Source organism: Ceratotherium simum, chromosome 8 (genome assembly GCF_057802395.1).
Source record: "Ceratotherium simum simum isolate JZ-2026a chromosome 8, ASM5780239v1, whole genome shotgun sequence".
Taxonomy (NCBI): domain Eukaryota; kingdom Metazoa; phylum Chordata; class Mammalia; order Perissodactyla; family Rhinocerotidae; genus Ceratotherium; species Ceratotherium simum.
In genome coordinates, this window is record NC_141907.1 from 35090559 (window position 1) to 35154189 (window position 63631).

Consider the following 63631-nt stretch of genomic DNA (forward strand, 5'->3'; position numbering starts at 1 on the left):
CCTGCCTGGCTCACTGCAGCCTTGGTAGAACACCAAGAAGGAACTTTGTTGATCCACGGGCTCCCAGGGGAGAAATTACTTCCTGGTTGTAAATTAGTCCCCATGGGGAGTTGGTTTTCGTTCCAGAGGTCAGGCGTGCTATTTAGTACCGAGATTCCCAACTTAGGAAGAACTGGGACGCCCTAATGTCATTTGTTAGAGTTCATGATGACCTCATCCTCTGAAAGTGTTATGAGTCTTGTGCTGGTTTTAAACATTTAACTGGATATAAAATTCATTTCACTTTGAGGAGTTTTGAGAAATTGATGAAACCCCAGGTGTTGCAAAACCTTTGCTAGGAATTGAAAAATACAACGATCCGTTCAGGACCCTAATAGCCAAAAAGGAATAACTAGTTTCTTAAAATGTTTATGTAGCTCAGGAAGGAAGGCAATCTGATTATCTGAAACAAGGCAAACTCTGAAGAAAAAAGAAGTGTGAGGCTTACATTTGGCTATTGCTTGGGTAAAACGGTGGGTGATTTCCCTACCTTTGAGAAGTACAGACAGTTCCTGGGGTTACCACAGCTACCCCTGGATAATTCCTAGAGCTGCTGCTCCCCTCTGATGGCAGTGGTTACACTGGAGCCCCCATTCCTCCTCCCATGGACCTGGAGATGCGGAGACTTCCCCTTCCACTCCTTCCTGAAGCCTGTCCCAACATATCACTGGGAGATGCTCAGTGAAATTTTTCACTTACTCACTGTTATGGGTTGAGTTATGTCCCCTGAAAAACATGTTGAAGTCCTAGCCCCAGTACCTGTGAATGTGACCTTATTTGGAAATAGGTCTTTCCAAATGATCAAGTTAAGATAAGGTCATGAGGTTAGGCCCTAATCCAATATGACTGTGTCCTTATAAAAGGAGAAATTTAGATGGAGGGACAGACATGCATAGAGGGAAGACAATGTGAAGACAGCAAGAATGCCATGTACAAGCCAAGGAATGCCTGAGGCTACCGGAAGCTAGGCGAGAGGCATGGAACAGATTCTCCCTCACAGGTCTCAGAAGGAACCAGCTCCGCTGACACCTTCATTTCAGTCTTCCAGCCTCCAGAACTCTGAAACAATAAATTTCTGCTGTTTAAGCCACCCAGGACTGTGTTATGACAGCCTTAGGAAACTAATACACTCACCATCGTTTTCTCATTAAATATAAAGTAAACACATAAACTCGGTCAAGAAACTTCTTAGACCCTCCTTTACTTTGGCTTCCAGGTAAACCCAAGAACTCAACTCAGTTGAGGGGCCTAGAACTCAAATGATTTTGTCATCACTGACATCATATCATTATCACTATTTATTTTGTGCCAAGCCCAGTATTAAGGGCTTTACTTCCATTATTTCATTTATTGCTTAAAAAGGCAGATATCAATATATCCATCATCCTGGGGAGTAACCTGAGATCACCCATCTGATTAACCATGCGACTTGGGTTTTAACTACTATACGTGGGGGCCCAGGATCTTGGCTTACAGGCTTCTGAAGGACTGGGAGCTAACAGTCATATTAAAATACGCTTCCCTATGGGCAAAGGAGCCTTAGAGGGGTGGCCTAGAAATCTATCCACCAAAAATAAGATCACGGCTTTGGGAAAATATGTTCTGAGTTTCGTATAACTGACTTGCTAATGAATCTTTGAAACGTTCATTAGTTAGTTGTGGTTTTGTTTACAGTTTGCCTGAGTTAAGTTGAAATGTTGCATTACTTACAACAATTATTCAGAATTTTAAAAAATATGCAGAGTTGTGCTATATTTTTTGCTAAATAATGTCAGAAGATTTTAAATATGTCTTTTTTCTCTGCTGGATGAAGCAAAGTGTTAATAGGGCTATTTGATTACAGATTAGCAGGGTGGAAACTAAATTGGGGGGAGTGAGAAAAGCTTTATGTTTTAGTACAGGCACTGACTTTTAAAATTAAAAATGGGGATGACAAGAGAGACAGTTCCCAAGAAATCAAATAACTGCGCCTTTTGAATTGATGGAGATGGCCTTCTCCATTCCCTTTTCTCCTCATAAATATTTTATTCAGAAAAAGGAGTATAATCATGATAAATACATGTACAGAATAAGTTTTTTTTTTTAACTTAAAAAACCCTATAGCTAGAATTACTTGAGAAAATTGTAATCATAAGGTTGGTATATACATTGAGTAGTTATAAAAGTTACTTAGTAGATAATCAAAAGAAACTGATTTTCTAATTTTCTTGGTCAACATATTTTCTGAGTATTGTATTAATAAAATCTCAATAGCATGTGAGTGTTAGAAACTTAAGTCAAACTGGCTTAAAAAGTGGGGGAGAGTGTGGGATTAATCAAGTCACCTAATTGAAAAGTCTAGTGCAATCTCTGCTACTCAATAAACATAGACGTATGAACCTAGAACATAACCAGTCTCATAACCTGTTTCTAATAAAAGTATGGTGTGAATGTAAATCTACATTTCATAGTTCTCTGTGCATTGTCTTTGTAAGAGTTTGAAACCACCCAATGGTAGCTTAAAAATAGACCGTCAATTCTGTGTAATTTTTTTTTTTTTTTGGTAAGGAAGATGGTCCCTGAGCTATCACCTGTGCCAATCTTCCTCTATTTTTTATGTGGGATGCTGCCACAGCATAGCTTGATGAGCAGTGTGTAGGTCCGTGCCCAGGATCCGAACCTGCGAACCCTGGGCCACTGAAGTGGAGTGCAGGAACTTAACCACTATGTCACCGGGCCAGCCCTGTGTAACTCTTTGGTTACCCTGTATGTGTTGGTTGATTTTGAATATCTGGAGAGTAATATTTAAATTTGAAAAAATTTTTAATTTGCTTATAAAGGTTATTTTATCTTTAAATGTTAGCAAGAATGGGAAATGGATACAGAGTTAACTGAATAACTCTAGCACTTCCAAATAAAATATCCATGCTATCCTCAGGTGGTACTTGACCCTCATCACGTGCCTGAAAATGGCCAGTTTTGATGGGATTGCATTTGAGTTGCACAATTCAAAGAAGGCATTCTTTGCCATTTTGCTGGCATGTTGTAGGAAGGAGAATGTCTCTTCTCTTTGTCTTACCTTCTAGACTAATGAATGTTCCATTAAGGTGGTATGAGTTTTACATGTATGTCCCTACATGCTGGGATGAGGCCTAACTTCCATACTGTGGATTAAAAGATGGGGAGGTATGAGTTAATAGGTAGATCTTGCTGTTTGATGGGGGAGAAATGCCTTCCTCAAGAAAAGATATTTTTCTTTTTTTTGAATCATGGAACTTGAGAGATCCAAATTCTACAGATTCTATTTTGCGAATATTTTGCTCAGGGCTGATAAAAACTTTACTAGTTGGTGGGAGACAGTGGGATGACATGGAAAGAGTACAGGAATAACAGTCTGGGGTCCAGGTTCTGCCATCATCTTGGAGGCTTTTCCAGAAGGATAGTGATGCCATTCACCAGGGCAGAAAATACAGGAGGAGGAGCGAGAGGGAATCACACTATCCCACATCCACAACAGAGCTGCCCAAACTTCCATCTCATTTCTACTTGCAGGTGAGTTGTGCTTCCTTGACCATCAGAGCACTGAAATAGTTTGTCAATCCCTTTAAAAATGGTAGTAACAAACTCTGTTACTCTTATATTATGCTCAGCCAAGTGCTAACCAGAGGAAAGCTGCCTGGACCCCAAAGTGTTACCACTCTCTCAATAATTGTACACTCAAGGACAATTACCCTGGGGCAAATGCTCATTCCTGGCTGGCTATGGTGGGTTTCAGTATCACTTATTCAGAGGCCTCTGATCACTTACATTTTGTTGGGGACTCGGACATTCTGAGTGAGACTTTCTGAATAGAAACTACATGGTATCTTCCAACAATCTCGTCTCAGTAAGGCTGAGACCAGTTCATTGTTTTGCGTCTTCCTGGTAATGGGGACAGGATTTAGAGTCTAAATTCCTTTTCTCCCAGAAACTGCAACCCTGCTTAGGAAATCTGTATGGGCACATCCATATATGTTAAGAAAAAAATGTCACCAATCTTCACTCACCATCAAGCATCCAAGTCCCCAGTGAAAATGGTAAAGTTGTGAGAGAGAATTCTCAAATTCACCATTGGGGCCACCTTCAAAGTCCAGCAAAAGTATCCTTTTACATTTGTTTCCAGCCTCATAAATTCCTCAAATTTGGCAAACGTGATGCTGATGAGAAGGGATAGTAGACTTTTACAGGAAAACTGGCACGTTCCACTGCAACATGGTTCCCCAGGTTTTCTCATTCAGCCACCTACCTGCATGCTCTGGCCTAAGCAAATCCTACATCATTCTGCAGAGTCCACAATGACTAACACCGTAAAAGGTCAAGGTGGATTGACAGAATGAAGAAAGAAATGTCCAAGTCACAGGGACACAGTCACAGGACATAGGACACAGGGACCATGAGTACTCAGAGAGTAATCATATAATATAATCATATAATGAGGGGCATATGCAAAGACCAAGAATGTAACTGCTTATTGAAAGGATTACACAAATCTCTCTTATTTTTCTCTCAGACCATTGAGTAAGATGGTGACCAGAGTTGTACCTTATGTGTGTATGTGTATATGTGTGTTTTGTTGTTTTTTTTCTTATTCTTGCTTCGTGATCCTGTTACATTTCTAAAAGGTGCTCAGTAAACAAAGTACCAGAATGGCAGGAGAGTATAGTTGGAAACACACTTACAGACAGAAGCCAGGAGTTTGAGCATTGAGTGCCACTTATTACCTATGTGACATTGAGCAAGTCATTGAGCTATCCCTGCAAAATGAGGGTGATGGTATCAAACACCCCATGTGGTTGTGGTGAGTATCAAATCAGATTATGTATGACAAAGAGCTTTGTAAAATGGAAAGCCCTGAACAAATACTACTTGCTACTACTGGTCAACTTGCAATGGAAAATGATTCTGTGCACTTAACTCCCATCAGCTTTCTCAGTCCCTCTTTTGAGATCACTAACTTCCAGTAGCCACTGCAAGGTGTGCCCAAGCATAGAAATAATCTCATCATCACCTACCACAGAAACAGCAGGAAAGCACTTAGGCACTCAAGAACACATTTGTAGGAACGTTTCTGGGCTTCAAATCAAGTTGAAAACTCAAGTCGAAAGGCCTATACTTGACCAAACTCTTTTTCTCATTCTTCCGGGTACCTAAAAAGGATCATATAGTCCTAATTAGGCCTAGAGAGGCCCACAAAAGAAACATGTTTCTAAGAGGTTTGGATTTATGAACTGAAAACTGTAGGCTACTGTGTACTTTAATATATTCAGAGAGACAATTAAGATAACTTTAGTTATGGTTTTGGAAAACCGTCTGGGCAGCATTCAACTGAACATATAGCCTTTCTCTGTCAAAAACCAAACTGAAATGACATTTTTGGACTCAGCTCACTGTGTTAAAAGTAACCAACCATCTGAAAACACTCAATGAATTGGAATAAAGTTGTACAAAGTTTTGTGATCCTCAGGAGAGGAACAAAAGTTTGCAAGAAAGTTTAGCTGCCAAACTTAGGAACAGACAGTTCACAAGGAAGGAAGTTAAATGGCCTACAACGTGTGAAAAAATGTTCACCTTCACTGATATATCAGCTAAAACAACAACAAAATGCCATTGACAGAGATAAAAATAAATTCTAATACTCAATGTCAGCCAGGTTCTGTAAAAATGGGCACTCCTGTATCCTGTGGGTGGGAATGTAAATTAGTACAGTCTTTTTGGACAGCAATTTGGCAAAATCTAAGGTGAAACTTTAAATTCAAAACTCTGCTTCAAGAAATTTGTTCTAAGAAATTTAATATATATTTAGAAAAATTATAAATGAAGATGTTCACTGCAATCTTATTCATAATAAGGGAAATTGGAAAAACCTAAATGTTCAATAACAGGGGAATGGTTGAATACATCGGGGTATAACCATCTGTTATGAACTGTATGTTTGTGCCCACCCTTCCCCACCTGCCAGTTCATATGTTGAAACCCTAACCCTTAATAGAATGGTACCAGGAGATGAGACCTTTGGGAGGTAATTAGGTCATGAGGATGGAGCCCCCATGATGGAATTAGAGCCCTTATAAGAAGAGGAAGAGAGTTAGCTCTCTCTTTCTACCATGTGAGGATACAAGAAGAAGACAGCAGTCTGTAAACCAGGAAGAAGGTCTTTACCAGAACCCACCCATGCTGGTATCCTGATCATGGACTTTCAGCCTCCAGAACTGTGATAAATAAATATTTGTTGTTTAAGCCACCTAGTCTGTGGTATAGTCATAGCAGCCAAAATGGACTAAGACACCACCCATATATAAAATGTTACATGGTCTTTAAATTTTATTATTTTGAAATTTACTTAATGACATAGGGAATATTGTTCTGTAATGTTAATTATAATAAAGGAGGATGCAAAACTGCACACTGTATGTAATGCCTATCTTGGAAATCTGTGTATAGAAAAAGAGTGAAAGAAGATATAATAAAATGTTAACAAGTTACCACTGTTAGTTAAGGATGTGTAAGGCTTCTGCTTTCTTCTTTATATATTTTTGTATTTTCCAAATTATATATAATTAACATGTATATATTATTATTTTAACAATCAATAAACATGTAATATTAAAAAAAGTAAATATTTGGTGGCCTCTCAAAACTTTCAGCTGAGATAGCTTGAACTGAAAACAGAGGCCCCACCTGCCCAGCAAGAAGGGTCAGCATGACTTCTGCTCGTTTTTCTGAGAAGGATTCCAGCTGGAGCAGGAGGTGTGTCATCAAAGTGAATGCGCCGGACTTGCAGTTCTGTCAACCATCAAAATCCTATCAAGTAACTACGTACAAGAATTAAAAAAGAAGAGGGTGAAAAAATCCCCTTATAATATTTCTGTTCTTTTTCAGGTTTTTCTCCTCCCTTTCAGTGTAAATGCTGTTAAGTTTTATCTTTACATTCTGCCCAATTGATAATCTGAAAAAGAAGATAAAGACAGTTAGACATTTAGAACTTTCCCGACTAAGTTAATTAAAACAGCCTGGGAAAGGCATGACTGAGATTTCTTTTTATTTGGGTTTGAGATGAAGCCGTGTATTTCCAGGGTTTAGCGGCACACTTGTGAATCTAGTTGTTTCCAGTTTTGCTGATAAAAGAGAGCTTTCTCTTTTAGGCCACGAAAATGACTCAAATCTTGTTCAGTACATCTAAAAATAGGCAAGAAATCACAATGCAGAATCAAGAAGAAAAGAGCTAGTTGACATCTGTGCTGGATGTTTTCTGTTTGTCCCGCCAGATATACTTTGCATCCCTCGCCCTGCTCTCTGTCCGAGAAGACTGACCTGGACTGCGTCTATGGCCTGTATCTTCTGAATTCCGGTTGGGTTTGGCCAATGGAAGGCAAAGACAGGAGAAGAGGAAAGACCTGGAAGTATTTACTCGCCTGGCTCACTGCCTGCTGGGCCAGGGCTTGTCAGCAGCTGCATCTTGTAGGCAGCCTCTTCCTACAGCTACAGCTCTCTCTGGGTTCCAATGGCTGAGTCCTTGCTCTCACCTTCAAGACATAGGTAGTAGCTACTTCCTGCTGGTGCTAGTCCCTGGGTGCATTACCATCCCTGGTTGGTTTCCCTTAAACCTGCCCAAGCCTCTGTAAACAGTGCCTTCATCAAACTCTCTTTAATCTCCCTTTTGAATTTGTCATCTCTTTCCTGCCAGGACCCTGAGCTTTAAAACATCTTTACGGGACAGTGCAGCTTCATTCTGTGTCATGACTATCCATGAGAATATTCTGATGGCATATTTGACAGAGCCCACTTTTCATAATTATGATGGTTAATAGAAGAGTTTTAGAATATCTCACAGTGTGACAATGGTCAAGCTTAGCCCTCAGGATCTATAATAATGGATCTTAGCAATTGGGTTTCACAATACACTGGTGTGTCAAGATAGAGGTATGCTGGAGTAATTTATTAGTAATAATGAAGAATTGAGTTTTGTGCATTAAAAAAATCAATTAATAGGAGCAGATTTGTTGTTTTTGTAACTATGCCATTTTTACTCACTGACATTCCATGCTTTCTTGAGACATAGGGAAAGAAGATAGGGAGTTCTAGCAAATACACCTGAAATTGACTGTAATCTGCATGTATCCTTATCTGCATGCCAGTCCATAGGAATGACCCTGGGACTATGTCCCACATGTGATATCACCTATCTTATATGTAGTGGTGGAAAAAACGTGGGGAACTATTGTTGGGTCACAAAGCAATTCATCAAGGGAATTCCTTTGACTCAGTAGCTCTACTCTTTGTCATCCAATTTTTCTCAGTCTGTGTAGTATAAAATCACTAATATTCTAATTAATATATCACTAATAGGTGCCTTAGATGCGTTATTGTATTTAATCCTCATAACAATTCACATTTTACCAATTAAGAGTTCATTAGTAGGCTGAAAGGGGGACAGGCTTTGGAGCACGTTGCATACTTGCACCAAGGAGCTCTGTCTGGGGTCTCTTGGTATAAATGTGAGCTTAATAATAGTCATTGCACTGCTTCCTGCTGAGGCTGTGACTAATAGATCTCAAACGGTGTGTAGAAAAAAAATGTTCAAATCTCTTTCTCTGGTCAATTTAATTCAATTAAATTGTTAGATCTTGAGGATACCGAGATGAATGAAATACATGAAACTGGCAAACAGTTAGCCATTGATGATTAAGTAGCTAGGAACTAAAGTTTTTTTTCCATTTTGCAATTACTGATTGTAGCTTTTAGTTGTTCCCCTGCCCATTGTTAACTGGGCTCTTTAGGCAATATGCTATCTGACTCCCACTAGATTCCTATAGATAACATCTCCTTGAAGCCTGGGTCACCATGGTAATGGATGTTTGAGCTGTTTTTCAGGAATTAGAATCCCTTGTCCACTTCAGGCCTGTTGAGACCACCACTTATCAACTGGGCCAGCGCAGATGTCTGATAAGCGACCTTTTGATGTCAAGAGGCTAAAAACTCCACCCTTGGGTCATGCCAATGCCACCATTTTGTGAACATGCGTCCTATGAAGAGGCATGAAGTCTGACTACGCTTGTGCAGATCATCAATTACCTCACCTCTCCTCACCTCCAATCATCTATTTGCACATTTCAGACCACCTTGCCCCCTTCCCCATAAATATCCCTGAGTCCCTATTTTCGGGGAAGCGGATTTGAGACTCATTCTCCCGTTTCCTCACTTGGCTGCCTTGTGATTAAACCCTCTCTCTCTGTAATCTCGTCGTCTCGGTGGTTGGCTTTCTGGGTGGCGGGCAAAACGAACCTGGCTCGGGAACATACAGTTCTGCCCTCCAGAAATCTGAAGCCTAGTTGGTAGACAGAGATATAAGCAAATAATGAGAGAACTGTAATAAAACATGATTTAAATGATAATAGAAGCATGCTTAGAATGTAGTGGGAAAACAGATGAGGGAGCAGTTACATCTTTGAGAGGGAGAGGAGTGTCATGAAAAATTACATACCAAAGGTGTGGTTGAGCTTGACCTGGAAGGGTGTTTAGGAGTTCAGCAGTGAAACTGGTGGAGAAGAGGTGTTAGAGAAAAAGAGCTCAGCAGGGGTCTTTCTTCTCATCCCTGCCAAAGGCTTAAAGTCTCCAATTGCTTTAGGTTTCCAATTGCTTTTTCAACATTGCATTTCCTATGACCTGTTTAGATTTCTCACTTGGTCGTCTTTGGGTCTAAGGAATTAAAGTGAAAGAGAGGCATTGGGAGAAAGGAGCTAACTGGCCTGGAGTAAAATCCAACCGTTGGTCTTAGTCTCAGTAGTAGCATGTACCAACTACCTGAGAAAACCAGCTAGAGATCCCTGAATCTGCTGCAATCTAACATACATATACAGTCTGAGATGTGTACCACAATTCATGGGGCCTGCCTTTAACCTGGTTTTACAGATAGCCTTGGAGACAACTATCTATCAGAGATTCCTGTGGCCACATGGTGTTTGGATCATGAAAGTATTAGGGAAATATTAAGAAAGGAGAATTTATAGAAGGGATTTATCAACTCAATACTATTACTCATAAGTATACTGTATTATATCAGACCAAGAAGAGGAAGGAGGATTTAGAAGATTGTCCAAGATGTCACAAAGATTGATAGAGTTTACTTGACTGAGAAAAGCAGACCAGTTAAATCCGATTTCAGATTTTTAAATATGTGAGAGTCCTGCAACTTCTTATCTTTGCCCTCAGACAGATGTGAATTCTTTCTGCTAAGACCTGAAGACCTTATTCACCACTGTCTTATGTCATCTTGTCTTAAACTCTAGACCTATTATTGTTTCTTGTTCTCCCAACGTGGTCAATAGAGATACCCTCAAGTTATCCGAAAGAGACTAAGTGGACTGGGCAAAGGGAGAACAAAATGGGGGTGGAAAAGAATATGTTACTCTTTGTTTAGAACCCAAGATCAAGTGCCTGGATCAGCTTGGCTTCAAAAAGTAATGAGATGTAGCAACAAAAAAAGATAGAACACTTAGGAGTAAACTTAAAAATAAATGTGCCGATTTTATATGGGAAAAAAACCTTTAAAACACTCTTGAAAGATGTAAAAGTAGACTTGAACAAATGGAAAGAAATCCCTGTTCTTGGATAGGATGACTCCATATCATAAGTATCATAGAGATATCAGTTCTTCCTAAATTAACGTGATCCCAACAAAAATACCAATAAGCCTTTTTACGGAACTAGGCAAGTTGATACTAAAGTTCATACAGAAAAACAAAACAAAACAGAACAAAACATGCAAGAATAGTTGGGAAAACATGGGGGGAAAAGAGCTATCTACCAGATACTATAGTGTAGTATAAAGCCTCTATAATTAAAACAGTGTGATACTGGCACATGGATAGACAGTCAGAGCAATGGAATAGGATAGAAAGTCGAGGAATAGACCCAAAATATGTCGAAATTTAGTACATGAATAAGGTGGTATCTCCAGTTACTGGGGTGAAAATGGACTTTTTAATAAATATTTTGAGGACCACTGGATAGCCATATACAAGAATAAACTCCAGGTGGATCAAGAACGAAACCCACTGGTGTTAGGAGAAAATATAGGTGAGTTTCTCTACAACATAGATGTGAGGAGATGCTTTCTAAATACAACCCCAAATCCAGATGCAACGAAAGAAAAGACTGATAATCCGAACTACCTAAAAATAAAATACATTTGCAAGGAAAATTAAAAACGGTCATGACAAAGTCTAAGACAACTGGGAGAAAACGTTTGAAACATATATCACAGTTAAAGGGCCAGTGCTCCTAGACATAAAAAGTAACTGGATGTAGCAGGTGAGAATACTTCTCCAGCTTTTTCCGAGCTTATCATTCGGTCTTCAGCCTGGGTTTTCTATAGAGGCCACAGTAATTAGTTTGCTGTTGGGTTGGTTTGATTTAACATTTCATGGCCACTTTGTTGTTATTTTTCGCTAACTTGTACTTTCACTCCCTGGAACCTGCTTGATTTATAAGTGTTTTCCCAGATCACATTCTGCGCTAGGCTCTGCACCTGGTGTTTTCCCTGGGCAAGCAGTGATGACTGGTTTGCTGGGCTCTCATTTTGCTGAGGGTTTCTAGTGAGATCTGCCCCTGTGTGGGTGGTAGGAGGCTCAGGGAAGGGGGTTGGATTGAGGGGATCCTTTAGCAGAGATTAATACACTCCAAAATACACTTAGTTTACAGACTTGGGGATTTCCAGGTGTTATTAGACACAGAGGGCCCTTTATGGTGTCCCAATGGATAAGTTTTCAAAGGAGGAGGGTAAAATAAATAAGATTTAGGTTATAGATATCTAAACCAAATCTTAATTTTTATCTTTATTACTTGAGGAATCATACTTGAATGCACACAGACTGAATTTCATTGTCATCAAATTCATCAAAGTGTCATGGATGGACAGCAGGAAGATGATAATGTTCTGGAATGAGAGAATGTTCTGGAAAATTAAAGGAATGGTACCAAAACTGCCCCACCCCTACCCCTCCTTATGCTGGGGAGGAGCTTTAGCCAGAGATTCATGTTCACATCAGGACAGATGAATGCATTTCCTTGAAGTGTATTCTTGTAGATCTTTGGTTTGGATTCTGAGCTAGATTGACCTCCAGTTGACCTACTAATACTGCTATAACAGCATTTTGCATTAGTAGAGGGCTTTCTGCTTTTTGAAAGCATTTCCACATCATTGAGCTCGTTTGAGCAATGGCCCTGTGAAACAGGCAGGGGTGGATATTACTGTCCCCGTTTTGCAGGTGAGATAACTGGGGCTGAGAGCGGCTAAGAGATGTGAAGAGACAGCCCAATGGAGGACTCTGGATTAGGAATCAGGGCACCTGGGATAGCTTCCAACCTGGCCATTCACCACATATGGTGTCTTGAGCAAGTCAGTTATAGAAAGGTTTCTGAGCCTCTACTCCAGCTTCAATTAAATGAAAGGTTTGCACAAGATGGTCCTTGAGGGCCCTCCCAGGGTTACTGTTGCAGGATTTTATCACTTGCCAGACCTCACCAGGAATTAGTCAGTGGATGTGAAACAACATACAAGGCTCCTGAGCTGCAAAATTCTCCCCCTTACTCTACCCCACACAGTGCAGAACTAAGGACTCACTTGGGATGGGGGGTTGACTTTTTCCTTCTGCAGACTACAGATGGAAGGAATAAGCTTTCCTGCCAGATTACAGGACATTTTTAAAGTTTATTTTATTTTCGTATAATTTTTTCAATTCCTCCTATGTATTTTTTCATTAATATTTTCCAGCTTTATTGAAGTATAATTTGCATACCATAAAATTCACCCATCGTAAGCATATAATTTTATACTTTTTAGTAAATTTATAGAGTTTTGCAACCATCACCACAATCCAGGTTTAGAACTTCTCTTTCAAGGAACCTCTCTTCAGAAACCTTCAAAAACTCCTCTGTGCCCACTTCCATCAGTCTCCACTTCCTTTTCCAGCCTCGGGCAACCACTGATCTGCTTTCTGTCTCTATAAATTTGCCTTTTCTGGACATTTCATAGAAATAGAATCATACAATATGTAGTCTTTTCCATCTGGGTGGTTTAACGTAGCATAATGTTTCCAAGGTTTGTTCATGTTGTAGTATGTACCAGTACTTCATTCCTTTTTATGGCCAAATAATATTCCATTATCTGGATAGACCACATTTTGTTTATCTATTCATCAGTTAATTGATATGTGGGTTGTTTCCACATTTTAGCTATTATGAGTAATGCTTCTATGAACATTCATGCACAAGTCTCTGTGTAGACATATGTTTTTTATTTCTCTTGAGTAGATTCCTAGGAGTAGAAATGCAGGGTTGTTTTCTTAAGTTTTTATGCAGTATTTCAATCTCTACTTTTAACCTTTATATTTGAATAAAAGATTCATAAAAAACGTGTGGGAGCGTAAATGTATAACCTGTTTGAATAAGCTTTCTTAATGCCTGGTAGCTTTTATAAAAGTGTAATCTGTCTTGAAGTAATGTAATCATACAGAGTAGTGGTTGTTATGGACTGAATTGTGTCCTGCCAAAATTCATGTGTTGAAGTCCTAACCCCCAGTACCTCAGAATGTGACTATATTTGGAGATAGGGCCTTTAGAGAGGTAACTAAGGTTAAATGAGGTCATAAGGGTGGGCCCTAATCCAATATGATTGGTGTATTTATAAGAAGAGAAAGAGACACCAGGGTGCCTGTGCACAGAGGAAAGATCATGTGAGGACACAGCAAGAAGGTAGCCATTTGCAAGACAGACAGGCCTCAGGAGAAACCAAACCTCCCCACACTTTGACCTTGGACTTCTAGCTCCCAGAATTGTGGAGAAAATGAATTTCTGTTGTTTAAGCCATGTGGTCTGTGGTATTTTATTATGGCAGCCCCAGCAAACTGATACATGGTCCTATATTTTAAGAAATTTGCTTTTAAATGCCATTGGGTGGGTGTTTCTATCATACTAATCCTCTTCACACATCGTATATTCTAGTGAAACGCTCTTTTGTCCTTCATGCACCCCTTTCGCAGCCAGCCTTTATTCTGTTCTTTCACGTGGTGGGCTCCTCCCTGCATCACTCTAGTTCATGGTCACATCTCCAATTTCTCCCCATGGAGTATGGGGAGTGAACACCTCCTCCCATTTGGAAGCGATTCTCCTCAGAACTCCCGCATCCATTTCTCTCTGCATTTCAATGGCAAGGGCTCTATTACCCTGTGTGCCAGCTACGGGGTACAGCTTATCTTTCATGCTAGACTAAATGCTCCCCGTGGACTGGGGAAGTTGTGTTTGTATTTGTTGTCCATCTAACTCGACCTCTGGCTCAGTGTCTGACACAAAGTCAGAATTCTTTTAATTAATTAAAACCAGCAGCTCCAGCTACCAAAATATTTATAAAGTTTCAGAACTTTGTGAAGACTTATAAAATACCAGTTAGTGAAGTATAAGTAGACAAAGAATGGCTATAAATGTGGGAATAGCAAAGTGCATACGTTGGAAAGTCACTGCTGGTGATTTGCAGCTAAGTTGCTTCCCTGCTCCAAACCTCAGCTTCCTTATCTACGAGTGAAAGGGTTGATCTAGCAAAGGTCTGTTCTATGGCCAGCATTTTATACCTCTGCAGCTCTTGGTGGGTTCTGCAGGATTCCTCTCTTTGAAGTGCCTCCCTTGTTATGTGGCTGGCTGAAGAAGTTCAAGGTCTAAATTACACTACAAATCAATTAAAATGAGCTTAAGGTGAATTTGGAGTTTCTGTTTTCCATGTATAGCTTCTCCAAGTGTATAGAATTTAGGAGTGCTAGTCATTGTCTTCTGGGGCCCAGACCCTTAAGAGGGAAAAAGGGTATAGGAACCTGCATCACCCTCCTTTCGACAATGAACAACTTTAAAGGAATGCATACACACACACACACACACACACACACACACACACACAGCCAGCTTGGAACTATAGAGCGTCATTTTCAAATCAGACCCCACCAAGAGAATGTTCTGTGTGGGAATTACACCATAAAATAAAATAAAACACAAAAATTCCCCAAGTGATAAGAAAAAAAGAGCCTGCGTGGTAAACAGCCCCAGAAGGGGAAGGACTTCTGTACAAGTGGCCTCTGACTTTCCTGGCCTGAGTTTTCACTTCTCCCTGGGGTTTCTTTAACTTTTCTCTTCACTCTCCCTACCACACACAGTCTCCAAGGATTTGTAGATCTTTATTTCTTTAGGCTAAGGCACAGACAAAAATTCTTTTCTTTTCCATCTTCACTCAGCAAATTTTTGAAGCAAAACAGAACAAAAAAGCCTAAGAGAAGCAAAAGAGAAAAGAGAGGACCGAGGAAGGAAGTACCACTGGGCTGGCATCCAGTGTACGGGGCTCTGACCTCAAGGTGATTCAATTCCTAGGCTGTTGGGCACTGCTGGTAAGCCCATAGACCCATGATCCTTTCTTCCTACTCCCATCCTCTACTGGTCTATTACACCATCTCCCTGCTCTAGGATGAGTCCGTTTAATTACCCTGAACCTTCAATGGCAAAGGAAGTCCAGTTATGTGGCCTTTAGGAAGTTCCCTCGTCCTCAGGGACCTCCCACCAAATTGTTTTCTAGCTTCTATTTATAGCTCTTGTTTCATTTGCTGAGCATCCATCATCGATGCAGCTAAGCCCAATCCCTTCCAATTTGTTTCTCAACTCCACACACAGTTCACATGTTCTAGTTTGCAAATGGTGGGAAAGAGCAGATTTCCAGCCATGCTAGTTATGGCAAGACTTGACTTCCTCGTTCCCTTACCCTATCTCTGAAGGGAAGGGTCTTTTTGGCAAAGTAAGGAATCTGGGACTTGGTTGATAAAACAATGTATTGAGGTTAAAATAAGTAGATAGTCAATATTAGGAGGAAAAAAGTTTGTCTTGGTTAGAAGAAAATGCCAGTGGTTCTCGAAGTTCTCCAAGTGTGCTACAGCGTCACTTGGGAGCTTGTTAAAAATGCAAATTCTCAGGATCCTCCTCAGGCCTTCTAATCATAAACTCTGGGGATATGACAGTCTGTGTTTTAACAAGCCCTCCAGATGATTCTGACACATGCTCTGAGCCACTGGGTTACACACTATCTGTTCTCCATTCTCGTCCTTTTTCATAATAATAGAACACTCAGGGCAGCAATGTGCCCAGCTAAAAGGTAACATTTCTTATCATCCTTGCAGATAGAATTGGCCAGTGTGGTGCAAGCAGAAGTCATTGGGTGAGGCTTCTGGGAAATCTCATTAAAGGGGCTGCCTCCACTGGCAGGAATACCCTTGTTTTCTTTGCTCCTTTCCTTCTGCTTTCTGCCTGGAACTAGAAGTTCAGCAGCCATCCTGGACCATGAGGTGACCTTGAAGATGGAAATGACAAACTAAGGATACTGGAGCAGAGAGATTGAAGGAGGGTTGGTGCTTGATAACGAGGTGCTGCCGTACCAGCCCTGGACCGCCTTCCTTTAACTTCTTTAGAAGAGAGAGAGAAATCTCTATCTTGTTTAAACCATGTGCGTTTTTTGTTATATGCAGTTGAATCCAATCCTAATACATTTTGTATGATTTTGAGTTACTTTTGTATTACTACTCTGAAAAATATTAAGAGCTAAAAGCCTTCTCCAGCAACACGTGGTAAGGATGGGGTATCATTCTCCAGGATGAGATGTGGACCTTGGAAGAAAGGATAAGGAGGAGAAAAGATGGAAAGGATGGTAGGGGAGTAAAGGAAGGTGGGGAGAGACCAGAGAAAGGGTCATTCTCAGATGCCCACCCAGGATGGGCTCTTCATGGACTCACAAGTTGACTTCATAAATAAAAGGATTCTTTCTCCCCATCCTCTGGACTTTATATATATCAGCTAGTAATAAGAATTTCTTTCCAGTAATAGGTTATACTTACAAATGTAACTAAAAAGACATACATGTTTACAATATCTGAATTTTCTTGTGCTCCTCGTTTCACAGGCTCCTGTGCCAGGGATTGTGGTATGGATACAAAGATGAATGTTGTAAAGTCTCTGCCTTCGAGAAACTCAAGAGTCAAAAAAAAAACAAAACAAAAACAAAAACACATATGTTCAGCAAAGGGAAAGTCATCGTCTTTTGCAGTTATTCAGAAACTTGGCCTCAAGAATATTTAATATAACGTATTTTTTTCTTTTTTATCCTGGGCTAAAAGCAGTGTCCCTCTTGCTAAGGGTGGCATGATGCTTCCAGGGTTTCCCCAGCATGGGTTAGGGGTCATTTTATGAGTGGTTAACAAAAGTGGCTAGCTTTGAGCTCTCTATATTGGACACCTGATTCAATTTAGATCCAAGTCAATTTCCTTCTTTAAGGAAATAATCCAGGAATTGCTTCACTCTGTCCTTCTGAGTGTTCCTTGGGGTGACTGCCTCTGCATCTGGCCTTAGACATTGCCCTCCCGCTTGCTTGGCAGTGCACCCTCCTTAGAGTTCTCTCTGAGAGGAATTCAGAATCAACGCAGCAAAGAGCTGCTCAGAGCAGCCTGGCGCACTGGGCCTCTCCTGGAGAAGATAGTCATTCATTCATTCATTCCCTAAGTGGATGTTTATTGAGCGTGTATAATGGGCCAGGTGTTATCCCTGGAGTTATGAATTCAATTGGCAAGGCCCAGTCCCTTCCCTTAGAGCTCACAGTCAGAGCCAGAAGACAGACCAAAAGAAAACCAAAGACAAAAAGATTGAGAAGGGCTGGGAACCAGTGGTAAGGTTTCCTGCTGGAAGGAACAGAACTCTCAAAGGCTGGAGAAGGGTTGTCGAATCCCAGGAAGTGAAGGAAAGACAGTATGGCAGGCCACTGGGGAGAGTGTGGGACGGCGGGGAGTGGCCCGGTTACCATTTGCCTTGGAGCCTAAAGGGTGAAACCCTGGGCAGTCTCAGGGCAGAGGGCTGCCGCCCAGGCAGTTAAATTGCCTCAGCGTTGGGAGTTGGAACCGACTTCTCTTTCTCTGGCTCCTTGTACTTTTTCCTTTGTATTTTGTTTCAGATACTTAATAAAAATTATCATTAAAGGATCTGCAAGTGCACTCACAGGGAAATAGAGGATGAAAAGGAAACTGAAGATGCGGAGAGAAGGCGGGAAAGAATAATTGGAAATGGAGGGACATGTGGCCTCTCTGTCTTAAAGAAATCACAAAGCACAGCCGTTGGAAGGTAGATGCAAAGTTACAAATCTTATTTTCTTAAAGCTCAGTTTGTAGAGTAAGCAAAAAATTTTCAAATTCAAAACGTTAAATTAATCACAAATGTGAGCTCTTAATCTACTTCGATTTTTTTCCTCCCTCAAAATGTGCAATTACATTTCATGTCAACTTCCAGTGACATCGCAGCAACGAAATTGTTTTCAATGGAAGGAGAGACGGGGAGGGGTCTTGTCACATAATGTCCGCTCAGAGTCTGAAGAAGATCATGTATGGGACAGTCTGATTCTTCATATGGGCATAAGTTTAGAGAGGAGTTTCAAATTAATTACAACAGTAAGAAAAGAGGAGCCATCGGGAAAAGGATATCACTTCACTCTGACCGGGGCAAGATGTCCATCATGTGACTGTTGACTCTGCAAACAAACAGCACGGGTCTCCATTGGAGATTGTAACAGGTGAGCTCAGATTGCCAGGCGCAGATTGGAGGCCCAAGAAGAGGAAGGGAGGGTTTCACCAGTGGTCAGGAGGAAAGGGGAGTAGGCCTTTCTTTTCCAGTCTAATTCTCTCCAGCTACTCACCAACCAGATGTGTATAAAGGAGGGAAATCGCAGACTGTCCTTTTCCATAACCAATGTCTGCTGTGGTTGCAGCTGTAAGATTGTTGGGCTCAGGAAGGAGCAGCATGACCCAGGGGACAGTCAGGGCTTTCCCAAGTCCTGTCTTTATGTGCCTCTTCACCAGCGACAAGCTGGAGTCTGGCTGGCCATCAGGGTCCAGGCACCTAATGCATTTCAAGACCACCTTGACTTCATTTCCAAATGCCCTTGAATCAAGTCAAATTCTCAAAAAGCTGCCAGCTTAGTCTGTATTGTCTTCCACTGTTCTAATTAAACTGTTCTAGTTAAATTTCTCACCACCGTAGAGCATGTGGTCTGGGAGTCAGATTTAATTTGATTTATTAAAATAATGTGCTATTGAGTGAAATTTTATCTGTTTCATTAGGTTTATTTGTGTATAGATGGTTCACCAGGAAGCCTGACCAGGAGAGGGCTTTTCCCTTCACTCTCATAAGCGCAGGCTGTGTAGCTCCCTGCTGCAGCTCCCTCAGGGAAACCTGAACAGAAACCAAAGTAAGAAGTGAAGCAGCAGCAGCAGCAGCAGCTGGGCCAGGGATGGAGGAGGAGAGCCAAAAAGACCCAAGGGACTGTGGAGGGAGGAGGAGAGTGAGGGAACCAGAGAGGAGGGACAAAGTTAGACTCAAGGGGAAGAGTTGAGAACTCTTCCACTATTCTCTGGATTTTGTGTTTAGCCTGAGCACCTCATAGTAAGATTTTCTGTCTGCTAATGGACTAGACCTTCCCACCCTTAGAGCCATTAGGGTGACACTGGGTCACGTGCCAACCCCTAGAGCCAGGAGTGTGGGGTCTACTGTCAGGCCAATCCACTGCTTCCTTCTATGTGTTGGCCTCCTTCTCTCTGCCTTAATTTGGCCCTTTTAGCTCAGCGGCTCCAGTGGGAGGAAACATCACTCTTTCCATATCCATTTTATAATCCCAGGGCAGCATCCTGATTGACCTTCCTTGGGTAATCCAGAAACAATAGCCCCCAAAGTCCACTGACCACAGTGAGGACAGTGGCATGGGCAGTATGGGAGGTTGTGGGGAACTAAGTGGGAGGAGTAGTGCAGTATCAGCCAATGGAGGCTAAGGAGTGTTAGCTGTTAGCAGTACACAACAGGGAGCCGGGGAAGGTTCTAACCAGAGGAAGGCCGTGATAAAATGGTTCTAAAGAAACTCTTTTTGATAGAAGCATATAGGTTTTATCAGAGGGAGAAATAATTGGAGATCCATATGCAAAAAATGAATCTTGATCCATACTCTCACTTTATATAAAAATTAACTTAAAATGTAAAATAGACCTAAATGTAAATCCTAAAACTATAATCTTCTAGAAGAAAACATAGAAAAACAACTTTTGTGTTATGCACAGATTTCTCAGCTATGACACCAGAAAACAAGATCCATAAAATGAAAAATTGGTAAATTGGACTAGTCAAAATAAAACATTTCTGCTCTCCAAAAGACACTACTAGGAGGATGAAAAGAGTAGCCACAGACTGTGAAAAAATATTTGCAAAACACATATCTGATAAAAGACGTGTATCCATAATATATGCAATGCTTTCAAAACTCAGCAATAAAAAAATAAGCAACTCATTAAAAAAATGGGTAAAATATTTGAACAGATGCTTCACCAAAGGAGATATATAAGAATAGTAAATAAGCATATACGAAAACAGGCTTAGCATCAATAGTTACTAGGGAAATGCAAGTAAAACCAAAGTGGGAAACTACATCACATCTACTAGAATGGCTAAAAAATTTTTTAAAAATTTAAAAATCAAGTAAAAGTGACAGTGCAAGTGCTAGTGAAGACATGGAGCAACTGGTGCGCTCATGCGTTTCTGGTGGGAATGTAAAATGGTACAGCCACAGTTTGGCAGTTTCTCTTTTGTAAGGAGAGAGATGTGAGGTATTAAGACCTATTCTACAACCTTAGGAACAATGGCTTGGGAAGTGATAAATATAGGCGATACATTGAAGCAAAAATTAACGAGACTTATTGGCTAGTTGATTGTTGTTGATGATGAAGGAAAGGAATATTGGTTAGATTAAATGATTGCTCAGCAAACATTTACTCCCATCCTTGTTCTCCACTTTATGGGTGGAAAGGGGGCATAGCCTTTCTTGTCCCATTGACTCTGGGCTTGGACTTGTGACTGGTTCCAAATCAAGGTTTTAGGAGGTTTGGCAAATCTACAGATTCAATGCAATCTCTATTAAAATTCCAATGGCAATTTTTTACAGAAATAGAAAAATAGTCCTAAAATTTTATGGAACCGCAAAAGACCTCGAATAGCCATGGCAATCCTGAGAAAGAAGAACAAAGCTGGAGGCATTACACTTTCTAATTTCAAACTATACTACACATCTATAGTAATTAAAACAGCATGGTACTGGCATAAAAATAGACACATAGACCAATGGAACAGAATTGAGGGCCCAGAAATAAACCCTTGCGTATATGGGCAACTAATATTTGACAAGGGAGCCAAGAATACTAAATGGGAAAAGGACAGTCTCTTCGATAAATGGTGTTGGGAAATTTGGAATTTTTGCAGAAGAATGAAATTGGATGCCTATCTTACACCGCTCACAAAAATTAACTCAAAGTGGTTTGAACATAAGACCTGAAACCATGAAACTCCTAGAAGAAAACATAGGGAAAATTTTCCTTGACATTGGCATTGGCAATGATTTTTTGGATATGACACAAAAAGCCCAAGCAACAAAAGTAAAAATTAATTACTGGGGCTGTATCAAACTAACAAGCTTCTGCACAGCAAAAGAAACCATCAACAAAATGAAAAGGCAACCTACAGAATGGAGAAAATACTTGCAAATCATATATCTGACAAGGGGTTAATATCCATAATATATAAAGAACTCATACAACTCAATAGAAAAAACCGAAACAATCCAATTTAAAAAATAGGCAGAGGAACTGAATAGACATTTTTTTCAAAGAAGACATTCAAATGGCCAACAAGTACATGAAAAGGTGCTCAACATCACTAAGAATCAGGGAAATGCAAAAGAAAACCACAATGAGATATCACCTCACACCTGTTAGAATGCCTATCATCAAAAAGACAAGAGATAACAAGTGTTGGTGAAGATGTGGAAAAATGGGAACCCTTGTGTACTGTTGGTGGGCAAGTAAATTGGTTCAGCTACTATGGAAAACAGTATGGAGGTTCCTCAAAAAATTAAAAATAGAACTACCATATGGGATCCAGCAATCCCACTTCTGGGTATATATCCAAAGGAAACGAAAATAGGATATCAAAGAAATGTCTGCACTCTTATGTTCATTGCAGCATTATTCACAATACCCAAGATATGGAAATAACCTTAGTGTCCATCAGTGGATGAATGGATAAGGAAAATGTGAAGTATATACAATGGAATATTATTCAGCCATGAGAAAGAAGGAAATCCTGCCATTTGCAACAACATGGATGGACTTTGAGGGCATTATGCTAACTGAAATAAGTCAGACAGAGAAAGACAAATACTATATGATCTCCTTTACATATGGAATCTAAAAAAGCCAACCTAATAGAAACAGAGAGTAGAATGGGGGTTACCAGGGACTGGGGAGTGGGGGAAATGGGAAGATGCTGGTCAAAGGGTACAAACTCCAGTTATAAGATGAATATGTTTTGGGGATCTAATGTACAATATGGTGATTATAGTTGACAATACTGCATTATATACTTCTCAGTTGCTAAGAGAGTAGTCTTAAATGTTCTCACCACAAAAAAAGAAATGGTAAGTATGCGAGGGGATGGAGATGTTGTTAGCTAACACCATGGTGGTAATCATTTCACAATCTAGAAGTGTATCAAATCAACATGTTGCACACCTTACACTTACATGATGTTATATGTCAATTATGTCTCAATAAAACTGGAAAAAAAAGGAGGCTCTGGCGAGTTCCGACCCACACTCTTGAAACTTCCATCCTCTGCCATGAGAAGAGCATGCCCCAGGTAACCATTATTTCTTCACTCTGGCCCACGAATGAAGATCTACGGAGCAGATCTAAACCCTACCTGAAATCCAGCCAATCCCAGGTGAGATCATCTGAACTGCAACTCACTGGCAGACCTATAATTATGAAATAAATACTTGTAAGCTGCTGAAATTTGGGGATGTTGGTTACATAGATTATTATAGAAGAAATCTGACTAATCCACAAAGAATAGGACTGAGAATTACAGCTTGGATGAATGAGGGGCTGATTATAAATAGGGAAACAGAGAGTTGGAAAACAGAGGAACAAGGCAGATTTGGGGGACAAGAAGAGCAGCATGATTTTGTTTTGTTGTGTTGTGTTTTGTTTTGATTTACAAATAATTTGACATAGTCCTTACCTTAAAGTTCTACCGAGCTGTCAGCTCTTGGAGAGCAGAAACTGTATTTTGATCATCACTGTATCTTCTGGGCCTAGCACCATACTTGGCACATCATAGACATGCAATGAATATCAGTTAAATAATGAATAAGTGAAATGTGGGATGATCACAGGATATCCAAGAGGAAATTCTCTAAACAGAAACATGAATCAGAACTCAGGTGAGAGAAATGAACTTAGAGATAACGAAATCAATTCGTATGAAAGTGGTAGTAAAGCTGTAAGAAGTTATGCATTCCCGAGGGAGAAGTGTAGGGACAGAGTAACAAAAGGCTCAGGACAGGCCCTTGGGGTGGTCTAGTGTTAGAGGACGGGAGGAAGAAGAGGGGGTCTGTGGGGAGACAGAGAAAGACTGATTGAAGAGGGAGGAGGAGAGCCCGGGCCTCGCAGGGTCAGGCAAACCAAGGCAGGACAGGGTTTCAAGGAGTGAAGGGTCAATAGTGTTAATTGCAGTTGGCAGGTCAAAAAGGACAAGATTGGGGAAAAAAATCTAGAATTTCTCTCAAAACGAAGTCATTGGTGAACTTAGAGAGAGATGTTTTCTATCGTGTATAAAATTTGAATTAACATCAAACAGATAATATATATGGTTGAAACAATATAGAAATTGGTAAAGGTAGAGACAGCTCTCTTGATTTAAGGAACCAAACATAACTGAGAGCTTCTAGTGTCACTGTCAAGAAAATGACATATGAAACTGGATGCGCAATCATCATTTTAGAAATAGAAACAAATAGACACCATCACCTCCCTCAAATGCGCTGTATTTTTTCTTTTTTCATTCTTTTCCCTTTGGACACAAAGAAAGCAGCTACAGAAAATTCTAGCAGAGAAAACATATATTTCCATCTAAGCCAAGTATTTGGAAAGTAGAGGCCATCTAGACTAGGTTAACAATGTACTAGTTCACAACACCAACAGCCTTCATAAATAATAACTGGATATCAAGATAGACATGAACTAGAACTTAGATGACACGTCGAGAGTGCAGCATAAAACTAGTTAGTGAAAATGAACTTAGGGTTCCACGTTAAATGGAGATTATTTACTGGGCCAAATGTGGTAATTAACCTAAGAGTGGCTATGGAGCCTAAGGGATTAATTTATTTGATGGAGAGTAAGAAGCCCATTTCACTGAGCTTTGTGATAGATGCTGAAGAAGTGGTAAGAACACCCTGTGTTTACAAGCACACTGATACCAAACTGTCTTAGTGAGCAGCTAACTTGATATATAACCAGAAGACTCTGAGAAAGGACTCTGTTGAAACAACAGTAAGAAATTCTACAGCTTAATAAATACCGTAGGGAGAAAGAAGTTAGAAATAGTGATAGTTTAAAGTTCAATTATAATGAAATTATTAGTAATTTAATAGTAATAGAGAAGGAAACAAAACAGTAACTCCTGAAAAAAGATTGACCAAAATATCCCAGAAGAACAATATAACATTCCCATTTGTTTTTTGGTTTCTTATCATTATAAATGATGGACTATCAAAGCAACAGCAAGCCCATTAATCAAGACTGTAAACAATTAAAATCTTTTTCCAGATCCGGGAAAGCATCAGAATGATCAAGACGGTGCCAAAAAAAAGGGAACATAAATTTCAGCCAGCTCTTTGGATCTGGGAAGTGTTTAGGCTACCCAGCCAAAAAGTCAGAGAGCAAAAAGTCTAAACTAAGCTGATAACAACTGATCATTAATTAGAACTGAAGCCAACTATCTCAGTCTAGAGAAATGTCTTGGCTACTCAGCTAAGAGCCAGAAAGCCAAAGGTCCAAGTTGGGTTCATGATAATTAATCACAGGCAAAGCCACTGCCCAGAAAAAGCCCCTATTAATGAAGGGGCGCCTTTGAGAAGAAGCAGCCCCAGGAGAAGCTGGCAGGAACGCTCTTGGGGAAAGTGAGGAAAAGATAGGGGACCCTGTCCACTCTGCTTAAAGGCTCAAACTAAGGCTGAAGCCCTGGAATTAATAATCATGTGTAACAAATTCTAGCATTAAAAGACAAACTGAGCATCTGATAACTTGCTTTTACTGAAAGGATTTTTTTTTAAGGAGATCCTGGTCTTTGTATACCACTGAAATAGGAGGACGAAGGTACAGGTAGTAGAGCAAGGGAGCAATAATGGAGATTATTTAAATAAAAGGTGTCCAAAGGGCAATTAAATGTCGACAGCACCACAAGTCAGTCACCAAATGGAAATATGTAAAAATGACAGTATGTGACTATGGGAAGTGACTGTGTAGGGACAGTTTAGAGGAAATTTAAGAATTGGATGTCATTTATAAGTTCACGCATACTGATATTTAAATTCATGTCTGCATCTCTAAGAAAACATTTTTTCTATCTAATCAAAGAAGGCACAAGTGCCTTTTTACGTACACATCTATTTTCCTGATAATGATACTGTATTTCATGGATTCCAGGCTACACATTATTTTCACATTTTAATATCTCTGAAGTCAGAATGTGTCTTCCAATCAATGACATGTCACGATTTAGTTGGAAGTGTTTTTACTTTCCTATTGGTACCAAAACAATGACATTTCTTACAATTGATGCCATTTAGATATGATGTAGTTCACAAATAGCTTATTTATTCCATAGTTACTATATGTTTCACTAGTTGATCAGGCTGTGCCATAGAGTAAAATATAACATAAGTGTGGCCAAGGTCAAAAGGTAGGTAAGCACCATCCAGACAAGAGACCAGTGCACGATTCGAGGTCACTGAGGACAGACAACTCACACACCAGGCCCAAATGGTACAGCGTTTACTTACAGCAAGAGTGGAGGGAGACTGCACAAGATCCAGCCCCTTGCAACGTGTGGTCTCCATGGCTATCGGATCCACTCTGCAGCAGGTGGGTGATGTGGCTGCACCTACCTGACTTCGTGCTGCAGAGAAGGACCCCAACCCTTGCCCCCTGGGGTCTGAAATACGGAAGGTGTGCTTGAGGGCCATGGATGCATGTATTGCTCAGAAGTTCAAAGAAAGGTTTGCATGTGTCTGATACAGAAGGAACAGGGGTGTCACTTCTGTGCTCTGAGATTTTTGGAGGCCGTGTGATTTGTGAGCTTGCCAGTGCATTCTGTACCGAGCGCAAGGTTCTTCTTGGGAACATAGGGGAGGTGTTGGGCAGCTCTTGGATCTTCCTTCACACTATCTACCTAGGTTGTGCTAAGGGCTCATTAAAGCCTCCAACAGTGCAGTACAGTTGGCACTATAGTATCCTCCCCATTTCCAGATGAGGAAATTGAGGCTCCAACAGGGTGAGTAACTTGCTGAAGGTCACATTGCTGATAAAACATGGAGGCCAGGACCTGAACTGTAGGTCCACGTGGCTTCAGGGTACATGCCCTTAATCTTTACATCTCCCTGACTCTACCAAGAAGACAGACTTTGGACAAGAAATAGTATTGGTGGGGGCTGGCCTCGTGGTGTAGCGGTTAAGTGCACATGCTCCGCTGCTGGCTGCCCGGGTTCGGAAACTGGGCGCGCACTGATGCACCGCTTGTCAGGCCATGCTGTGGCGGCGTCCCACATAAAGTGGAGGAAGATAGGCACAGATGTTAGCTCAGGGCCAGTCTTCCTCAGCAAAAAAAGGAGGATTGGCATGGATCTTAGCTCAGGGCTGATCTTCCTCACAAAAAAAAAAAAAAGAAGAAATAGTATTGGTGATTTACACGGGCCAGGTTCGAGAGAAGGAGATGGAAGAGAATGGAAAAAAATCAATTTTAAGCAAGAGAATTAAGTACAGGTAAGGAAGACCCCACCCTTGAGCTTTGATATCATCTATAACTGTGGGTTTTCATCCCATGAAAGTGGCTTTGTGAATGGTGGGCCTGGTGGCTCTGAGCACACATTGCTTTTGTATCCTTGTGTACAGGGCTCAGGAACCTGAATGAGTAAGCTATTCAGTCCCTGAGGTTCAGATGGTTTCTAATAAAACCTGCACCATTTTTCCGCCATCAAGAGATGCAAGTTTTATTCCTGGAATGGATTTAAATTCTCCATGTCTTAATTGTCCAAAGAAGGAATCAGGCAAACACTATTCAAAACTGAACTCTGAACTCTGTGTGTGTATGTACGTGGTGTGTGTGTGTGTGTGTGTGTGTGTGTGTTCAGAGATACATACCATTTTAAAAGCCATAAAACATAATAACTTGGGTAAGCTTTGAACATGTGTAATATTTCACAAATACCACTCTGCTATATCTAGGTCATGTTTACATATTATAAGACACATTAGGGTAATTTCCGCTGGGGAAAAAATGTGTATTTTTTCCCAAATTCTATGTAAATGGTAATTTTGAATGCATAAGTACATTTTTGGTTAAAGACAACATCGTTGTCACTTAATATATTACTGGCGATATACACAGATGTTGTTTATGTTTGTGTTTTATGTAAATTGCCTTTCAGTGGGGAAGAAATGTATACATAAGATTTAAACTTGCTATGTTTTACAAATTTAGTTTGTGAGGTTTGTTTATATTTCACAGAAAGCAAATATAGGAAAGCAATAGATACTAGCACATTGCATCAAGCTTTCTGATAGTTTTAAATTAAATGCCCTGAATTTGTTAACCTTTACAAATGCAGAGAAATTATAAGAGACAATTCAGGAAGAGGGTATCTTCCACTGCACTCCACATATACCAGTTTCAGTAGTTAAATGGTCTTTTCACTGTTCCCTGAATTCAGTCATCCCCACCATCATTTCTTTGCTCATGATATCTCTTCAGCTCTCATTTCCATCTCAGAATGTTCTTCCTGTGGCCTTGTCAAATCATACCTATATTAGTTTCCTGTGGCTGCTGTAACAAATTACTATAAACTTGGTGGTTTAAAATAACAAAAACTTATTCTCTTGCAGTTCTGGAGACCAGAAATTTGAAATCAGTTTCACTAGGCTGAATCAAGGTGTCAGCAGGGCCGTGCTCCCTCTGGAGGCTGTAAGGGAGAACCCATTCCTTGCTTTTTCCAGCTTCTGGTGGCTACCGGCCATTTATGTGGCCACGTCACTCCAATCTGCCTCCGTGGTCACATTGCTTCTCTTCTTCTGTGTGTTTAATCTCCCTCTGCCTGTCTCTTATAAAGACACTCGTGAATGGATTTGGGCCCACCCAGATAATACAGGATAATCTCCCCATGTTAAGATCCTTAACCGAATCATATCTGCAAAGACCCTTTTTCCTTACAAGATAATATTTACAGGTTTCAGGAATTAAGATCTGAGATCTTGGGTGGCAATTATTCAGCCTACTACACTACCCATTCTTCTAATCCATCTCAAATCCCACTTTTTCCTTGAAGTAGGAAAATGGGGAAAGCTATGAACTGGGAACCAGAAGAGCTAGACTCTACTTTTGGCTTAGAACTAACTTGCTTTGTTACCTGGGGCACCTCACTTCTCTGACCTCAATGTCCTTGATTGTAAAATAGATGGGTTAGATGCAATTTTGTCAATAGGGCTACCTTGGCATTTTGGGTGGGATCATTCTTTATTGTGAAGGATTTTAATACAGTTAGCATACCTGATCCTAAATGCCCGTAGGGAGCCCAGTCAATATGACATCCCCACCCACAGTTCCCAGTGTCCTGGGTGGGATGGGGAACAATATTGCTCCAGCTGAGAACCATTGAAATAAGACATCTCTAAGATCCCATTAAAAAAGAATAATATATTTATTGATGATATTTCCCCCTGACTAAGAAATAATGCATGTCAGGCCAATTTTAAAAAATATTGAAAAATAGTCTAACAAGAAAGAAAATCATCCAAGATAATTGCTTCAAGCATTTTTACATTATCCATCTAGTCTTTTTTCATCCATTTCTATACATTTTAAAACTCAGATTGGATCTTGCCATACATTCTGTTTCATAACTTGTTTGTTACTCTAAACAATGAACATTCTTCCATGTCATGAAATATTATTCTGAGATGGTTTTTAATGAAACTTAATATTTCCTATGTCATTGATATAAGACTGAGTCACATCACTTGGATCCTATGAATACAATACATCTTTTTTCTTCTGTTTTCTGCACCACCATTTTGGCAACAAATTATATTGTGCTTTTTATTTTCCTTTTTTTTTTTTTTAATGAATGTATAAAATCCTTGAAAGCAGGTACTAGAAAAAATGCTAATTTGAATAAAAATCATCTAAATGTTGGAAGTAAATGATAGACTCCTATTTAAATGGATAGGCATTCCTATCTAAATGGATGCCCTTCCCCTACTCTGTTCTATCCCGGAGGTGGCGATATCAACGATAATAGTAATTAACACTTACGTAACATCTTTATGTGTGAGGCACATTCTAAGTGTTTGACATATATTAATTCATTTAACCCTCACAATAAGCATATTAAGTAGGCACTCTTAGGTGAAAACTGAGGCACAGAGAGACAAGTAAGTTGTCCAAGTCCATGCAGCTAATAAGTTGCAGAGCTGGGATTTCAGCTCAGGTGGTGTGGCTCCTGACATCTGTACTCTTAATTACTGTACCACATAGTCTTAAAAGGGCAAAAAAAAAAAAAAAAAAAGGGAGACATAGGGAAGCCCTGGTGGCTGGGAAGCTTGCTTCTCTCTCTCAGGGCTCTAAGTGGAGAATCAGTCTGCGTCCTATAGTGCACTGTGAAAAGTGCACTTTTCACTGGAAATTCTTTGGGTGTTTCTTCTATATTTATTTAGCTGAGTTAGGATTAGGAAAAAGTGTTCTGTTATTTCTACCCTAGAGTACTATCTGCTTCTGAGGGAAGAGGATAAATTTAGATGTTTCTAGTTAGGTATGAAGTCCTGTTTGGAGACCTGAGTTATTTCACAATTACTTCTGATTTTTTTCCCTCTGATAGTTTAGCACCCTTTAAAGACTAGCACCTCAGGCTGTTGTGCAGCTGGCCAGCTGTTAGTCTAGGTCTTTCTAGAAGCTGGGGATGGTGTTCCCTTGGCTGCCTCTGGCATCTATTGAGGAGTGGGCATTCTTACTTCTCTGTCTCATCAGCTGTTGACTGATGTTGAGTGACATTCTCCAAACCAGGAAAATGGATGGTCAGGCCAAATATTATTTAAATGCTGATGAAAAGCTTCAAAATAGGAATCATATTTTTAAAATGTTATTCATGTTATTACTATATGTGTTGTTTAAATGTTGTTTATGAATAATTATTCCTTCAGTGATGGCATAGTTCTCTGTCTGGAGAGACCACATCAAATAAACAGATGAACAAAAGATTCTAGCATCTCTTTTTGGTTCTTTCTTAGGATTTCCATCTCTCTGCTTACATTGCCCATCTGTTCTTGCATGCAGTCTACTTTATCCATTAGAGCCCTTAGCATATTAATCATAGTTGTTTTAAATTCCCAGTCATAATTCCAATATCCCTGCTATGTCTGGTTCTGATCCTTGCTCTGTCTCTTCAAACTGTGTTTGTTGCCTTTTGGTATGCCTTGTAATTTTTTCTTGATAGCTGGATATGATGTATTGGGTAAAAAGAACTGCTATAACTAGGCTTTTAGTACGGGCATATTGCGGGTTCGTTTCAAGACCAATGCAATAAAGCGAATATCATAATAAAGCAAATTACATGAAGTTTTTGGTTTCCCAGTGCCTATCAAAGTTATGTTTACACTATTTTGTGGTCTATTTAGTGTGCAATAGCATTATGTCTTAAAAAACAATGTATATACCTTAATTAAAAAATACTTTCGGGCCAACCCCAGTGGCCTAGTGGTTAAGTTCGGTGCGCTCCGCTTTGGCGGCCTGGGTTTGGTTCCCGGGTGTGGACCTACACTACCTGTCTGTCAGTGGCCATGCTGTGGCAGTGGCTCACGTACAAAAAGAGGGAGACTGGCAGTGGATGTTAGCCAGGGCAAATCTTCCTCAGCATAAAAAAAAAAAAAAACCCCAAAAACTTTATTGCTAGAGAATGCTAACCATCATCTGAGCCTTCAGTGAGTCATAATCTTTTTGCTGGTGGAGGGTCTTGCCTTGATGTAGATGGCTGCTGACTGATCAGGGTGGTGGTTGCTGAAGTTTGGGGTGGCTGTGGCAATTTCTTAGAATAAGACAACAATGCAGTTTGCCACATCGATTGACTCTCCCTTTCACGAATGATTCCTCTGTAGCACGTGATGCTGTTTCATAGCATTTTACCTACAGTAGAACTTCTTTCAAACTTGGAGTCAATCTTCTCAAACCCTGCCCCTGCTTTATCAATCAAGTGTATGTAATATCAAGTTTTATCATGAGATTGCTGCAATTCAGTCACATCTTCGGGCTCCACTTTTAATTCTAGTTCTCTCACAGTTTCCACCACATTTAAGTTACTTCCGCCAGTAAAACTTTGAGTCCCTCAAATTCATTCATGAAGGTTGGAATCAACTTCTTCCAAACTCCCATTAATGTTGATATTTTGACCTCTTCCCATGAATCACGAATGTTCTTAATGGTATCTAGAATGGTGAATCCTTTCCAGAAGGTTTTCAATTTACTTTGCCTAGATCCATCAGAGGACTCACTATTATGGCAGCTGTAGCCTTACAAAATGTACTTCTTAAATAATAAGACTTGAAAATCAAAATTACTCCTTGATCCATGGGCTGCAGAATGGATGTTGTGTTAATAGGCATAAAAACAACATTAATCTCATTGTGCATCTCCATCAGGGTTCTTGGGTGACCAGGTGCATTGTCAATCAGTAGTAATATTTTGAAAGGAATCTTTCTTCTGAGTAGTAGGTCTCAATAGTGGGCTCAAAATATTCAGTAAACCATGTTGTAAACAGATGTGCTGTCATCTGGGCTTTGTGGTACTATTTATAGAGCACAGGTAGAGTAGTTTTAGCATAACTCTTAAGGGCCCTAGGATTTTTGGAATGGTAAATGAGCATTGGCTTCAACTCAAAGTCACCACCTGCATTAGCCCCTAACAAGAGAGTCAGCCTGTCCGTTGAAGCTTTGAAGCCAGGCTTTGACTTCTCTCTAGCTCTGAAAGTCCTAGATGACATCATCTTCAAATACAAGGCTGTTCCATCTAAATTGAAAAATCTGTGGTTTAGCATAGCCATTCTCATTAATTAGCTTAGCTAGATCTTCTAGATAATCTGCTACAGCTTCTACATCAGCACTTGCCGCTTCACCTTGAACTTTGATGTTGTAGAGACAGCTTCTTTCCTTAATCCTCATGAGCCAACCTTTGTTAACTTCAAACTTTTCTTCTGCAGCTTCCTCACCTCTCTCAGCCTTCACAGAATTGAAGAGAGTTAGGGCCTTGCTCTGGATTAGGCTTTGGCTTAAAGGAATGCTGTGGCTGGTTTGATCTTCTATCCAGATCACTAAAACTTTCTCCATATCAGCAATAAGGCTGTTTCACTTTCTTATCATTCATGTGTTCACTGGAGTAGCACTTTTAATTCCTTTAAGAACTTTTCTTTTGCATTCACAACTTGGCTAACTGTTTGACCCAAGAGGCCTAGATTTTGGCCTATCTTGGCTTTTGACATGCCTTCCTCACTACGCTTAATCATTTCTAGCTTTTCATTTAAAGTCAGAGACGTGCAACTCTTCCTTTCACTTGAACACTTAGAGGCCATTGTAAGGTTATTAATTGGCCTAATTTCAATATTGTTGTGTCTCAGAGAATAGAGAGACCTGAGGAGAGGGAGAGAGATGGGGAAGAGGCCAGTCAGTGGAGCAGTCAGAACACACACAACACTTATTAAGTTTGCCGTCTTTCGTGGGCACAGTTTGTGGTGCCCCAAGACAATTACAGCAGTAACAGCAAAGATATCACAGATCACCATAACAATAATAATAACGAAGAGGTTTGAAATATTGCAAGAATTACCAAAATGTGACACAGAGACATGAAGTGAGCAGATGCTGTTGGATAAATGGCGCCCATAGACTTGTTCAATGGAGGGTTGCCACAAACCTTCAATTTGTGAAAAACACATTATCTACAAAGCACAATACAGCGAAGAGCAATAAAGTGAGGTATACCTGTAATGTGGTGGTGAGGGGTGGGGGGAGGGGAGGCGACACATAGTCGGATGTTTAGTGAGCCTATGCCCCTGAACTGTGCACTTTTAGAGTGTTTCTAGGTTCTAGTTTCTAGTTGCCAACCCTGCTGGAGTTGGGTATTTCCCTTCCCCAGGTCAGTTAGGCTCTGATAAAACCCCAGCAGGTTAGTGTCTGGTTAACTAGTTTCCCCTGAGGGCAGGCCTTGTTAAGAAGGACAGAGTGCTCTGGCCTATTTCAAAATAGTTCCTTTTCTCCTCCGCCTACCGGAAGTCTGAGCAGATTTTTCTCTGATATTTATTGTGGGAATGTGGTTGAGTTCCTGGACGTGAGTCTCACAATACTGTGGGGGTCCCTCTATGACTGGGTACCCCGGAGTTTTTAACTCTCAGACTCGTCTGCACTGGGCCTGCGGCAATCCATCAACTACAGCTCCGGTTTCCTCCCCGGCATGGTTCCTATGCTGGTTTCCCCTCACGGGCCTCTGCTCCGTTAGCCAGGACTACCTGTATTCTCCCTGGGAGCAACGTTTTGCTCTGTGTCCTCCCCTCTCTATGGATCCACAGAGAGTTGTTGATTTTTCAGTCTGTTCCACTTTTTACCTGTTGTTACAACAGAGTGGTGACTTCCAAGCCTCTTACATGTGGAACTGGAAACTGGTAGTCTCCAGAGGAACCAAAGAAACATTTCAAGTTCTGCCCTCATGGAGCTTATTCCCTAGAGGGAAAACCAGACAATAACCGAACAAACACAGGCTAGACTCTCAGGTGGTGATGGCTCTTAGGAGGAGCAATGAAGTGGCAGCAAGAAGACTGAGTGGGTTGGGGTGGGATCAGAGGAGGGTGGCTACTTGGATAAGATGGTTGGGTGACATGTGAGCAGAGCCTGGAATGAAGGAGCAAGCCACACAAACATCTGAGGAAGAGGTGCAGGCTGTGGGAACCTCATGAGCTTGATGTGAGCAAGCAAGCCGGTGTGACTAGTAAGGAATGGGCTAGGAGCAGACTGAAGAGAGAGGAGGCTGGCGATGAAGACAGGAGCCAGATTACGCAGGACCGGAACATGTTGTTAAAAGCGGGACAGGAAGACCGTGATGGATTTTGAGTCAGGAAGAGATATGCTTTGATTTTCAATCTTATACATTCATTGTAGTGCCCTGTGGAGGATAGACTGTAGGAGGACCAGGGTAGTAGAAGCTGGGAGACTGTTAGGAGCCCCTGCAGCAGTGTAGGAGAGATGATGGTGGCTCGACTGGGGGGTGATGGAAGGAGTGAAAAATGGTCAGATTCTGAATATAATTTTAAAAGTAGATATGATGGATTGGTTGTGGTCATGTGAGAGAAAGAGAGAGATCAAAACTTCAAGTTTTTCACCCCTCAGGTGTAGGTACAAGTGGGGAGGGATGCCAAAACAAAATCAAATATTAAATTTGGTTTGCCTGTAGATATCTAAGTAAAATGTTGAATAAGCATTTGGCTATATCAGTCAGGGGAGAGTTTCATGCTGCAGATCTAATTTGGGGCATAGAGAAATGATTTAAATCCATGAAATAAACATAATCATCTGGATCTGTGCTTTCCAAGATGGTAGCTGCTAGGAACCATACATGGGCACTGAGCACTTGAAATATACCTAGCAGGACTAAGGAGCTGAATTTTATTTAATGTTAATTAACTTAAATTTAAATGTAAAAACTGACACTTGATTCGGGTATTGGAAAACTTTTAAGTATATTTGGAAAAGCTTAGGTATAGTTTTCAACTGTAAATGTTATAAAATCGGGCATTTCTTATGAAATGGAGACCAGGCATTTCCTATGAAAATGTGCATCTGAATTAAGATGTACTATAAGTGTAAAATACCTGCCATATTTCAAAGACTTGGTACAGAAAATGTAAAATAACTTATTAATAGTTTTAATATTGATTACATGGTGAAATGATAATACTTTGGATATGTTGACATAATAAATATGTCATGAAAATTAATTTTACCTGTTTCTTCTGCTTTTAAAAATGTGGCTACTAGAAGGCTAAAAATTATATATATGGCTTGCATTACGTTTCTCTTGGATAGCACTTAACTAGACTGAAAAGAATGTAGTAAAAAAGAAATGTCTGCAGATTGAACCCTTGGGCTACTCTACAGTTTAGAGGTTTTGGAGAGAGGAATAATTCTGTGAAGAAGCCTCAAAAGAAGCAGCCTCAGAGGGAGACCAACCAGGAGAGTAAGGTGTTCTGGAAACCAAGTGAAAATAAGGTGTTAAGAAAGAGGGAGTAAGCGACTGTGTTGGAGGATGCTGAGAGGTTTGGTACAATGTAGACTGAGAATTGGCCATTGGATTTAGCAACATGGAGATTGTTAGTGAACTTGATGGTTTCAGAGTGTGTGTGTGTGTGTGTGTGTGTGTGTGTGTGTAGGGGGGGCACAAAAGGCTGATTGGAGTAGATTATTAAAAAATCAATTCAAGAAATTTTGCCTTGCAGAGAAGCGGAATAATGGAGCCATGGCGGAATGCAGGCTCAAGGGAAGGATTTTTTTATTCAATGCAAAATGTATTTTTATGGTAGCTATTAGCTTTCTATTCTCTAATAAGCTTTTGACCTAAATAAATCATCTTGCAAATATCTATTAGTTAGCAGGATGATTCTAATTCTATTTAACCAGAGTTGAGGAATGCTAAGAATTTCAAATGAGTACCTGTGGTTCTTCTGGTCCACAACATAAGTGTGGACAAAGAGGTCTAGGACTACCAAATCTGTGTTTAGGGTTACTAAAATGACTAACACAATGGACTATACACAGTTCCCTAAAATATAAAACTGTGACGTTATCTGTGTTGCAGAAGTGTGTGGAATTCTAGAACTTTGGAATAGAAGACAAGTGCGAAACTTGTGTTAAATCTTGATAGGTTATCATGTCTTATCTTAATTTCCATAATACTTAGCATAGGTTTTGGCACATAATAAGTGCTTAGTATAATTGAATGAATGAGTGAAGATGATCTCAACATCCTGAAATACTAAAGGAACTAGCAATACCCAAGAATTCACCAACAGATGGCACCATGCTGTTTCCTATATGAGTTTATATAGAGACAATGTTAATATGACATTCAAGTTTTAATTTCAAGCGCTGGTTAGGGGGAAGAATGGAATCCCTGGGAATATATTTTGCTACTTCAAATTTTATAATTGAATTATTAAAGCATGTTCATATGTATTTATTTATTACAAATGTCTGTGTTTCTACTCTAAGACCGTTTCCTTAGGTCAACCTTGAAAGAAAAGGAAATGAGCTTAACTTGTAGATAAGAGAAAGAGAAAATATCCATGGGTTATCGTTATTAAAATGTTCATGAACACTAAGAAGTCAAGTTGGTAATTCATTCGCCCTAAGAGATTAATATCCTTCAGTGGCAGTAAAACCAAGGATGTTTTGCATATGTTTGGAGCACTGGCAAGTTGCTGTGGAGAGCAGATGTTACATTTTGCATTCTCGGGTGTTCAGACTGAAAGTGACAAGGACTAAACACACAGGACACTTTAAAACAAAACAAAACAAAAAAACTCCCAGCCCCATATGGTCTGCACATCCAAAGTGTAAAATATTCGAGTGCCATATGTAAACAGTGCTCCCACTATGACCCCCAATTACTTTTATTTATTAGAATTGGTTGTAATTTACATAATTTCCTATGCCCATTATTTCACCTGCAGGGCTGAGAAGTGAATGGATGTGTTCTAAGACAGCAGTGATATGAAAAGCCAAGCCTGGCAGCTCCTCTGTATGGGGAGTCCTGGTCACACGTAAGACAGACAACAGCAGCAGCACACACAACCTTGTAGTATTAGTCATTTACCTAAAATTCCAGAAGAGTGGCTACTGCCACAGTTATTTTTTTGATCTCATCAAGAAGTTTCTATTTAAGATGTGGACACATCCCTGCAGATAAAGGCGACTGGTCAGGGTAAGAAAGTGGGCGCTTTCCATTTGACTGGGTCCTGCTGTAGTGGAGCAAGACAGCAGATGCCCACCATGCTCAGCACCCCCTAGCTCTCTCCCTCTGTGAGCCTGGTGGCTAAGGTTTCAGGAGCCAAGCAGGGCTAGTCTAGGCCTCTCTGGAAGATCAGTGAGATTCACCCAGGTTCTGGTATATCTGATATGGCCAATAGCTTGCCAGGAGTGTTATCACTGAGTTTCTTGAGAAGAACACTGCTGTGAATTTAAAAATGTGTGCACATCAATTACTAAATGACATGTCAATTATTCTCTCTGTATTTTCGTCCACCTGAGCACACTCCTCAACTGCCTGTGTGGGTTTCTTCCATCCTTCTTTAATTGAGGCTCACCCCAGGGCTTGGTAACTCACTCATTGACTCAATTACTACCTGGAGGATAAAGATTCCAGACCTCTCCCGAGCTCCTGACTCCTCCCTCCACCTTCTGAACCTCTCTTCTTGAATGTTCCATCAGTATCTCAGAAGCAATATGTGGGAGAAGAAAACACCTCATTATTCTCTTCCCAAACCTGCTGCCCTTCTGCATTCTTCTTTTGTGTGTGCATGTGTGTGTATGTGAAAGTTTTTCAGTATAATATTTGATACTTTTAAAAAAGAATATGACATATAGGTTATGAAGCATAATTATAAAGTAGATGTTCATGAAGGCTTCACTTAACTTAGGAATGAGTACATTAACCAATATTATTGCATCTGTGTAGGACTTTACTCTCCCAATCTTTTGCCTCCTTCTCACAGTATGTTAATTTCCTATTGCTGCTATAACAAATCACCACAAATTTAGCAACTTAAAACAACATCAATTTATTATCTTACAGTTGTGGAGATCAGAAGTGTAAAATGGGTCAGTAGGGCTGCATTGCCTCTGGGGGCTTCAGGGGAAAAGCTGTTCCCTTGCCTTTTCTGGCTTTTAGAGGCTGCCTGCATTCCTTGGATCATTGTTTCCTCCATCTTCAAAGCCAACAGGGCAACATCTTCAACATGTCTCTCTCTCTCTGGCCCTCTCTCTCTCTCTCTCTCTAACCTCTGCTTCCAGGGTCATATCTCCTCTCTGACTCTGACAATCTTGCCTCCCTCTTACAAGGACCCCTGTGATTACAGTGGACCTACCCATATAATCCAGGATCATCTTCCCATCTCGAGATCCTTGATTCAATTGCATCTGCAAAGTCTTTTTTGCCACGTAAGGTACATTCACAGGTTCGGGGATTAGGACATGGACATGTTCGGGGGGCCATTGTTCTATCTACTACACATAGGTAACCACTATCTTTAACTGTCTTATTATTTCTTTAAGGTAGCATTACCAAATATATATGTATCCCTAAAATTTTAATATTAAATTTTGTTTGCCTTTGAACTACATAAAAATGGTCAAGTATAAAACATAGTCTTCAATTTTTTTACTTAATCTTGTAATTTTAAGATTTACCCATGTTATAGTTCATATATTTATTTGTATAATGCATTTTGTTAATATACCTAAAATTATTTATCCATTCTATAGTTTATGCAAATAGTGCTGTTATGAACATTCTTGTCTCTTGGGGCAAAAATGTGCATGGGTTTCTCTAGTGTTTATATCTAGGAGTGGAATTTCTGTGTTATAGGGTACATTTTAGGGTTTGTTCAAAATAGTGGCAATTTATTATTGAAGTTATTTTACATTCCCACCAACAGTGTATAAATTTTATCATTTCTTCATATCTTTGCCATCCAAGCAATATGGTGATTTTGCAAGGGTATTTCATTGTGGTTTTAATTTGAATTTTTCTAATTACTTATAACAGTGAGCGTCTTTTCATGTTTTTGGCCCATCATTAACTCTTCTGGGAAGTGCTTCTTCATGTAATTTGTCCATTTTTTCATTTGCAGGACTTTATATATTTTGTAGATTAATCCTTCATGAGTTAATTGTATTTCAAATAAATTCTACCAGGCAGCAGGGTCTTGTCTTTTTTTTTTTTTTTTCGTTCTTTATAGTATCTGAGATGACACAAAGTATCAGATTCTCAAATCAGACTTACATGAATCAGAAGTCTCACCCAGTGTTAAGCTTTCCTAATAATTTAAAGGATGCAGGTAATTTTGAGGCATAGGCAAAGCAGGGGGAGGTCTGAGACCATTAATATTGCTCTTCAGAGCCTTTCCTGCCGCATTGGATGCACTCCGGGTCCAGATTAATATATGAAGTCTCTAAGCAATGTGTGAGATTCACATCACTTATACAGAAGGAGGTCATTTTGAAAATAAAATAAAATTTCTCCATCTATGCATCTATCCATCAATCTGTAGATCTCAAATTTGTTTACCGTGATCAGTTTTAGACAACCAGATATATCCTGCTAAAAGCATTCCATAGATAGGGACCTTTCTATTCACAAATTCCATCAATTCATTTGCCAAGATGTCTGTCATTAGTGTGCTGACAAGGAGATTAGACAATGTTCTTTGTTTCCTGGAGTCCTTGCTCCTCATTCCCCTACTGGAGAAAATGAATTACACACCTGCTGCTTAACCATTTATTTCCCAGTGTCTTTGATTAAAATGCATGGTGTGAGGTAAAAATCCAATGTATTTTTTTCTATATAGATAACCAGTTGTCCCAGTAACATTTATTGAATTTCATGAAAAATTTTTTCATAGACTGCAATCTGTATGATACTAAGTCTTTGAAATAAGTAATATTTGGATACTTGATTTATGAATTAGTATGTGGTCAAGTTTTGAAAGATTCTCTATGTGTTGGGGAAGACTGTGTCTTCTTTTCTTTTTCTTTTAAGATCGTGTATTCTTTAACTATTAAAGACAGGGTTCTAAAATTGCCTAATAAATCAAGCTGGTTAATTGTGTATTTTTCAAATTTAGCAAAGATTTATTGTATTCTTGACTTATGATTAATTGAGATAGATGTGTTGAAATCTCCCAATATGTTATTTGCCAACATTCTTCTGTGGTTCTATTGATTTTTCTCTACATACATGAAGGTTTCATTATTGTTGAGTGCACACGAGTTTAGAATTATTCTACCTCCCTGGTGAATTTGTCATCATATAGTGACCCTCCTATTCCCTAATAATACCTTTGTCTCTAAGTTTATTTTGTCTGATATTAATATAATTTTACCAACTTTTTAAATTATTTTATTTTATTTATTATTTATTATTTATTTTTTTGAGGAAGATCAGCCCTGAGCTAACATCCATGCTAACCCTCCTCTTTTTGCTGAGGAAGACTGGCTCTGAGCTAACATCTATTGCCAATCCTCCTCCTTTTTTTTTTTTTTTTGCCCCCAAAGCCCCAGTAGATAGTTATGTGTCATGCCCTAAATTATTTTAATATTTGCCTGGCCTTTTAAAAAAAAATCTTTTTACTTTCAACATTTCTAAGTCCTTATATTTTAAGTATATCTCTTGTAAAGAGACTATAATTAGTGTTTTGTCTTTTCTTCCAGTCAAAAAAATCTTCAGTTGTTTTAGTAAATTTACATTCATTGTGATTATTGACATATATGAACTTGTTTTTATCATTAATTTTTTCTCCTTTTCTTTTAAAAGTTGGTTGAGTTGTGTATATTACTGTTTCTTATTTCATTTTTTTCCACCTACTGGATTGAAAGTATGGATGCTGTTTCTATTCTTTAGTCAGTACATTTGAAATAATATTATTCATATTTAACAAATATGAATAAATAGGGGTTGAGTTCATGTCTTAGCCTCCCTCCTGAAAAATAAAATTAGAACATTTAAATTTCAGTCACTCTATTTTTCTTTCTCTGGGGGTATATTGTTTTTTCCTTATCCCTGAAATATAGTTTTGCTGGCTATACAGTTTTGATAGTTATTTCTCTCAGTATCTTAGAGATTTTATTTTACCGTCTTTTGGCTTCCATTATTGCTATTGAGAAGTTGGCTGTAAGTCTAATTGCATTTCTTTGCAGGTAATTTGTCTTTTCTCACTGCCTGCTTTAAGCTCTTCTTTTTCTTTGGTGTTCTGCAGCACCATTACTGTATGTGTAGATGTGGATTTCTTTTTATTTATTCTGCTTGGTACACGTTATGCCTTCTGTATACGTGGACTTATGTCTTTCATCATCTTTCTGAAAAATTCTCAGTCTTCATATCTTTAAATATTGCCTTGCCATTATTTCTAGTTTTTCATTCTGGGACTCAAAATAGGTATATGTAAAACCTCTTGTTCTATCTTTAACACCTCTTAATCCTTTGTTCATATTATCATTTCATATCTCTTTGTGCTGCATTCTGAAAAATGTTTTAAAACACATTTTCCAGTTTACTAGTTCTCTGTCTTCACCTGTGTCTAATCTACTGTTTAACACATCTATTGTCTTTTATAGTATGATAATTTTTACTTTAAAAAAGTTGTATTTGGTTATTTCTCAAGTTTACCTGGTAATTTTTAAGAGGCTCTTCTCTTCCTGATTGCTTATTATTTTATTCCATCTTTCTTTTTTTTAAACCTAACATACACATTTTAAAAATATTCTGTATCAGATAATTCCAAATTCTGAAGTCTTAGAGAGTCTAAATCTATATATTGTTGTGTCTGCTGACTCTCACTTATTGCATTTTTTCCCCCTAATGTGTTTGCTTATCTTTGATTGTGAGTTCCTATTTATTTGAAGATACTTTTTCCAAGAGGATATGCATTTGCTTCTTATAGGTCCTAGGGGATCTAAAGTACTTGTGACAACTTTAGCATCCTTCCAGTTTTTCCAGCCTAATGTGAGAGTTTCCACTTCAGCTCTCTCACCTTGCAGCAAGCCCAAGGCTTGGGCTCACCAAGACAGGACTTGAGGGCAAATTTTGCATGTGGTTACTGCTAAAGTTTTCTTTTTTTTCTCTTGAAAATTTTCCCTCCTCTTGAGATCCCAGTAATGCATGGAAAATTATGTTTCCTGCATGGTCTACTTGTTTTATAGTGGAGGACTTTGCAGAGTATTTAGCACACCATATAGGACATGGACTTGTATTTGCTTTTTCGGGAAATGCCACTAAGTTAGACCTGGCTGTTATCCTAGATATACTTTCAGACATATCTCCCTCAGCTTTTCCAGGTCTGGCCTGAGTAATTTCTCTTGGATTACTCAGAATCTTCCAGGCAGTCTCTTGTTTCTTCAACTCTACACTTTCTACTATATCCTCTACAATGTCACTAGACTTAGTGCCTGGAGTGGCCTTTTAAAAATGTGAATCTCATCATGCCATTTCCCTGATAAACTTCATTCACATTCTGAATAAAATTAAAACTCCTTAGCACAGTACACAGGTCTCCATCTCTGTCTCTGGCATCTCAGGTGCCCCATGCACCTCTTGCTCCTGTATTACCAACCTCATGGCCTTTTCACAAATTGTTCTCCGCCCTCCTTCAGGGCAAAATGATTTCTGACTAGATATAAGTTATCAGATCCCTTTGCTTGGCTATTTATTCTTCCTCCTATGTAATAACTCTGCTCCAGAGGCCAATCATTTTTCAACCCAGAACATTTAGTGAGGGTTGAACATTACACAAGTGTGAATGAAAGAAGAAATCTCCAAAGTCTATTTTAATATACTATGTAACCAATCTATTACTGAAAAAAAATTGCCTTTAATTGCAGAAAGAAATATCCAAGGATGAAAGCTTAGTTCAGCTGTGATCCCTGAAATCTGAGCTTTTTAATTAAAAAATGAAATTATGGAATGACACTCCTCCAACACTAACACGTTTAGACTGTCAGCCAGGCTAAGGTGTGCATAATGTTCAGTGTGAAGGGGCTGTTTGAGAAGCCTAATTCCTTAGCTTGCTACAAATCTGCCAAGTGACTTAAGAACTGCGTGGGGGCCTGGGCTCCCCAAGTAGAAGATACTCAATATATTACTTCTCAAACAATGTCCAGTGAATTGAGTAAAAACAAAAAAGATAATCTATTTATTGAGAAAAATGAATCAACTTGAATTTTTGTATCACATAAATAAAACAACCAATGGATTAATAGTATTTTCCCTATTGTTCTCACTGTGTGGCAGTCTCATAGTGAGGGGACCACCCAGGGGATGGATTTAGACTCTGGAGTCATAAGAACATGGGGGCATTGGGCAAGTTACTTAAATTCTGTCTTCTCATAAGGTTGATGTGACCATTAAACAAGGTAACACATGGCAAACACCTACCATAGTACCTGACACAAAGTACGAATTTAAAAATTGTTCAGAAAGACTCTCCAAACCAAAGAGTATAATACAAAATTAACTGTCATTTTGTGACTTTTATATTCAGGGGATTTTTTTTTTTAACCTATAGGAACAACTTAACTGAATAAGTGCATGTTTCATTATAAAAAAGTGATCACAAACTCAACTTTAATGAATCAAAAACCCCAATGTTCACTAATTATCACCATTTTATATGAAGTTCTCCCAAACAGAGTGTTTCTTGTGTGAATAACTTATTTTTCCTCCTTATAATGAAACCTCTGAGGTCTAGCTATACCATCAAGATGTTAGAATATTTTCATTCAATTAACTTAAATTATGTAATGTGAAAATGAATGATGGCCAGGAGGCTGATGGCCAGTGTAATTCTGGTGAGAAATTATATTTCACACATTGGCTTATTTAGTTAGAATTTTCTTTGGGTAATAAAAATAGTGTTATATAGAAATTAGTTGTATCTAACCTCACACGTACTGCCATAAATGACCCTTGCAAATCCAACACTACGAGTGACAGTGACAAATCTCCCAGAAGGCAATTTTACAGTAACAAGGAGGTATCCCAGACCTGCTGGCAATGAATTGTTCTGGATAACTGAATGTTCCAGATAGCTGATTTAAAATAACAAAACAGTGAACATTTCAACTATTTCAATAGGAATATTTTCTAATACACTTAGTTTTTTCTTAAACAGATTGTATATGTTTATGACACAAGTTTTTCTTAATGACTCATGATGCATCCCTTTGTGGCCAGGATGTTGAGAAATCAGATTTAGATCTTGGTTTTTGAATTATTCCCTCCATGTCACTCTTGGGTTCACTTTGCTTCCTATGGATTTGCCAAAAACACAAAACAATTCCAATGACCTGTCACAGCACATTGTTCTGGCAGGAATACTATCCAGATCAGCAAGATGGAGATCTCAGCCAACTGGTCTTGCACCACCTTCTCCTCTTGCCATTTGTGCAGAGTCCTCCATGATCTGGCCTCTGTCATCCAGTGTGCAACCAGAAAGAGAACTCAGGGGACTGGTGAGGAGGCATCCAGAGTTTCTGTGGGTCAGTTGACTGTATTTTGCAAATCTGGAAGGTTGTCACTTAAAATGTCCAGGTTACATATTTGTTTGGTGTAGGTGTGTGATAGCCATTTCTCCTGTAAGTGCTGACAAATATGGAGCAGGTTGAAAGTTGGTAAGTTAAAACTGGCCTTGGTGGCTGCCAATGCTGCATTAACTAGCATCATAATGGGAAGAGAGAAGAAATTAAAATATCTAAATTTAAAAGGGGGATCTAAGGCAGGGTCTGGCAAACTATGGCTTGTGGACCAAATCCAGCCTGCTGCCTGTTTTATATAGCCCACAATTGAGAATGGTTTTTATGTTTCTAAAGGGTTGAAAAAATAAAAAGAAAAATATTTTGTGACGAGTGAAAATTGCATGAAATTCAAATTCCAGTGTCCATAAATAAAGTTTTATTGGAACACAGCCATGTCCAGTCATTTATGTTCATCTATGGCTGTCTTTGTGCTACATCAGAGTTGAGTAGTTACGACAGAGACCATATGGCCTGCAAAGCCTAAAATATTTACTATCTGGCTTTTTTGCAGAAAACGTTTGCTGACCACTGATCTAGAAGAATAAATTTTCATTGTCTTCTGACTAGAAATTTCTTTTTTGGACTGAGAAGTAGGGCTAATTCCATGCTTATAAAAGCCCACCCACTCGTATAAATAATGGTGAGGAATTATCCCAAAATCTCATGGTGGAAATACCAGGAATGTATGTGTGTGTTTATGTGTAGAGACACTAAGTATTTAAAATACCTAAGTGTATTTCAAGATGACCACCACATGTGATGATAATTATGAACATAAATTATTCTTGTAAAAGGATAATATTTATTAAATTATGTCAATAATTTAAACAACATACTTCAATTTTTGTAACCTTCCCCCAGCCAGCCAAGGGCACTCATTTACTCAGGGTATTCAGAATTTGTTAAAACAGAAAAGAAAGGAAAGGAAAAGGTCAATGCCCAAGTTTAGAGGACTAAAATGGAAAATTTTTTTAAGTCCATAGAGAGACAATGGCCTTGAGAATCTTGAGGATTTTCTAAATTCCTTAAGCTCTCCTTTACTTAGGAAGAGCTAGGCCTGTGTGTTTTCAGGCTTATGGTAAGTCATTGGTAGAAAGAACTCAGTAAATGGTGTAAAGGAAGTCCTTGATCTACGGGAAAATGGGAAAGCATGCCCTCTCGGCCCCAGTGGAGTGTGGTTAACAGAAGGGTACACATTTAAGAAGCAATTGGTGAGCAAAGTGTGTTTCGGTTATTCCTTTCCTAGCCAAAGTCCCAGAGGGAGCAGGGAGGTGGGAGGGTGTCAGAAAACTCAGGGTAAAGTCAAAAGCAGAGTGGGGTTTTCTCCTTTTCCATTTCGTACTCTTAGGGGAGACAGCCATGATGTGTGGCCTTGCTCTGATGTGAGGAAGCCAGTCAAAATGGCAGAGAGGAGTGGACAGGCAGAGAGAAAGATTGAGTTAGCATCCCAGAACCTCTCTTGGCTCCTGTGTATTGTGGAGGGATCTAAAAGGTCCCTCGTGCTGTATGGGGAAACACAGAAGATGGCTGATGGTGCTGGCGGGGTTGCCACATTGAGAGTGATTTACCCCATAGCCAAGGACCAGGGATCAGCTGCCCAAGACAAGCTATACCTGAGGCAGGGGTGGAGGGAGGGTCGAGATATCCACAACACCAGTGAGATCCAATGTGGGGCCGGGGAAGAGAGGGTCATGGGCCCTTTCTAAGCCTAGAGAACAAGCCACGTGCTTGCCAACCACAGACTTCTTCAGTGGACTCATTCCAGAAACCAGGTCAGACCAGCGCCCCTGTGACAGGTAACTGAGAATCTGGAGAGCAGCATCTGCATTCCAGACTCTCCCTCCAGCCCTCACAGCCGAGATAAGATGCTTCTTTCCCCGACTCCTTACACCCAGGGGGAGGACCAGGAGGCAAAACAGCTCTGATAAAGAGATGAACTTCAACTAACTGAACAAATTGAGTTATTTATTCAGATAGGAATAGGAAGCAGTCTTTAAGCTAGAAGAGCCAGATACACCTTTAATTAACCACTTTAATTCCATGGGTGACTCCCGCCCATCCTTCCCTCACGTGCATACCTAGCAAGGTCAGGACTAAAGCATCAGTTGTGGAAAACAGGCAGCTTCCTTTACTTAGAACATAGGAATAGTAATGTGCTAAATATTTGGACTGTTCTGCTCTCTTCAATGTTGTGATGCAGTTTTGCTCTAAGCAGTAACTATCAAATGTTTTGACCATGCCCCTCAGTAAAAAAGATATTTTATGTCACCCTCCAGAACATATATACTTACACATATACCTGACATCAAATGTCTTGAAATCAAGCTTACTTTTACATGTGCGATGTACTCTCTATTTTATATTCTAGTCTTTTTTTTTTTTTTTTTTGTGAGGAGGACCAGCCCTGAGCTAACATCCAATGCCAATCCTCCTCTTTTTTGCTGAGGAAGACTGGCCCTGGGCTAATATCCATGCCCATCTTCCTCCACTCTATATGGGATGCCGCCACAGCATGGCCTAACAAGCGGTGCATCGGTGCACACCCGGGATTCGAACCGGCGAACCCCGGGCCGCCGCAGCGGAACGTGCGCACTCAACCACCTGCGCCACCGGGCTGGCCCCACTATTCTATCTTTTAAAAAATGCCATTCATGTCCCACTAAGTTGATTTCGTGACCCACCCAACGTGTCGTGACCTATAGCTTGAAATATACTATCCTAAAGGCCTAGTGAGGTGAATGAAACATTTGTCCCTTCACAACATAGCACCAGATGCTGTGTTTTCATATGGTTCTGTTTCGATAGCTTTACTGCCCCCCACCCAAAGTCAGGCAGCAGTTATCTATTAAAGCTGTCTCTACAATATTTACTGAAGTAGTCAAGAGGCTTTCAGTTACATGTGATCAAAACCCAACCCAAACTGGCTTAAGCCAAAAGTGAGCGTATTTTCTTATGTAACAGGGAAGACAAGGATAGTACAAGCTTCAAGAACAGCTGGATCCAGGGACTCAAACATTTTAGGTCTCTCCCTTTTGCTGCTTCTCTTGACTCTTTGAATTGGCCTTTTTCTCAGTTAGGCCTGCTCTACAAGGCAGGGATCATGTCTTCGACTGCCACAAGCAAACACCTCCATAGTGCAAATCTAAAAGGAAGGTTAGCCTTCCTCCCCTTCACTGTCCACATATAAAATCTCATGGAAAAAACTCTGATTGGCCATGCTTGAGTCATGCACACACCCCTGAACCAATCACAAAGTCCAAGGAGATAAGGAATTCTGATTGCTTCACTAAGATCTCATGCCCAGCCCTTGGCCAAGAGTGGAGCACCGTGATTGACAGTCCTTCCAGGCCCACATGGAATGGGGGGAAGTGGGGTACTATTATTAGAATGGCGGGAGGAATTCTGCTCAGGCCAAGAGAAAAATCAAGGGAGATAGGTAGAATAGATAAAAGATAGGACCTGTTTGAGGGTGTAAATCACTCTTTTATCAATAAACCAAATTTGGTACCAGACTTTGTGACTTTTTATGCCTTTTTAGGAAGACACGGTAGAGGTGTGTGAGCAGTGAATATCGTTTCTTGAATTTCCCCTGTCTTCAAGAGAGCTGAGGTTGCTAAATAGCTAAGTTCTAGATGGAAAAGGCAGAATGGCACGTAAACTAAAGAATTACCAAATCCTAGTTTTTTATATACTAAATTGAAATAGCCATGCAGACAGCTACAAATGTGGTCTCTACTTCAAGCTCAATTTAAGTGGAGAAGCCAAAAAAAGATGCCAAGGACGAGTTTTCTTCTTGTCCTTGATTACAAAAAGTATGTTCAAGAAATAGAAAGTGGGGTGATTGTACAAAATGAATTGTTGGATAAAATTAGATGGTGGAGCAGATAGAGCAGAAAGAATTCCAAAACACAGTTCTGAGGATAGGATGGAGGGCGTATGAGTGCCAGATATGAAATGCTGATATTTAGGAAGATAACATTGTTGACCCATTTGCTGTAGGAACGATAACACTGAGTTGTTTTCCCCATTGTATATTTGATTGTGTCTATTGCATCCAAGTTCTCTGGCTAATGCTCTCAAATAACTCACAGCAGGTGTTTGTAAGCCAAGGTCAAGTGTGCATTCTGTATTCCTGAGACAGAGGAAACTTAGTTGACCCACAGGGGTGAAAGTTAGGACCTTTGCCTCATTGGGGCCCCTTGTGTTACCAACAGAGCTAACCAAATACAGGCTATTTGAAAGCATAAAAATTAAAAGATACCTTTGACAGCAATTATATAGTAGCTTTCAAAAGAATTTCATATGATTTACAAACTTTAAGGGTGACTTAAAATTTTTCAAAACATTCTGTAAGGCTAGTAGAAGTGAGAAGGGGAGTAAGAAGACAGAAATAAGACAAGAACGCTCTGTGTTTCTTTCTCCTCTTAAAACCTTTCCCCCACCCAAAGAACACGTGGCCACCGAGCAGCAACTTACCATTTTTCCAGGGTCAGTTCACTTTCCAAGCTGCTCTAAACCCTGCTGAAAGCCAGCTCCCTGGGGAGCCCCAGGAATTGGGCCTGGCCTCTCTTCAGTCTGCAAGCACTCAGAAGGAAATGCCCCTTGCTGAGAAAGGGGTGGCGTTGGGGGAGAATCCATCTACTGTCAAGGAAGTTTCAATTAAATACGGATGCCAATTAATTTAATTTATATTTCTGCATGAAAAATGTCATTCTATTATACATGCACTGGAAGGATGCCAGGAGCCCAGGTTAATAAATTACATCTCTACTGACATAATATGGAATCACAGACTAATCGGATACTTATTAAATGCCCACCTGTGCTTGGGGCTACACGCTGTAGAAATTCAGCTGAAATAAAGTCTGTACAGCAGGGCCTGTCTCTACACTGTGATCATCTGAAACCCACCCTTATCCCCCTCTGCTCCTAGCTTTGGGGCATGTCTCAGGAGAACAACTCTAAAAATGAATAATCAATATTCAATTGCCAGTGGTTATGAATGGGCACATTGAATGAATAAGGGAATGAATGATGGAGAACTGTAAATAATCCATTCAAATTAATCAGGGCAGAGGCCTATTCTAGTTAGCAGGAAACTTGCCATGATTATTTGACTATAGATTCAAACCAGCTGGTGGTGGGTAATGCCTACTGGTTCTGAAGCCCCTACTCTGTGCCAGACCTGCTACATGTTTTATTTCAAATGCTTACAACAATCCTTCAAGGCAGGAGTTAGTCCCTCCCACTCCTCTTATTTTAGAGACACAGAAGCTAGGTTCAGTAAGCTGAAATGACCTTGCTCAAGGTCCCGTGATTAGGAGGCACACTCAAACCCAGACTTGTCTGACTCAAAACTAGAATATTTTTTTACTGTGCTGGCTGATTTTCTCCTTATTATAGCTCTATTCTTTTGCATGTGTCACCACCGTCTCCATGGGGGATCAGCTGGTGACTGCTCTATTCTAGCAGTGCTGACACACTGAACAGTTCTTGATGAGCTACATTTACAATTAAATCACCAGGAGTTGACTCTGCAAAAAACCCGTGTCCCAGAAATTTACCCTGCTCTGCACTGGTACAGCTCCCAGATACTCACTTGCTGCAGCTCTGTATAGTAGTGAGATGGATGTCACTCAGTTGTCACAAGTTCTCAACCAGCCGTCTGTTGTTTACAGTCAGTGATTTACTCAGCCTTTACTGAGCACCCACTGTGTATCAGGTGCTTTGCTAGGTCCCAGGATACAATAATGAAAAAGGAGGTCAATCGAATGGGGAAGACAGATGCCCCATCACAAAATTACAATGAGATGTGATAAATGCTATGGAATTACTAAGGGAAAACATTCATTTTGTCATTTATTCAATCATTCACTTATTCCCTCTATGACTACGTACTGAGTCCCCGTGATGTGCTTGGCAAGAAGCCCACTCTCACATGAGCAAGCCAGGGCAAGAATAGACATGGAGGCTGCCAGCCTGAGTCTGCCCTGCCCTCTCCTTCTTCCCATCCCTAACTCCATCTTGCACTGCAGGGGCCTCTCATGTACGTGTTTGGACACCCTAGCCTGCATTTACAAGGTTTTAACCACCTCTTCCTAGAACCATTTACAACCAGGAGAGGCTTCTGCGAACCCTAGAAGCAAGCTTGGGTCTGTTTGAGCGCGAATGCTGGGATCCCAGGGCCCAGACTCATCTGAAAAGGGAGGAAATGGGCTTTGCGGGAGACCATCCCTTGGCTCTATTCATTCCTTCCCCCGTGGGTGGGGACAAGGAGAGAGGAGACCCAGAGGGGCACAGAGGATGGTCCTCAGACCAGCAGCCTTTGTCATCACCCGGGAGCTTGTTGGAAATGCCGAATCTCAGGCCCCTCCACAGACCCTGGGAATCAAAATCTGCATTTTAACAAGGTCCCAAGGAGATTCGTATGCACATTACCGTTTGAGAAACACTGCTCTAAGGGCTCTAGGTCTAATCCCCTCTTTATAAATGAAGAGTCTAAGGCTGGCTAAGCACAGGGCAGGGGGAGGGGGCGGGCGTGGGGCTGGGCTGGCGGGGTCTGGGAGTATCCTTCTGGGCACCTTGCTGTTCTCTAGTGGTGAATATGAGCCAAAGCAAATTCGAGAAAAAATACCTTTCGAGTAACTCAGAGTGACAGGGTCCTGGAGTAACAGCTGTATAGTGAGTGAGCCAAGAAGAGAATTCCATCAAGTTATGGGCAACGTAATAGTAGGAAGGGTAGTGATAACCCGTCTCACCAGGAAGGAACTTGAGGGGGGGCTGAGAAACTGTTTGTTTTCTATTTTATTTCTGGATGCAATGCAAATCAGCTGCAGGGGACTTCCATGGCCAATGTTAATTGTCCTTTTCGATGTATTTATTTTTTCATTTCTGCATTCCTTTGGCCTTTTCTCCCCCTTTCCTTAGTGCATTTTAGTTCCCAACCCTTTCTGATGCGTCCATTTTGTCCTGTTTTCCTTCACTTTTCTGCTTTTGCTTTTCTCAAATCTTTCATTCTGCTCCAAAGAATACGAAACAGAGAACAGGATGAGGTTTAAAAATATGGTCCAGGGCTAGTTTCATGCTGCTACAGACTCCTATCAGTTAAAAAAATTTACTTTGTAATTTTTATTCATACTAAAAATGGAGAGAATAGCATTTTGATTTTACAAGTACCCTTCATCCAGCTACAATTACCAACATATTGCCAATTGTGTTTCAGTTTCATCCATCCCATCTTCATATCTCCATTTCTCCCTACCTTTTGTGTTTTATCTTCCTTCTTCCCTCCTTCCCTCTCTCCTTTCTCCTTCTCTCTCTATCTCTCCCTCTCCTCCCTCTCTCTCTCTGTCTCTCTTTCGTTCCTTTCTTTTTTCTTTCTTGCTGGTGTTTATTAAAGCAAATCCCAGACATCATATCATTTAACTCATTTCCTATAGAATTTCCTGGAGGCAGGGCCACAAGAGAATGTTGGCTGAGGAAATGATGTCTTATGATTGTGTTCCTCACCAAAATATGGAATTTGTGTTACTGAGATAAGGAAAAATATAGAATTTCTAAAACCTCTACATAATACCCCAGATGGTATAGATTTTATTTTCCATCCCCATGTCCTCCTCTTAGAGTCTTTGAGGGGGGCCTGTGACAACTTTTTAATCTTCCTTGACTATTAAAATAGTAACAAAATAACAGAAACTTGGAATGTTTATAAACCTAAAAAGAAGTGTATGTTCTCTTACTGTTTGCCAAGAGCATTCTGAGAACATTACTTTTGCAGTTAAAATTTGTCAATGTAAAATTTGAGAACTTCTACGACAAGGAACCAAATACATCCCCCCCCACCCCCCCCACCCCCCCCCCACCCCCGAGCTGACTGTTGTAATGGTTTAAAGGCACTTTGGATCAGGATCTAGATATGAAAGCACAGTTGTTTTAATGTTCACATACATCAGATCCATGGAGTATCAAGTAATTTGGAGGTTTGGTTATTTTCTATTAGCAAATATCATCCAACTAAATTTGAGTAAAATGCCCTCTAAATAAGTCAAAGAGACAGGGGCTTTGAATGAGGGAATTAATTATAGCTGGTGTCCTAAGGAAAAGAATCCCACTGTGGCATGGAGAATGTAATTAATGGGAGGTAAGCACCAACAAATCACTCCTTAAAATATTAATGCTATCAAAGAACAGCTGGATAATGAGAGAAACTTGACCCTTGGGGGACTAGCGGAGGTTGCTGTTACTGCTGCAGAACTTTATGCAGTTGTGATGTAATGGAATTCCTCTAAATTTAACAAAAATAATATCAAGAGGTGTGGTTCTGGGAAAGTTATTAGGAGTAAACATGTCTTTGTAGTTTTATCATCTTATTACGGTCACTATATCTTAATTTTGTGGTGGTTCTAAATGACTTTTCCCCTTAATTGCTCAGGATATATACAATCCAAACAACACTCCTGAAAAACAACTTAAAAAAAACAAAACTTAAAGTCTGGTAAGAACATCTTTTTTGATAAATACAAACACAGTACCTAAAAAATTTCTGCAAAAACAATTTTACACATTCCCCATTTAAGTTCTTTAAGTCAAGAAAAACTGTCCCATTGTTTGTTTGTGGATAAAAGCCTTAAAAACTTAATTTGGTTTTACTTAATAGCTTATTATTGTCCCAAGAAATATCTATTTTAAGAGAGCAATAAAGCTAAATATTTACACAGTCCTACTTAACATCTGAAATGTTGGACATTATTTTTACATTCTCATAACTAAATACTAATCTTAATATTTAAAATCAGAAATCAGAAGTAGTTCTTTACTTGGAGTATATTTGAACTTAGATTTTTAAAAAGAAACCGTTTTATTCAGAGTTCAAAGAAAAAAAGCTTCTCTGGACCGCTTCGGACCATCGGGAAGCTGCGGGCGTGGTAAATGCTTCTGACCGCACACTTCTGTTGCTGGTGCAGAGCAAACTTTGTCTCTTTTGTTTCACTCAACTTGCCAACATCTAAATCAGTGACACGGGAATTCAGCGGTTTGACAAATAGGTTAAGATACGCGGAACATATTCACAGGTACCAATAAACGATGAGAGGAAGTTCAGGATGCAGTAAAAATAAATTCTTGAGTTTCGCCCAGGTTTCACATAACACCAGTTTCATAAGACCCTTCGCCGCTAAAGGAGCGGTGCCCTTGAAAATAGCACACAGGGGACACATCATTTAAATAAATGTGTTTCTCTGCCCGAACAGAAGTTCAGAGCTGCTCAATTATCATTAATTTTGTTCTTTTATTTCCTTTGCAGGCGTGAACGGAGAAGACGTGCTGTCTGACGTTCACGCGCTGCCCTCGGCTGGGTGGAGGTGACCGCGCGATTCTTCGCCCGGCGGCGCGCAGGTTAGGGGGATGCAGGGAGTGCGGGTGTGGGTGTATTTGTAAAAATGGGCCCCCCCTTCCTAGAAAAGTGGAAACGTAGATGGAAAACTCAGTGCAAACATTGGCGGCCCCTAAAAATCATGTTATCCGTCCTGAACTCTTAGAACTGGTGCCCCGGGAATGAGTCCGGATCTGTGCAACAGGCGACAGAAGATTCGACAAGCCTCAGTCACCGCGCTCGTTTTTTATTACATCCATAAAAAGCAAAACCCGAGTAGATAGATGCAGAAACCCGGCAGCCCTCTCCCTCATGCTGCAGAGTTTTCTGGCTGTGCGCGGGGTAGGGTGTGTGCGGGGGAGGGCCTAATCCCCTCAGGTTTAGAGTCGAGTCCTGGGGGAGCGGGGTGGGCGGGGGTGGCCGCGGAAAGGCGGAGGATGGCGCGCGACCCCGAGAGCGCAAAGGCCCCGCAGTCCGCGCCGCGCCCGCTGTGATTAGCTCTTGCGGCACGACCCGGGAGGGCGGACTCTTTCTTAACCCTCGCTGTCTCCCCCTCCCTCTTCCTTTTTAAAGGACGCCTTGCAAGCAGAGCTGTCAGCAACCGGGAGGCCGCTTGTACTTGGCCGCGGCCGGGCTGATTCCTGCTCCCGTGACAGATAGGGGCGGGGGCTGAGGGGCCGCTTGTCCGGGGACCCGCACGTGGGGATCTCACATTATCCTTCCTGTGCGCTCCGCTCGGGGACCCGGCGACGGCCACAAGTCGGGGCGCCGTGCAGCCCTGGAGTTGCCAGCCCCGGGCGCGATGGCTCCTTTGAGGAGTGGCGAGGGAGGTGGCCGCGGGTTCTGCGCGCCCCTCCTGCCAAGAGCATTATGAGCCGGGCAAAGGGCAGCAGCAGCAACCCCAGCAGCAGCCTCTGCCGGCGCCTCACGCGGGCCCTCGCCAACTCGCCCCCGCGCACCATGCCGATCCCCGGCCTGCGGAGCCCGCGGCGCAGCCCCTGCCGCCTCCCCGGCCCCTGTTAACCCACGCGGGAGGCGGAACCGTGCTGCGCGCGGAGCCCCGGCTCAGCCCTTCGCTCTCCAGCTGCGTCCCCTTCCCGCCCGCCCAGGACGCCCAGCGGCGATGGGGGCGCTGCTGGCGCTCTGCCTCCTCCTGGGCTGGCTGCGCTGGGGCCCGGCGGGCGCCCAGCAGTCCGGAGAGTACTGCCACGGCTGGGTGGACGTGCAGGGCAACTACCACGAGGGCTTCCAGTGCCCAGAGGACTTTGACACGCTGGACGCCACCATCTGCTGCGGCTCCTGCGCGCTGCGCTATTGCTGCGCCGCGGCCGACGCCAGGCTGGAGCAGGGCGGCTGCACCAACGACCGCAGCGAGCTGGAGCACCCGGGCATCACGGCGCGTAAGTGCGGGCCCTCTGGGGGCAGACCCCGCCCGGCCGCCTGAGGCTGCTGTGTGTGCCGGCGGGTGTGCACGCGGGCAGGCGCGCCAGGCCCTCCTGGGTCTACGCAAAGTGGACACAGCGAGCTGGGGGGATCAAGGGAGGAGTGTGGGTGGTCGCGTTTCAGGTCGGCGAGCCCTATTCCTTTGCAGTCCCGATTTCCGCCACACACAGTCTCCGCGGGTCGGCCCCAGGGAAAGTTTGCAAGGGACAGCGAGGACCGCGGAGCTTGCACCGGGTGACCCTGGGGAAGACAGCTGCAGCTCCCGGGAGCTTGGAAGGTGCGGAGATGGGCTATGGGGACAGCGCCAGGCTGGAGTTCAGGTTTCAGGAGCGATGAGGACGCCCCAGTGCGCGCCCTGCTCACTCCGGGAGCTTCGGGAAGTGCCGATGGCGCGGGGGAGCGCAGCTCTTGGGGCGCACTCGTCTGTAGCCCCGCAGGGCTAAGAAACTTCAGCCACTTTTTACTCCCCTTTTTTGTGGTCCTTTGCTGGTGTTTCTAAGCCGCTGCCCCCTTCCTTCTCTCGACTTCCCTTTCATTTCTCTGCATCGAATTACCCTCTCCGGCCCACCCCCTATTGTCACGCCTTTCAGAAATGCCCAGGTCCCCGAGGTGGAGATTTAGAAACCAGGGTCGCAGGGGCTTCCCCGCCCCCTATTCTCACGTCGGAAAACACGGGTCAAGTTTCCGCTCGCTTCGGAGCAGAATAAATCACGACCCCAACAGAGGAACTTTACACTTTAAAAGAAAGAAAGCTTCCCACCTGAATCGGAACTTCAGGGAGACCCTTCAGAGCTCGAGGCGATGGTTTTACGGGCCGGGAAACCGGAGGAGCGGGCGGAGCTAAGAGCAGTGACACCCCAGAACTCTAGGGCGGAGGTCTGAGCCGGTAGGGGAAGGTCCCTGGGAAAGGCGAGGAGAGGCTGGAGAGATAATTAAGGGTGCCGGAGCTCCCCGTCTGCCCTCCAGAGACCGATAACCCAGAGGAAAGAGGAACCTGCTCTTCCCTAGAACTCCATTAGACTTGCAAGGAATTTAACTTGGGAGGTCAAAATTTCTAATCTAGAGGATTTGGGACGTGCTTTCTGGATGCTCAGTGGAAAGTAGGGGAGTTTAGGCCGTCCTGGCCTGTCAGAAAAGTACAGACTCTTCCCGTGGCTTCACTCCACGTGAGGGACCCGGTTCCTCTTTGCAGAGTAAGTACCCAGTCTACAGCGGGGACTCCTTTCTAGGCCCGAGGATAGCGGGAGAGGGGTAGTGTCCGTGCCTACTGAGACTGGCATCTGGCAAACTCGCATGGACCGCGGCTTTGTGGCTTGCCAGCTGTGTGACCTTGGGCAGGTTACTTAACTGCTCTGGGCCTCTTCTCAACTCTAAAATGGGCATATTCCTCTCAGAGGAGTTAGAATGTGGATTATGTGAGAGTGTATGAATGCCTAGCACGGTGCTAAGTGGTTAGTTAGTCACTTTGGCCTGCCTTCCACAGGCCACTACTACACATGGAAGAATGGGTGGTTCACTCAAGAGCTTGCACCTAGGAGCCCACAGATCATGAGGGTTGACAGTTACCTGTTATTCACTGCCTGTGTGTTTTGGGAAAGTCAGAAACTCTCTGGTGTGTTTCCACGTCTGGAAAATAGAGCTTATCATGCCCACCTCACAGGGAATCTGTGAGACTTGAATCAGACAATAAATAAGAGAGCCAGACACATGGTAGGGCCTTAGTCAATGTACGTTTTCTTTCTTCTGCCTTTAAGCTGGAGGTTGCCTCCAGGTGTGGCTCTATCAGACATGGGTGACACCTAGAGAACGGCCCCTGGGGTGGAGAATTTTATGTCTGCTTTGTAGAGAGAGAAGGAAACTAAGGTTTGCTCTGTCTGAAGGATGCTTTCACAGGAAGCCTGGGCCACCAACAGCAAGAACGGCATCACGATCTATCTAAGGTTCGGCCTGACCTTCCCAGGGTTTGGGTGGAAATCGAGAGGCAGAGGTGTGGCAGTTGGAGTAGGGATCCCAAATCGTTTCTGGAAAGAAGCATCCAGAGATGACAATCTGTGATGCAGTAGGAGACAGTTAATTGGGGCCCCCTATGGATTTCTTTATACTGTTCTTTCCATAGTCTCATAAATTCCTGGGGGTCTCATGTAACAGGCCTGGTTCTCTTTGCTTAGATTGGAGGTTCTTGGATGGGAGATGAATTTTCAGCCTCAGAGATGGGTCAGAGCCCTAAGTCCTCCACTGTGATAAAACTACCAACACCTGGATTTAAACCCAGACTTATAGTACCCAAAACTTACCCTTTCCCTTCCTCCAGTGCATGAACAGGAGGAGAGATTCTGTTCCTTTTGACTTTCAGATGTGCAATATGATGGCTAATTGCTAGCAGAGGTTACAGTGTCAGTTTGCTTTCTTCCCGCTAGGAGCAAGAATATTCCGTCATTATAGTTTGCACTTTAGAGGTTACCAGTGACAAGCTCTGAGAAGTTGGGCGGACGACGGTAGTAATACTCAGCCTCTCGCTCTCCACTCCTGAGCTGCCTGGAGTCTGGGAGACCCTTCCGAGCCTCTGTGTATGTCTGTTTTTGCCTTTTAGAACCTGTCTACGTTCCCTTCCTGATCGTCGGCTCCATCTTCGTTGCCTTCATCATCCTGGGCTCTTTAGTGGCTATTTATTGCTGTACCTGCTTGAGACCCAAGGAGCCCTCACAGCAGCCAATCCGCTTCTCACTCCGCAGCTATCAGACAGAGACCCTGCCCATGATCTTGACCTCCACGAGCCTCAGGGCGCCTTCCAGGCAGTCCAGCACGGCCACCAGCTCCAGCTCCACCGGGGGCTCCATCCGCAGGTTCTCCTTTGCCAGGGCAGAGCCAGGCTGCCTGGTGCCCTCACCACCCCCGCCTTACACCACAGGCCACCCAATCCACCTGACCCAGCCGTCTGGTTTCCTGGTGTCGCCCCAGTACTTCGCTTACCCACTCCAGCAGGAGCCCCCGCTGCCCGGGAAGAGCTGTCCGGACTTCAGTTCCAGTTGACAGGCCACGGTTATGAGTCCACCATGAAGTACAATGGCAGACAGGTGGAGGGCTGCTGCCATAGCCACAAGCATTTCTGAGGAAATTTCCCTTGAACCCAGCAACATCATGGAGGAAAGTGCTAGAAAATACAGCGCCTTGTAATCTTAAAGTTCTTGGCTCCACAGAATGACTGTTAGGTAATTGCTTTCTGGCTTGGAAAACATGGTGACCGTTACATTTCAATTTATGCTACTTTTATTCAAAATATGCAGCTGTTCGACTTTAAAGTTACAAACTGGCTGAAGATGTTTTATTGGACAACTCTGCTATACTGCTTAGAAAAGGGCCACGTGTTCTTTTTTTCATTATAAGTTGTTTAGTGAGTTATAATACAAGTAGATACATAAATAAGCAAAGAAAAATACCTGATTTTCATTATCGAAGGTTCACTTAAAAAATTAACTACTAAGTGAACTGAGGGCACAGTGCACAATGTATTTATGATTTTGGGAGCAACCTAACCATGAATAATATTAGCATCACGAGAACAGGTACTTTTTAAATTAATAACTAAATTTTGTTTAAACTATAAGAGCATTTTCAGAATACGAGATTTCAGCAACCACATGAGGAGTTTAAAATTTTACATATTTACTCAGATGTCCATCGTAACACAGATCTCACGTGAAAGCATTTCCCCATCCACCCGAGGGAATATTTATTGCAGACTTTTGTCCAGCAACATTTAGTGTTTAAATGAAGGTTGGACAGTTCGGTCTTAACATTTATTTGTAAAATGAGTTATGTATAAATGTAAAGATTTGTAATTTAATGTATTTACCACATTGACAGTACTAATTATTTAGTAGTTACACTGTAATTTTTATGTTAATAATAACTGTGGAGTTTAAAAACCAGCTATTGGTTATAAGCATCTAATATTACATATCTTAAGTGCCACTCAATTCCATGTCTGATGACTACATATTTGGGCATATGTGCCGCCGGGTTAGAATAAATAAAATACTTTATGTTTTCGTGACATCTATTTGAAATTTTAGATCACAGTGCTTCATTTTATCTCTTTAATGATACTCTTTGATATTCAATAAAAGGCAATGTCTTTACTTAACGCTTTATATTTTGAAATGAAGACAAAAAAAATCCTACATTGATCTTGAATTACATTAACAAGCTATTTTCTGCATCGGGGCTCATGAAAGCAGCAAAGGAAGTGAATTTTTCTAGACGTATCAGCCTGTGGGCTTCATGCAGACCTCAAATGTGTTATTTGGCCTGCACATATTTAAAAATTGGGATATTTCTCGTAAGAATCTGGATTTCTGGTTTCTCGTGACACTGGGAAGACGCAGCACCGAGGATCTTGTACCACCACGAGGTCAGGCTGGCCCTGTTTAGACAGGACCCTTGCTATTTGCCAGCCTCCTACTGGTCTCCTGCACCTGGCGCATCCCCTCAGTTTCGTTACCTCCCTGGCCCCTGTGGGTGTTGTTTGGGAATCCAGGTTTATATGAATTCATGCTGTCATATGTGACCCTCAATAGCTCTTTTCAAATACAGCCAGTTAGAGGTGCAATTCTGACCTAAGAGAGTGGTTCCGCCCTGCCGAACATTTTCTAGTTGCAGAAACAAGTTTGAGGAAATTGTGCCTGTGCCTGGTCTAATGGCGTAGGGGCTCTGACTTCTAGTCTCCTGCTTTCTCCAGTAACCCCAAGTGGCCTGACTTCCAGGTATCCCAAATTAGCCAAAATAATTAAGGAATGAAAGAAATGGAAGAAAGGAAGGATGGAAAAGAGAAAAGACTGAATGTGAAAGGATAAACCTTTGTGAGCATGCTCTGGAACACAATTTATATCATTAGACTGGTTTTATTCATGTTTGTTAGATACTGCTCCTTTGATGTTTTTAAGTTAATCTTTACTGGGCTCTTATAAGCCAAACACTATTCTAAATATTTACATGCACTAACTCATTATCCTCCAAACCACCCCAACAGGGAGGTATTATAATTCCTATTTTACAGATTTGGAAACTGAGGCACAGGAGTGCAGTAACTTGCCCAAGATCCACAGCTAGACAGTACTGGAGCTGTATGCAAAGACAGATTCAAACACCAGGGGAACACCCGCTTTGAGGTTTTGCTGCCTCTGTGCACGAAATCCACGGGAGAGTAGAGCAAGGCGGCCAGCCCCTCTCTGTAAGGCAGTGATTCTCAATTCTATTGGACCCAATGAGCTCTCCAGAGCACAAATATGTTGTGCCATCCCTTTAACTGTCCTTAAATGAAATTTATAGATAATATCACTCACTACACATGTAATTAAAAAAAAATCAATACCATGCCCACAGGGTGAATAGATGGGAGAAAGAAAAGGAAAGTAATTTATTTCGAAATGTAACAGCTTGGGCAGACTAAACAAAGGATTCAGACGCGAATCTCTTAAGAATCACCAAGATGTGACAGCTCCAAATCTGGACGGATCAGTTTTGCTAGACTGGCAACTCAAAACACCACAGTTGCACTGTCGCTATTAATGTGATTGTTTCCAAACAGAGCAAAGTTTGATCTTCCTTTGATTTGCATGGTAGTTATATATCTGGAAAACTCAGTGTATAGTAAGGCTGTGCAAAAAATACTTTATCAGTAAAATGGGGATTAGATTTTTCCACTGAAAGGAATGGTGGGACATTCCAAAGCCATGCCGATGGACACCAAGTCTTTGTTGTGCGGACTGTCCCATGTATTGTAGGATCTCTGTTATAACTGAGTCCCATCCAACGGATGTCCAGAGCACACCTGCCCCCATCCCCAAACATTCTGACACCAAAGATGCCCTCCACACAATTCCACAATGTCCTCTAGGGGGCGGAACTGCCTCCATTGAAAATCATCTATTTTGTCTGGTTTTTCTACTGGACTTTTATTTGCCATTCCTTTGGGGAGTGGTTTATATCCATCAGGCAGAATAACGCTAAGAAAGTCAGAAAGCTCATGTCTGCTATCTTCCCTTCCTTAGCAGGATGCTCCAATCAATCAAGTTAACCAGATCTAAATTGTTTAAAATTAGGGAGACATTGTATACCTCATTGTAATATGGCATTCAGTGACACTGAATCGTCATATCCCCACGTACTTGTTGACATATAGTACGTGTCTTTGAACTTCTCTCTGGAAGCTATGTAGCTAATATTATTATTATTTGCAATCACAGGGTAATGAGGCCATCCTGTGGCAGATTTCCAGTTACTGTCCCGTTCAACAAGCATTTGTTGGATACCGCCTGTGGGTCAGGCATGGCTGGGGTTGGGAGTACCAAGATGAATAAAAGGCAGTTCTGATTCAAGGAGCCACTTTCTCCATGGACTCAGGCATGACAGCAAATACTTGTGATAAAATGTTATAGGTGTTTTATAAAAGAAGCACATTATCTTCCCTGCTTTCCAGGAGCTCACAGTCACGTAGGGGTAGATGAACCCATAAATCAACACTCAGAATTCATTCTGGTAACTGCAATGATTGGGGAAGTGCAGAATGCCCTGGCAGCGCATATGAAGGGCACCTAACTCATCCTGGAGGAGGTGAGATTGGGCCTGGGCCTTGAGAGATGAATGAGACCTGAGTGAAGAAGACTGGGTAGGGGAGGGAGAGAGGAGTGCTGGAAACGAGAGGAAGAGCGTATTAGGCAAAGTAAAGAATTCGTAGAAAGGCAGAGAAACACCCATGAGCGTGAAAGAACAAGGAACATTCTGGAAACTAGACAAAGAATTCAGAGAAAGAATGAGAGTAGAGAGATAAGCAGAGTCAGATCAGAGATCTTGAACACCATGGTGGTTGGCTATATACCAAATGCAAGGAGGAGCATTGAAGGATTTGATATAGGAAAGTGACTTGATCACATCTTCATTTTAGAAAGGTTAGACAGCACGAGTCAAATCAAATCACTTGAAGTTTCCCAGAAGATGTTCACCACAACCTGCCACGACACCAAAATACAGTGGAAACTTGTCTGATTAATGCTTTATTTCTTTCACAAAATATTTGAGTCCTAATATCCTGCAACCATGATTATTTTCAAGAACAGAAGTTCCATATTTTGAAGGATAATTATGCAAATAATGGGTAACATTTATTAAGCACCATGTGTATGTCCCAAGTGCTTTATGAATTATATTGTTTAGGCTTCACAACCCTGGATTTGGGACTGTTATCATGCCTGTATTGCAGAAGAAGAAATCAAAGCAGAAAGGTTAAACACTGTGCCCAAGGCCAGACAATAATAGCAGTGCCAAGATTTGAACCCAGGTGTTCTGCTTTGAAACTCTACATTTTTTTATGACACATACCTGAAGGTCTAATTTTCTCAGGAAAAAATATCCAACCTACTTTTCAGAAAATCTGTTGGAGGGAAAAGTGATTGTGTAATATTGTACATATCCTATAGATAGCAGGGGATTGTAACAGTCAATACAGTTTTGCTACATTATGAGAACATAGAATATGAAACAAATAGAAATACTAGAGGAAAAACATCTCTCCCGTCACACACAGAAACTTGAGAGACCAGAAAGTGACTTAGCACAGATTTTGGAGTCAATGTCTAGGTTAGTTTTCTGGCTCTGTCACTTATAAGCTGAGTGACTTTGGGCCACTTAACTTCACTGTGTCTCCGTTTTCTCATTTGTAAAATGGAGATGTTAATGGCACCTTATGGCTTAGGGTTGTCTTGAGAAATAAGAAGTTAAGAGTCACTGTCTCAAATCACTTGCATTCTAGTGGGGTGGGAGTATGTAGTAAGCTAATGATAAACAACAGAAAGCAGATGAAATACCCTAGAATAAAAATGAAAGGCTAAGTACTGTGGGAGGGCAGATGTAACTGCTGATTGGAGGGCAGGGAATGGAGAAAATGGCCCGACGGTTCGATAGTGTTAGCCCGAGAAAATCCATGGCCTCCTTTGATACCTGGCCAACTTCCGTATTGCCTGGGGTCGAGTACCCACCCACCCTGTTTGGTACTCATGGCCTGTAAGTTTATTTTACCATTTTCTTTGGAAAAACATATTTAATAAATTTGTTTTAAAATGGTTATTTCCTTCCAAAGCCAACAGATTGTACTTTTAATTGTCCAAATGGATAGATT

General features: G+C 41.2%; 1 protein-coding gene across 1 annotated transcript; it reads left to right on the forward strand.

Annotated features, from left to right (window-relative positions):
* Positions 1–55138: 55138 nt before the first annotated feature.
* On the forward strand, positions 55139–59242 carry SHISA3 (shisa family member 3). The gene is made up of 2 exons (XM_004419018.3): positions 55139–55415; positions 58049–59242. Exons 1-2 carry the CDS (start codon positions 55139–55141, stop codon positions 58486–58488), a joined length of 717 nt encoding a protein of 238 aa, XP_004419075.1. The 3' UTR covers positions 58489–59242.
* Positions 59243–63631: the final 4389 nt, after the last annotated feature.

Excerpts from the sequence above, each read along its gene's own strand:
- SHISA3 (XM_004419018.3), top strand. The coding sequence starts at position 55,139 with ATGGGGGCGCTGCTGGCGCTCTGCCTCCTCCTGGGCTGGCTGCGCTGG. Across the intron at positions 55,416-58,048 it reads GCACCCGGGCATCACGGCGC|AACCTGTCTACGTTCCCTTC; the intron begins GTAAGTGCGGGC and ends TTTGCCTTTTAG.